The sequence below is a fragment of the Aethalodelphis obliquidens genome, unplaced genomic scaffold, assembly GCF_003676395.1.
Source record: "Aethalodelphis obliquidens isolate GAN/ISIS:26980383/991018 unplaced genomic scaffold, ASM367639v1 scaffold90, whole genome shotgun sequence".
Classification (NCBI taxonomy): domain Eukaryota; kingdom Metazoa; phylum Chordata; class Mammalia; order Artiodactyla; family Delphinidae; genus Aethalodelphis; species Aethalodelphis obliquidens.
In genome coordinates this window covers 1480607-1546235 of record NW_020838034.1, presented here as the reverse complement: position 1 = coordinate 1546235, position 65629 = coordinate 1480607, and the positions used below count along the sequence as shown (strand labels likewise).

The window sequence follows — 65629 nt, the reverse complement described above, 5'->3', positions numbered from 1 at the left end:
GCAGCGCACGGGTTAGGGCCTACACAAAGAGAGCCCAGGGGGCTATGGCCAGCTTGATGAGCAGTTATTGAAGGCTCTACTTCCCAAGGTGGGGGCCAGTGTCTCTCCCTGCCACCAGGCGCCAGCCTCCCGGCATTCCCCCTGCCCAAGCATTTGCTTGGGCACCAAAGTCCCTGATATTCCTGAGTGCCCTAGTGCCTGCAGCCTGTGAGGGAGTGGGGCGGGGCTGCTCTCTGCCCTTTGATCCCCATAAAGGGAGGGAACCAGCCTAGGGGGCAGGGGGCAGGGAGGGAGTTCATGGGGCCTCTCCGTTTCACCCGTGCCAGGGGCAGCAGGGCAGGGTGTGGGCATCTCTTGGGTGGGGCCCTCAGGTGAGAATGGGTAGCATGTCTCAGCAGGGGGGATGGACGTCAATCATGGGTACATGGTGTCATGTGGGAACAAGATGGTGAGGACAAGGTGGGGGGATGCAGAGGGTCCCCACATTCCAAATCATCCCAGTCCGCTTTTAGCCCCATCCAGAAAAATTTCCAGACTTAACCAAACTGAGAGATCAAGGAGGACTACAACTCCCAGTATGCACCACAATTGCTTTGCATGTACCTTGGGAGCTGTAGTTCCCTTGAGAAGCCCAGTGCTCTCCTCTTCCCCAGAGCCTTGCTGATGGGGTGGGGAGGGCAGAGCAGAGGACTTGGTTATGAATCTCCAAGGGGACTGTGTTTAGAAGAGGTACAAGGCAGGAGGTCCATGGTAGGGGGAGAGGACCCCCTCCCAGGCAAAGGGGGAGGAAAGGAGGAAGGAAGGAGGAGAGGATGTCTGTTGAAAGGGGCATATGGGTGGGGAGGAGTTGGGGGGAGTGGTGGAAACAGGAAGGAAACTGAAGCCAGAGACATGAGGTCGAAAGCAAGGGCCTGGTGGAGCCCCACTCCGAGGCTCAGCAAGGACTGGGAAGGCATTTCCCCCTGCTGGGCCTCGGCACCATTCTGGTGGTGTGGGGAGGCATAAGAGGAATTAGTGATGTCAAGTCACAGTAGACTGGTGTGTTTGCGGGGGTCACTGGCTCCATTTGCCTGCCACCAGCCCTCTTTTGTCCAGGGCACCCCAACTCCCGGATCTGGCACGGGTATCTGCTGGCTGGAGAGCTCTGAAAGCTGACTAGGTTCTAGGATGCTAGCAGGAAGAGGAAGGGGTTGGGGGAGGTTAGGGCCAGGCCTGATGGGTATGGTGGAAGGAGACATGTATGGGGTTAGGCCCAGGTGTGAGGTCAAGGAATTGTGCTGGCAAATGAGGATGCCATCCTCTAGGGCTGAGGCCATAGCAACTGGGAGGCCTCAGTGAAGAGAGGGCTAAGATGCCAAGGAAGGCCACCAGCCTCCCACCTATCCCAGGCTGTGGGACAGAATGAAGAAGGCAGCCCTTTCCAGTGTCCCTGTGGAATTTGCTAAAGGTAGCTTTTCCCCTTGTGCCAGGCAGCCTGTGAACATTAACGGTGGCAACTCAGGGGACCAGATGGCAGCTGGGTGCCTTTTCTTAGTGGGGGTGGAGGTCAGAAGTGGACAGAGGCTCTGCTTCCAGGCCACTTTCCCTGGGCTCCCCAAGGTTCTGGGACAGATGCTTATAGGCCCCAGCCAAGACTCTTGCCAAGACCTGGGTCTGGCTGGGTGGTGGGTCATTCTTGCCTCTCCAAGGCCTTTGATGGTGGGCAACAGTAGCTCTTACCCCTTCCCCCCAGTCCCCCAGGCCCGCCTTGGCGCCTGGCCGCCTGTGTGTTGGCAGGACTGGTGGAGGGGGGGGCGGCGAGGCAACTTCAAACTGTCCGGGCAAAACGTCAAGTTTACTCACGAGTTTACTCAGCAGAAGGAGGGGGAAGAGGCCAGGGCAGGCACACCCCATGCCAGGGTCCTATCCGTCTGCTTTTCCCCACCTTCCTCCCCCACCCTCCTCTTCAGTCCTAGGCCAAAACAGGCATAGGCCCCAAGGCCTGGTGGCAGGGCAGTCTTAACTCTCGGAAGGTCAGGGAACCAAGCAGGCTGGAGGCAGGAAGCCCTGAAGCAGGCCCAGAGGCTTCTATCAGAGGGCAGTGCCCTGCCTGGAGCCCATTCACTACCCGTCTTGGGACCTCGGCCTTAGGCCAGAACTGGGTCTCTTAGCCACCAAGAAGGGGGCAGTACCAGGCCAGGCCTCCTCCATCTGACCAGTCCCCTGGGCAGTGGCTTCTGACCCCAAATGCCCAGTACTAGGCTGTGCCTCAGGCAGCATGATGCCATCTGGGCAGCCATAGGATCAGGGGCTGGTTCTCTAGGCCTTGACTTGGAATGAGGGGCCAGCACCTTATCTGACCTACTTCCCTTTCCTCCCCACCTGCTTTCATTCTCTGCTTTTCTCCCCCAGCCTTCACTGTCCCCACCCCAGAGGCGCTCCGCCCCCCATGCCCGCTGGGCCCCCTCCCCCACCCTTCCCCAGGGTGCCAAGTGCAAGCACACAAAGGGCCCGATGGTGCATTGTTAGCCCAGCCCCCGCTGCCCGCCTCGCCCTCCCGGGGCAGGCACTAGGCCAAGGAGGAGCTGGGGGCCCTGGGTGCCAGGGGGCACCATGGGGAAGGGGGAAGAGGTCAGCACCTGTCTCCCAGTCCCTGGGGTCCATGTCAGCCAGAGCTGAGCAGTGATGAGAGTACCCCATTAGAGCAGGCCTCTCTCCTTGACACCTGAGCCTAGTGGGCACTGCCTTCTTTCTTCCCCAGAGCCCCCTTCGGGTGGTATTAACCCCTTCTTGACCCCTGTGCTAAGGTTGGGGGGTGTGGTACCCAAGGGAGGGGACAGTGTCTGGGGGTGCCAGCAGGCTGTGTGGTGCTCATAGCAACCATGTAACAGAGGCACGCTGGGGGAGCCGGGGTCCCGAGGGCCAGGGACAGGAGGCAATGACAGAGATTTCTTCTTGTTTCATCAGCTGCTCCAGGGGAGCCCCCTGCCCTTGTCCCCAGTCACCACTGAGGAGGAACACTAAATGTTACCCAAACTCAGTCACAAATATGTCCCTCTCCAGCCCAGCACAACACTCCATATGCCCACTGTCCCCTCCCAACCTGATGCCCACTCCATGCCAGCTCTCCCAGCAGTGCCAGGAGGGTACAGGGGTGACCAAACCAGTTGGTGTGTGTGGGGGGAGCAGGAGGCAACCCCATAATCATCCAGGCTCACCCCCCTATACACATGCACCCTCAGGAAACAGAGTTCCCATCCTGGTTTAACCCCTCACCGCCCAATCTGGCTCCCCCTGCCCCTTGATAAACTGTCTCCCTCCTCCAGGAATAAGTTGGGGGAAGGCGGAATAGCTGCGCTGACTCATTCCCATTCTCAGCTGCAGCTAGGGGTCTCCAAGGCACTCGGGTGGGGGTCAATTCAAGAACGCCCTCCACCTGGCCCGGAAGCCAGGACAGCCTGCTGGTCTCCCCCTCTCCCCAGCACCCACTTCCGGTGTCCCAAACTAGGTCAGCAGCGCTCGTTTCCTGTGGGTCAGCTAGCACCCGCGCCTCTGCCCCTCCCCTGCTCCGGACCCAGACTCCCCGCCCCCCGCCCCCCAGGGCGCCCCGAGGTCTCACCACGTCTCAGCCGCCCTTTGATACGTGGGGGTTGTGCGGGGCGGGGGGCAGGGGACCCGCCCTCTCTCCAAACACTAGCAGGGCCGGGGCGCCTGGGCAGGCACGTGTCCGGGCACAACCCGCTGCCCACGCCGCCCCCACACTCCCGGCCCCCCCTCGCTCTGGCCGGGACACGTCGCTCTCTTACTTGGGGTGGGGTGGGAGGAGAGAGAGAAAGCTGGAAATTGAAAGCAGCGCCCCCCACCCCTTTGAATGGCAGCCCTCTACCAGCGGCGCTCAGAGTAGGTTCTACAACAACACAGTAGCGACCCCCACTCCGGGTAGGGGCAGGTGCGCCGGCGCCTGTTGGGGGACGGGTAATAGGTAGAATTCTTCCCAGTCGCCCACCCTCGCTCTTGGGCTCTGGGGGCCGGAGCTGGCTTTGAAAAGGTGGCGGCGGTACTGGAGCCTGAACGAAGAGAGTGGGATTGAGGGGAGGCGGAGAGAGGGGTCGTTCTATATTCGCTCGGAGGTTGTCGCTGAGTCCCACTACCAGCGAGAGAGCGCGACTCTGGAAGCGCAAGAAACCGAATAGTCCAGCCGGTAACTTTCCCCCAAGCCGCGGCTCCTCCTGTGCTCCCCCCACCCCCCATGCAACTGGCCCGGGTCCAACCCACCGCGCCAGGGGGCGCGGAGTTGGGGGGGGAGCGTTGTCCTAGTTAGAATCCGTCACCGTTTCCATTCCCTCTACTCGGACGGGTCGGGGGTCTCCCCCTAAAGTCACGAAGGAGACTGGGGGAGCGCTCAGCGCCGCCTCACCCTCTCTCCATCCCGGAGCCGCCAGTCTGTCTGATCCCAGAAGTGAAGAGAAAGTTTCTGGGGACCCTCCGCCCTGGGTTGGGGGCGGCTGTAGTTCCTTCTCTACCTTTCCTCCCAGTTAAAATCAATTCCAAAGACCCGGAGTGTTGGGAAGGCACAGGGAAGGGGAGTGGTGGGAATCTGGTCTGCGTGCGTGTGTGTATGTGGGGGGGTCCCACTTACAGGACGGACGAAGGACACTGCAGCAGTCTCGAGTATGGGGGACCTCTAGCCAGGAGACAAAAGTGGGGTACACTCACCTCTCTGCCTTTGGGTCCGCTGGCTGGAGCTGCTGAGGCTCCGGGTGTGGGGAGAAGCGCGTCCCCCGCCAGGCCCGGGGGCTTGGGGCCCTGCTCCGGTCCTGGTCAGAAGGCCGCGGTCAGTGGCTCGCCGCTCTCTGCTGGGGGGCTCCTCCTCCGCAGCCCTCTGCCTCCTCCTGCCGCCCGCCCCCCCCCCGGCCGCCGAGAACCGTACATTCACCTGGCCCCCCCCCCCCCCCCCCTCAGGGCCCGCCTCACCTGTCCTGCTGTCTCACCTGTCCTCCTGCTTGCTTTCCCCCCATCCCTCCCCCCGCCCCCTGCCACCCCCCAAACTCCCCCTCCCAACCCTTAGCAACACCCTCTGTCACTTCCTGGTTTTTCACCCGCCCCCCCCAGGCCCCCCTCCCTCCGCCCAATAAGGACATAAACTTCAACCCCTTGGTCCAGCCAGTCTCTGCAGGGCGCAGATGGATCCCTCCCTCCTTTTTCGCTCTCTTATTCCAAGCTCTTACTTTGCTCTCCGAGCTTTTCCCACCCTCCTCTTTTCCCTCCTTCTTTCCTTCTCTCTCTCTTTCTCCCTTCACCTGCCGCGGTCCCTTTCCTCCTCCTCCTCTCCCTCTCCCTCTCCGTCTCTCTCTCCCTCTCTCTCTCTCTCTCTTTTTCTCTAGCCCCTATCTCTCCCAGTCCACCTTAACTCGAGCTCCGCCCCCGACCCCCATCCAGCCCTCCGCCGCTACTCCGTCCCGCCCCCTGCACTCCACCTCCCGGCCCGCCCATTGGCCTGAACACCCGCCCATCCCAAGTGGGTCCCTCCCTGCGTGCGGCCAGGGAGGGGGCGGAGCCGAGGGGCTGGCCTGAAACCTGGAGGAGGGGAAGAGGAGGGGGCAGTGTCCGCAGCGGCCGGGGAACCGAGCACCCCCATCAAGGGCTCGCACTCCTACAAGAGGGGCTTCCGTAGGGTCAGCACCTCGGGAGGGAAGGGTATGAGGAGGTTAAAGATACACTAGATGGGGGCGAGGCGGGGACTTAGGGGATTGAGGGAGGGGGTCCCGTGAGGGGCTATAATCAGGTCAGGGCCCCTGGAGGTAGGGGGAGGGGAGCCACCCGGCCATCAACTCCAGCTCCTACGCCCCACCCCACCCCTTGGAGGCGGGGGAATTGAGGGTGCGGGCACACTGCGTCCCTCCCCACGCGTGACGGCGCCTCGCGGGGAGGGAACGGCGCCCTGGGCAAGCAGCCTCTGCGCTCCAGCCGGTGCCCGATGCGGCCTTGGCATTGTCGGAGGGGAGGGGCCAGGTCCGTGAAGGGGGAGGGGGAGGAACGCTCACGCTCCTGCTCCCCGCCTCCATCCCGCTGTTCCCGAAGTGGAGAAACTGAGTCTCCGCGAAGGAGGGACCTCTGGACTTGGGTTCGCTCAGAGACCTGGGAGGCGAGAGGGGTCTGAGTGTTTTACGATGTGTATGTGGATTTGGGGGGGAGATCAGGATAGGTACTTCAGTGCCCCCCAACTGAGGAAGGTAGCCTGTTTGGGACGCTTCCAACTGGGCCTGCGGCGCTACGTACCCCAAAGAGCCCCTCCCACTAGTGTAAAACTGATTCAAATCCGGCTCCGGCGGGCCAGGTTCCGCTCCCCGAGGCCGGCCGGGCCGAACCGGGTCGAACTTGCTTTCTCCAACCCCAGCCCCCTCCGCAGAGGGCCTCCCTCCCTTTCCAGCAGGTGGCTCCGCGGGACACCAGCTCAACCTGTTGGACCACAATAGGCGGCGCCAGGGGGGCCCTGGCCCTCACCCGGGCTGACCCGGGATCCCCGAGCAGGGGGAGGGGCGGAGTCCCGGTCCCTCCCTCTCTCTCCCTCCGGCCGTGACTCAGCCTCGGGGCCGCTGCCCTGCTCCCCAGCCAGGGGCGGAAAGTGTGAGGCGCCCCTGAAGGCCCAGGCCAAACCAAACAGCCCCCCACCCCAGACATTATCTCACTGTAGATTTAGGGGGGCTCTAGGAAGGAGGGGGTAGCAGTAGCAGGCATGGGTCTCTCCCGCTCGGGTAATCCGCTCCAGGTTTTCCTATCGTCCCTGTCCCTCTTGGGTCCCGAGGCTGGTCACTGCTCCGGGTTTTCTTCTCGGCCCAGCCGGACAGATTCTGGTTCGCGAGCGCCCGAAGCCGGCGGGGTCCAGGCCAGGGATTTTCCCTCCCTTCCCCAGCTCGGGGTCGCGCTAGCCTGGAGAAGGGCCGTGCCAGGGGCAAGACGGCAGTGCCAGAAGCACAAGTGAAATTGAGAGGGGGCTGCTTCGGGGTGGAGAGGGCATGGCCGAGGAAAAGGGGGGCGGGAAAGTGGCTCGGGGAGGGTAGAGCCAGGGCCTCTAGAGGCAATAGAAGGGAGGGCGCCTTGGCATCAGCCCATAGGTATAGAGAAGCGAACAGCGGGCTCGCCATGTCCCCCATCCCTGGGGGTCGCCTCAGGCGTCTTGTTGGATCCCACCTGGATTTTTCAGTGGCTGGAATGCCATTCCTCACTTGAGTCTCGAGAGTCCGGGAACCTCCTGTTAGTTTCTCAGTGACGCCCCCTCCCACGTTCTCTTCTGGTCCACAAAGCTCCCTCGCTCAGAAGTCGGAGTGGGGAACCCCGACTTTGAAATTCCCGCCTAACCCCCAACTCCCGGGCCCTTACCTCGCCAAACCACTGAGACCGCGTCGGCCAAGAAACGCTGACTGGGGGCCCCGCCCTCTCCCACGAAACCCCAGCCTGGCCCCTGGGGCCTGCCGCCACCCCTGCCCCGCCACTAGGCCTGGACTGGAACTGGGAACTGGAGGGCAGGTGTGGGCTCTCCAAGGGCCCTCCAGGGGATCGGGGAGCGTCCAAGATCCGCACGTTCAGTTGGTCTTCAGGCGACCAACTAGACCTTAATTTTGTGTGGCAGGAGGTGGGTAAATACCCAGAGAGTGAGGTGGTTGACCAAAGAGAAGGATGAACGCCCAGGCCGGGAGTTAACCCCTTTTAGGGAGAACTGCACACCTGGGGTTGGGACAGCGATTCGGGGTGAGGGCCAGGTGCCTAGGCCGGGCCACGTGCGCCAAGGTTGAGCTGCAGAGGAGCTGGATGTTTGCAGAGCCTGGAGGAGAGAGGGCTTCTGGCGGGAAGAAAGGCAAGGCTGTGACTGGGCGGGGTCCTGAGTGAGTGGGTCTAGGGGCCTGCTTTGGAATGTGGGGGGCTGAGCTGGAAGCGGCGCATCAGCTTCGGCGCCCACCTCTTCCCCGCTCTCCGCCTTCCCCCGGCTGCCTCCGCTTCCCTCGAAAAACCCGCCGCCCAGGAAACCGCTGGGGGCGCTCAGACCGCAGCCCTGCCGCCCCCCGGCGCCCCCACCGCGACCGCCCAACCCACCTGAAGGAGCCGTGGCTGCCAGGGTTGCCCCCCTCCCGCCGACTCCCCCCACACCTGCGGGCTGCACTATTTATAACTCGGCGCCTATTCCGGGCCTCTGGGCGGGAGCCCGGTGTCGCGCAGCGCTAATCGTCGCCGGGATCTCTGCGCCCCCCAGGGCCGGGGGAGATAAATTTAGCCTCAGGAAGCTCGGGGGAACATTTTCCAAAACTCCACGTCCCAGAGAAGGCGAAACTGAACCCCTCTGCCCTCAGCCTCCTCCGGACAGCCACCAGGCGGCGCAGGTCCCCCGGCTCGAGAAGCCGGGTCGCTGCTTTGAAGCTGGGGTAGGTAAAGGGTTGAGAAAGAACGACCTGAGGATACTGAGGGGCGGAGGTCAGAGGGGTCAGAGAATGGCCAGAAGAATGGGTATGCCCCCAAGGCTGGCAAAGACTGGAGTAGACAGTCTCAGCTGGGCATAACTGAGAAAGGACTAATGCCTTTTGAAGGGGAAATAACTCATATGCAAACGAGATGCAAATAGGGACGCAAATAAGAGCGTATGCCCTTGGAGGTCTGCGCTCTGGAGCTAGTGAAACAACTGCCACACTCCCCTTTCTGCCCGTCTTTCAGTTTAGCTGGGAAAACGTGGGACCCTCCCAAGATTATTACTATAATATCCAGTTTATTGCGCATGGCTCCTCAGACCACTTCTCTTGACCCCTCTCCTCCAGCTTCTGCACACCACTGACGGTCTTATATTCGACGTAATCAGCTGGGAATCCTGGATATCAGGCCGCTCCTCCGCATGCTGTCGTACTTGGGGGTCACTTCCAGTTCTGCCTGGTCTCCTTCCCTGTTTTACCCCGCCCAGTCCCCTACCCCTTGTGGCCACTAGAGGGCTCCGGGGCGCCGAAGGGTAAATGAGATCTTACCCATCCCTCCCTGTCTAGGTGCCTGCACATCTTCCTTTATTGCTCCCCTCATCCCCCTCCAGTGAGTTCTTGAGACAGTAGTTTGGACACTTAAAACCTGAACTTACTCTAGTTGGGAAGAGAACATTGCAGGGAAGCTGCCACATCTCACTTTCCCTTCTAGACCAGTGGGGAGGTGTAGTCCAGGGAACCATCTCCTGGCTTTGTGGCTTACATGAAAAGGGCGTAGCTGGGCCTCCCAAATGAGCGCGGGGGAAATCAAGAACAAGGGGAGATTAGGGTTGAGGTGAAGTGGGAAATCATGGAGTGGGTGCAGAATAGGGGTGGATAGTCCCTTCCACATTTCTGCTAGCCTGGCCCTGCCTCCCAGGCCACTTAGGCTACCATCCCAAGCACCAGTTCAGAAGAGGAAGGCAGGAGAGAAGCCCTGAATTTGAGATGAGAGAATCTGGGTTCACTAAATGACTACCCTACTGCAGTGTGCTGTTCATATGACTTTGGAGAGGTCACCACACCTCTCTGGGCTTGTTCCTTCATGTTAAGATGGGACAATTGCCCTCGTCCTAACTACTTTTTTTTTTTTTTTTGCGATACGCGGGCCTCTCACTGTTGTGGCCTCTCCCGTTACGGAGCACAGGCTCCGAATGTGCAGGCTCAGCGGCCATGGCTCACGGGCCCAGCCGCTCCTTGGCATGTGGGATCCTCCCGGACTGGGGCATGAACCCATGTCCCCTGCATCAGCAGGCATACTCTCAACCACTGCGCCACCAGGGAAGCCCCGTCCTGCCTACTTTTGAAGTGGACTTTTGTAACGCTCGCACACTCTGTAGCTGAAAAGGGCTCTGGAATGGTATATGAGGTTTTTGTTATCCTCCCCATCCCTCTCCTCAGTCTTTCCACTTTCAGGGTTCTGACACTCTCTTTCCAGCTCTGACACTCTCCTTGGGCTACTGGCAGTCACGACTTCTCTCCCCTCTTCAGCTCCGACCACCTGCCACAATCACAGGCCCTGCCTTCCACCCCTACTACTTCCCCAGTAGCCCTTGCCAGACATCCCCTCCCCTGGCAAAGTCAGAACGCTCAGACTTCAGGATCCACCTCCAGGCACTGCCCCAGCTTGGTAGGAGTGAGGTCTAAGAAAGGAAAAGGAGGCAAATGTCTAGAGCTTGAGTCAGGGAAGGGCTGGGGTTGGCCAAGCAGGGTGCAGGCTATGAGGGGGAGAGGGAACTCCAAATTCAGATGGGAAGTTGAATTCTGTGCCCATCTCTACCACTAACCTCTCTCTCCTTGGATTCAGGACCTTCTCACTGCTGTGCCCTGGGGCTCTGAAGGCACCAGGCAAGAACACTGACCTGCATTTTGTGGATGTCTAAAGAGGGGCTGCCAGGGATAAGAAATAACCTTAAGTTGGAGTACTATAGAGTACCATACTGCTGTACAAAAGAATGGGCAGGCTCTAAATATACTGATGTGGACTCCTGTGCGAGGTATGTGAAGGGAAGATAGCAAGGTACAGAACAGGGTATAGAGTATGTTATTAACTAGAAGTATAAGTATATGTAAGTGCAGCCACTTCTCCCTACTGCTATTGCTGTAAGCCTGCTCTGAGCCACCAACATGTCTGGCCCCGATTGTGCCCATGACCTCCTAAAAGGTCTCTACTATCCTGCCCTTGGTCCTCTAAAGTCTATTCTCAACCCAGCAGCCAGTGTGAGCCTTTTAAATAAAAAATCAGTTTATGCTCAACTGCCTGCAACAGTTCCTCATTTTACTCAGCATAAAATCTCAAGTTCTTACCATGGCCTACTAGGCCTGCCTCCACTCCCATCCTTAGCTTGACTTTTTCTTTTTCTATAGAACCTATCACCTAGTAACATCAATGTACTTATTTTTTAATGTTTATATTTTATTTTCTGTCTCTACCCACCAGAATGTAAACTCCATGAATACAGGGATCTATTTTGTTCACGGCTGTATTCAAATCAGCCAGATTGGCATATAGCAGATGCTCAATAATATTTGTTAAATGAAAGAATAAATGTTTTGCTATTTGCAAAAACATGGATGAACCTGGAAGGTATTATGCTTAATGAATAAGTCAGACAGAGAAATACAAATACTGTATGTTATCACTTACATGTGGAATCTAAAAAATAAAACAAATGAATGAATATAACAAAACAGAATGGACTCACAGATATAGAGAACAAGCTAGTGGTTACTAGTGGAGAGTGAAGGGGGAGGGGCAAGACAGAGGTAGGGGATTAAGAGGTACAAACTACTGTGTATAAAATAAATAAGTTACAAGAATATATTGTATAGCACAGGGAATATAGCCAATATTTTATAATAACTTTAAATGGAGTATAATCTGTAAAAATTTTGAATCACTGTGTTGTACACCAGAAACTAATATAATACTGTAAATCAACTATACTTAAATTAAAATAAAAAACTAAAAAAAAAAAAGAATGAATGACGATGCAGTATATGCATAGACTATCTCTGGAATGCTGTCCAAGATACTGGTCACCATGGTTACCTCCAGGCAGGAGAGCTGGGGGATAGGTGTGGGAGGGAGATAATTTTTACTATCAGAGTTTATTAGGCATATATTACTTTGACCAAAAAAAAAAAAAAAAAAAGAAAGAAAAAGAAAGAGAGAGAGAGAGAAAGCAAGAAAAAGAAAATAAGCCCAGAGAAAAAGGAGTTAACTAAGAAGTCTGAGGAAGAGCTGGTCCCTGGCAGTGAGGGAGGGCCACATACACCATCTCCAGGCCAGTGTCCCAGGACAGAATGGAGGGGGGAGGGCATAACTGGGCCCCAGGGAATGCTGGGTAGAGATCCCAGGGACACTGGCTGGCTCTGAGGTCGTTGGGGGCTGTGAGTGGGCATGTCATTATGCAGGAACAAGACGATGTAAATGGCTGGTGTGTGCCTACCACTGGGAGTGATTCAGGGAGAGCATGTGTTGGTGGCTGCCGAGGGGAAGTGAAGAGTCAATTCTGCTCATTCTGGCTGTTTGTGTCCTATGCACTGTCATAAACCTGAGGGACCTGTGTGGCCATACAGGTGGCTTTCTCTTGCAGCTTTGTGTGTGAGCTAGAGGAGCAGGGCCGGACTTCCTCCGTAAGCTGGGAACTAGCACCAGCTCAGTGCTTTCCCCAAGATCTTCAGGGGCAGGGAGCTGGCCAGACCAGGTCTTCTATTTGGGTTCCCATCCTTACACACAGGGCCTCACAGAAGAAGACCCCACCCAAGCTGGACTCCTCCCTGTCTACAAGTTGGGAGGAACCTGGCCTTTCTACCCAACGCCCTCCCCACCCAGGCACCAGTGAGTCAGGAAACCTGGCTTTCATTCTGTTCTATCCAGGAAAACTTCCTTCCCTCCTTGGTTCCCAGACTCTTCCAGTGCTGACTTTTTCTGACTTCCCTGTAGACATTTAGAACTTTTGGTCTCAAGGCTTATTTATTATACATACAGTTCAGTGATTCTCATACAGAGATACTGGGGGCAGCCCATTCCTGGTACTAAGAGGGTATGGTGAGATCAGCCATCTGGGCCGGTGGGCTCACTGTACCAGGCTTGGAGGAGTGCCAGGTTCTGCTGCAGTCTGACTGGGGTCCTAGCCAGCAGGCCAAGCTCCTGTGCACCAGAGGTGCACTGGAGGTGGGGCCTGGGAATAGAGGCCGAGAGATGAGGCAGGTCTGACAGATGGCACAAACTCAAAGCAGGATCACACTTCACTCATTGTTTGTGGCCTGTCCTTGGTCAAGCACAGCTGGCCCCAGGAGTCTTGATGGGGGTTGGGCTGGGTGCTAAAAAAGAGAATGGGAAGCTGAGAGGCAGGCTCCGCCACAGAAGCTGCAGCCATGCCTCCTGTCTGTTTGCCCTACCCTGCCCACCTGAGCGATGCTGGCCATGGTGCCAGCGGGGAGGAGGCAGCTCCCTGCTGCCATTAATCCAGCAGCTCCTTGATACACCAGCAGCAGAGGAGGATGTAGGCGACTTCCTTCAGGGTCCGCTGCAGGCCCTCCCACCCTGTGCCCGTCTTCATGACAGGCACCCGGAGTCCAGTGTCTCGCAGAACTCCTCCAAGGGAGAAGGGCAGGGCCTGGGCTAGGGGCTGTATCCGGGACTGCATGTGGGCAGCAGCTCTGAGGAAGGGTGTGGGAGCTGCCTCTAGTGCCTTTTATCAACATTGTCCCCACCCCCTTCAGACCTCATGACTGTGGGGACAAAGGCCCCAGGGTCTAGCACAGGGAAAGTTCTGGGCCTGAGAATGGGCTGAGTCAGCCCCTGTGCCCAGGGATGGTGGGGTGGGGTTAGTAGGAGGAGGGCCTGGCCACTCCATCTTTCATCCTCCACAGCCAGGCCAGCTCAGCTTCCCTTCCTCCAGCCTGGGTCTCGAAGCCCTGGCTGCCCTGCCCAGTTATCCCTTCCCCCAGGGGTTGGCACTGCTCCCTGCTCCTGCCCTCTGGTGGGCTCCAGCTGAGGCTGGCACTGAAAATCATCAATGAGAGCTCCTTTCCAGCCTCCTCTCTCCCCCGCCGCCCCAAAGTGAGCACTGGGGCTCCGAGCTGCCAGGGCCTGGCCCACTTCTGCTTCTCTCGTCCCCTGAAGCAGGAAGACACAGCCAGAGCAACAGGCACAGGAGAGGTGGTTTATTGACAGGTTAGACCCCAGGGTGGCCCCCTTCCCTTCCTCCTGGACAGGGCAGGAGTGGGAGGTCATGTGCGGGAGTTCCGCTCCTCGTCTTCGTTCTCAAGCAGGTAGGCTGGACGGTAGGTGGGCTGTCCTCCTGGGTTCGGGCACTTCAGGGCTGGGTTCCGCACCGTGTTCTCCCGGCTCCCCAGTGACGTATAGCTTGGTGGGGCGGGGGAATGGGAATGGAGGGCATGGGTGAGTGTGGTGGGCTCGGCTCTCCAGTCCCAGCACCCTCACATCTTCCACACACCCATCCTCTTCCTCCAAATCCCTTACCCTTGGTCATACAGGATACAGTATGGGACAAACAGTTGACGCAGAAAGTCCCAGATGTCTCTGTAGGTCCAGTCCTGGGAGGTCAGAGTCAGAGAAGAGTCACACATACTTTCCTTTCCCACACCTACCCACTGCCACCTGGGAAGGGGACTATCCGGGGCTCTTCGGCTCCCTTGGCCTCTGAGGGAGGGCCTGCTACCCAATTCTCTGGTACATCTTGCTCTGTGTAGGCCAACCAATAAGAAAGAGAAAGCTTTTATCCTGTCCCTCTCCATTTCTCAACCCACCCTCCACTGGCATCTAAGTTCCAGGACAGGGAGAGGATATCTATGTCTGTGTAAGCCTGTGCTGTCCAGTAGAACTTTCTGCAATGATGGAAATGTTCTTTATTTGTGCTAACATAGTGGTTGCTTGACATGTTGTTAGTAGAACTAAAGAACTGAATTTTGAATTGTAATTTAATTTAAAAATTGAGATATTCACATGCCATGAAACTCACCCTTCTAAAGTATACAATTCAGTTTTTTTTTTTTTAGCAATTTGTATTTCATTTCAATTAATTACAATTTGAGTGTAAATAAATGGCTCATGGCTACCGTATCAGACAGCACAGGTCTAAGTCATTGTTCTGTCCACAGGAGAAAGCAGGATGCCTGCCGTTGAATTAGTGCTTGATAAAAATTGCTCAAAAGGCTGAACGAACAAATAGCACAGCCTCCCCTGGATGATGGGGCTGTTTCATCCAAGCCCCAGGGTCTAACCTCCCCCACCTCAGGTAGCCAAGGAGCAATGACTGATAGGGGGCACGAGACTGAAGGCGATAAATCCCCTTCCCTGATACCAGTAGCGGGTTGATGCGCATGAATGAAGGCCACCCTGGGTCAGTGGGACTGAAGGGGCCGAGGCTGCAGGAGTAGGGGTCGGTGCGGCGGGTGCCCATCAGCACAGCCTCCAGCTGGGGATGCTGTGCCCGCAGCTCGCTCAGGGCCTGCTTCATGTCACCCTCAGCCTCCAGCACCTGCAGACTGTACCTGAGGAAGAGCAGTGGGAGTCAAGAGTGGGCCCTGCCAAGCCCCTCTTGGAGCCCAAACCTTCAGGTCCCTAGTACCTCTTGATGGTGTCCTGTAGAAACTGCTCCAGCTCAGGGAAAGGGGAGATGCTGCGGATATACAGGATCTGGAGGGGCTCTTGAGCATCAGGGTATTTCCTGGGGAGGGGGCAGAATCCATTGGCTTGCCAGGACGGGCAGGGAAATGCTCTCCAGAGAGCTTGCCTTTTGGCCCCTGGGATGGACACCCTCCCCTTCGCTCCTTTCCTCATCCTTCCCATCCATCAGAACCCACTTCATCCGGGAAGCCCACTCTGACCTCTTACCTCTCAAATCTGGAGCATACACTCCTGTTTCCAGTATGTAAGCCTTACCTCCCCTACAGGACTGTGACCACCCTGTTGTCGGGGACGGTGGCTTGCACGTCCATACCCCGCGCCAGGCAGGTGTCAGACGCTCAATAAATATGGTGGGGGAATGGAACTGAGAGGTCACTATGGCTACCATCCTCCCAAACCCCACCCAGACACCCCCTTTCCTCCCTGCTTCTTAGGATGGGGAACTAGAGGATGGGGCCGATCTATCTCTGGGGTCTTGCCTCCAGGGGGTTGGCTCACTTCTGCACAGCGGCATGGAAGAGGTGCAGGAGGGCGGTGCAGTCCTTGCCCCCGTTGAATCCCACGCAGAGCTGGGTGAGGCTGTACTGAGCCAGGGCAGTCTCAATGGTCTGTAGGGCGCCTGCCACCTTTTCTCTCAGAGAAGACCCTGCCAGCCAGCCAGGGAAGAGGGCATCAGATAGAGACATATGACTGTCAAAGGGCAGTGGTCAAAGGGCAGTGGGGGCCAAGTTGCCCTTGCTTAAAACCCTTCCATATCTTCCCAGTGTTCCCCATGCCTTCATCTGCCCACTCGGCCCTGCAGTCTGCCCCCAGCCTGTCATTCAGCCACACCTCATGGCACTCTTCACCTCAGTGTCTTCCCTCTGGAGGTCCTGGTTTCTTTCCATTCTCCTAAATCTCATGCTGCTTCCTTTCAGACCCTCTCTCACACTGTTTACTCTTGCCTACCTCCTGGTCTGACCAAATCCTCCTTAGCACTCAGCTTATATGTCACTCGCCCAGAGAAGCCTTCTTGGACCCCGCATCAAGGCTGATCTCCCTGCTATGGAGACCCCCCATCACTGACACCTCATGCACGATTACCTGTTTAACATCTCCCTCTCCTGTTAAACTCCTTGTCCAGAATAGGGCATACCTCTGTCTTGTTGAGTTATACCCCCAACAGCCAGCACAGTGTTGCTGAAAGGAGGTACTCAATTGATATTTATTGGAAGAATGAATGAATCAGCTGTAGCTATCTTCTACCTTCTCCTGGATCTGGGGGAAGCCTCCAACAGCCCCTGCATTCCTGAGACTGAGGGTGGCACCAAAGGTCTGGTGTATGCTGCCCCTCCCCCAGGAGGCCCCTACCTGACTCAGTGAGTTTGTACACGGCCTCACTGGCCTGCTCCACGGCGTTGGGTACGTAGGGGACCAGCGATCCCTGGGGCAGACGGGCAGTCAGGTAGGCCAGGCATTCCTCCAGGGGCCCTTCTTCCTCCGAGTCCAGTGTCAGCTTCACCTGATAGTAGTTGCTGCCCCAGTCAGGGTAGGAACCCAGGCCAAGCCTGCGCCCAAAGTGGGCCTGGGCCTCAGCCAGGATGGGGGCGATAGAGGCCTCATTAGCTGCCACATACAGCTCTCGCAAGTGGAACTGAACAGCTGTGTTTTGAAACAGTCCCTTTAGCCCCTCCAGCACCCGCCGCAGCAGCTCCGGAATTCCCGGGAAGAGGTAGACGTTTCGGACGGAGACTAGTGGGAATCTGAACGGACGGCCAGTGAGAGGATCTGTGCCATAATGTAGGCGGGCAGAGGAGGGCACCCGTGACAGCTTCTCCCAGCCCTCCCCCCCTAGGGCTTTGATGGCCCCTTCCAGCTCAGGGTGTGGCCTGAGTTCGTCCCCAAAGGCCTGTGCTACTGCCTCGAAGGTCACATCATCATGGGTGGGGCCAATGCCCCCTGCCGTAAGGACGTGGGTGAAGCGGCTGGAGAAAGACGTGACCTCAGCCGCAATGGTGGCTACCTCATCGGGTACGACAGAGACTCGGCACACCTGGACCCCCAGGGAGCGCAGTGTCCGGCACAGAAAGTAGGTATTGGTGTCCTGAGTGTGTCCCTGCGAGATTGGAGATGGGGAAGATGACAGTGTCAGCGCCGTAGGGATGAAGGGCAAAGGGGGAAGGATCAGGCTGCATCTGCCTGATGATGGGGCACTCTGCTCTTTGGGGGACACCACCTCGGGCTACCCAGAAGCCCAGACTAGGCGCAAGAGTGGGAAAATCCATGTGAATGGAGTCAGGGGTAATGTGATCCCCCTTGGGCCTTCATCTCTGCTTATGGATTCAATCATCAATTGTATGGGGACAACTCATCTACTTCCTCACCAACCCTGACAGTTTTAGTCCTCTGGCTCCAGGTGCTTACTGGGCATCTTCACCCTATCCCTGGCTGTTGTCCCTTTGGTCAATGGCATCTCCAGACACTGTCCACAGCGTCAGGTTCTTCAAGCTGTCAATTCTACTTCTGAAATGTCTCTCCATTTGCTCTCTTCCCTCTGTTCCTACTGCCACCAAACGGGTCCTTGGCACCTTTCACCTGGACAGTGGCGGCAGACCCCTGGCCAGAATCCCAGCCTCCAGCCACAGCACTCTGCCCTGTGCCTCCTGAACAACTTTCCTAACGTGTCACTGTGATTGCATCACTCTTGGCTCAAAAGCCATTTGTTGTTTCCAACCATATACAGAATAAAGTTCAAATTCATTTGCAGAATATTTGAGGCTGTGAGTCTATGGTGTGTGTCCACTCTTCTTTTCCAGCCCCATCTTCTTCTACTTCTCTATAGAGAGTTTAGTGGTTAAGGGGGGCTCTGGAGTAAGTGAGAATCAGGTTGGAACCCCACCTACCACTTACTAGCTGTTCAACTGTGGGCAAGTTTCTCAACCTCTCTGAGCCTCAGTCTCATAATCTATTCATTGAGATTTATAATAAAAGTACCCACATCGGACTTCCCTGGTGGTCCAGTGGTTAAGACTCCGCGCTTCCAATGCAGGGTGCGTGGGTTTGATCCCTGGTCAGGGAACTAAGATCCCACATGTCGGGCGGCTCAGCAGGGAAAAAAAAAAAAGTACCCACATCATGGAGTTGTTGTGAGGATTAGTAAAATCACATATGTGATGTAATAAGCACACTGCCAGGCGCTAGTAAGCACTCAATATTACTATTACAAACCTGATGCCCACCATGACCTCTAGTGAGACTTCCCTGATTATTCAGAAGTAATTTCCCCCTTCTAGTACTTTCCTTCTATCTCACTTATCTACTCTGTGGAATGCCTTGGATCATTTTCCAAACAGGTTGGATATAACTCTGAAATAATACATGCATTGTCATTTCTGTAAAGCCACCCCTCCCCCTACCATAGTGCTTGGCAAATTGTAGGGACTTTGCTACAAGTTTTTCAACACAGTAATTGAAAGAATGAAGGTCACTTTTCCTCCAATATATTGGACTCACTCCAGGACCCTACTGCAGCAAGGGGGCTCCCACCCTGGTTCACCCTCCCTCAACAGAACGTGGAGCAAGCTCCGGAGGACAGGAGAACGCTGCCCCTCCCCCCTCCTCTGTCCCAGACACACCTTGAGGATCTCATCTCCAACAATGATGATGCCCGCCGTCACGCTGCGCCCTGGGGGAGGTTCAGAGGCCCTAGATGCCATGGTCCTGCCTTCTCTGCCCCTCTGCAAGGCCCTCCAGTAGCCACCCAGACCCCCAAATAGGGGGCGCAAGCACGCGGGGCCCGCCAGGTCTACAGGGCACTGGGGGTCATAGCCTGGGAACTGGGGTTCCGGGGTCGAGGGAACCTGGAGGAGCCAGAAAGGACAATGGGGGAGAGCAGGAGTGCAATCTTCCTCATCACGCCCTTGACAATCGACTCCTTTATCCATGTCCCTTTAATAAACGTGTTCTCAAACCCTAGCCCATACCTCTTTTAATGTTTTCTATGCTCGGTCCTAGTCTCCTTAAAATGTCCTTCTCTCCCGAACCTACCACTTTAAATGTCTTCTGTCCGTTGAGCTCGGCTCCTCTAGGGTCTGCTCTATCTTGGGCATCTGCACCTTTAAATGCCTCTTCTCTTTGGGGCATCTGTTCCTTTAAATGTCTACCTTATCCTGGGCCTTGGCCCCTTTAAGTGCGTTCCCTCCCTCCACCCACGACCAAAACTCAGCCGCCTTCTTCTGCTGGCTTCCGCACCCTTTCTAGCCCGGAATCCTGTCTCTTCCCGCCACGCTTCAGACTGCTGAGCTCTTCCAGGTTCTCACCTGCCTCTTGCCCCTTCACGGGGTCTTTCCCTCTCTCCTTCCCTCCCGTGGTAGCTTCCGTACTCAGAGTCCCGCCTTGGACTCCTACCTACCTCGTATTAATTGGTCATTTTGGTCGTCGCTCACACAATCTTTAAGGGTCAATTGGTGTAGTCGACTATCGCTCTCGAGCTTTAGCTAGAGGGCGGGAGTAGTGCTGGGTTGTTATTGGCGACAACCACGTGGTCACCCCTCGCCCGGAAACATGGGGGCCGGGCCTTATTTGGGGGGCGGGGCTTTTCTCTCAGAGCTGGGCTTGAGGAGTCTGGAGTGAAATGAGTGGTGGTGGTTGGCGGTTCTTTAAGGACTTTGGGGTGCTCCAGTCTCGTGCTGGAAGTAAAGAGGGGCTTGACTCTAACCTCTGTGTTAAAATTCTTGTATGCATATGCTGTTATTCATTAACCATGACTTATTCTAAGGGGTTGGGGGCTGGCACTGGTGCAGAGGGGATTTTATATTGTGGCAAATGGACGTTGGAGGGACAGCCAAGAAAAATTGTCAGCATTGCCTGGGAGGTAGCAAGATCCTGGAGGTGACCTTTTAGTGTGTGGAACTTTCATTTGTCTCTGTTATAAACAGCAAAGCCAATTACCGAAACCTCTTTTTTTTTTTTTTTGCGGTACGCGGGCCTCTCACTGTTGTGGCCTCTCCCATTGCGGAGCACAGGCTCCGGACGCGCAGGCTCAGCGGCTACGGCTCACGGGCCCAGCCGCTCTGCGGCATGTGGGATCTTCCCGGACCGGGCCACGAACCCATGTCGCGTGCATCGGCAGGCGGACTCTCAACAACTGCGCCACCAGGGAAGCCCCAAGAAGTACTTTTAGACCAGAAGCAAGTGAAATAAGAGGAAGCTAGGATAATGTGAGAATCCAAAGTGGACACGTGGCACTCCCTAGTCGCCGCCCTCACTCGTACCTCCAAGACCAATTAACTGGGAGAGGTTGTTTAAAAGTACTTCTTAAACTTTAACGCTCCTACGAATCATCTGGGGGCCTTTTCATTTTTTATTTTTATTTTTAAATTATTTATTTATTTGGCTGCGTTGGGTCTTTGTTGGTGCGCGCAGGCTTTACTCTAGTTGTGCGGTGTGAGGGCTTATTGCAGCGGCTTCTCTTGTTGCAGAGCATGGGCTCTAGGCGCGGGCTCAGTAGTTGTGGCACAAGGGGTTAGTTGCCCCGCAGCGTGTGAGATCTTCCCAGACCAGGGCTCAAACCCACGTCCCCGGCATTGGCAGGCAGATTCTTAACCAGGAAAGTCCCCATGGGGGCCTTCTTAATATGCTGTTTAAATCTACAGGATTCATGCGGTTTGGGTGGGGCCTGAGATCTGCATTTAACAAGCTCTCATTGTTGTGGTCCTAAGGCGGGTTGAAAAAGAATTTCCAGACACGAGGCAGGATGAAATAAGATAGAATTTATTAGATGGAAGGGTTGCTGCCAGAACAGCAGGCCGACTTCCTAGCAGTCTGGGAGAGTCGGCCCGAACATGTGCTATTGATCAGTTTTTTAGCCAGAAAACAAAAGAATGGTCCGGGGTGAAAATTTCGTTTACTGATTGGCTGAGGCACTTACACCTTCCTTCTATCTGGTGAGAGTGGGACAGCCCAGATGCCTTTCCTTATTTGAGACAGGTCCCGTTGCCCAGGTGGGTGTTGGCCAGGTGGGCTCAGGAATTTCATAACCATCTCAACATAGTGGGGAGGGCGATTTAAGAGTCTGGTGGGGGGTGCAACGCTGCAACTTTTTCATGCAGGGTCAGTCTTTGTCCTTGAAGCATCATTGTCCTTGGAGCACCACATTCCCCCTTCTATTTATAGGGCCAATTCCTTGGCCCTATTGGGTACCCTGCTCATATCTACCTAACTGCCTAATTGCCTCTCAGGCATTCTGGAACCCCTTTGTGAGAAGGGGTGACAAACTCTCTGGCTGCTTCCTGCTGAGCAGGGGCATCATGGGGCCCTGGGTTCCCGTTGCCTGCTCTCTGTCAGGGTGTATCTAGGGAGGAGTGTGGGCCCCATGTAAAGTGATGGCGGCTTGTTCAAGGGGTTGTACGAGTGTTGTCTGGCCGGTGTTTTTGTTGCATCACCATTTGTATTCTGGAAGAGACAAACTTAACAAGGAGGTTAAAAATGCATGGCCCGAAAATCGGTCTGGACCTTGCCTGATTGAATAACCAAAAAACAGCAATCTTCCTTTAACACTGCACAAGTCCCTCCCTGATAAGCCATTAGGAGGTCCTGAGCTCTTCTATTTTGTAAAACCACTCCTGTTAGAGAATTTATTTGTTCTTGTAGCATGTTAATTTGAGCTGCTAGGTTGGCAATCTGTTGTGTGAGTTCAAGAGAGAGCTGTTGGGCAGTGAAAATAGAGTTTAAGAGTCCTGCTGAGCCTGTTCCCATCCCTGTTAGGAGGATCGAGGAACGACCAGTGGGACAATGGCGAGTGGGACCAGAGAAGGAAGTCAGGGCTGAATAAGTAGCCCCTGTGTCAATTAGAAAGGTTATATTAGCCCCTGCCACATCCAGGGTTACCCGGGGCTCCTCCAGTCTTATGGGGAACATAGGGTCCTGTAGGTTGAGCCTCAGACACCTTCAGTCATCCACATCCAGGAGCCCCAGATCTACAGTGCAATCCGGTTCTTGCTCCTGGTAGTCAATTACCACTGACAGGGGTAATTGGTTTTGACCTCGGCCCACGGGGGCTGGGACCGAAAAACCCCGAGTGTTGGGTGGTTGTGGAATTGGCCTACCAGCTTGAGGGCGGCAGGGACAACTCCTCTTCCAGTTGGCCCTTTTGATGATAAGGGCGTCTGATATCGGGTGGTGGGGTGTGGCAGTTCCTGACAGTGTGCCCCTGCTGACTGCATTGGTAGCAGGTCCACGGTGGTTTCTGAGATGGGAGAGGGGCTCCCGTGGGTCCCTGTTGTGGGAGGGACTGAGTAATGGCAAGAGCCATATACTGAGCGTGTCGTTTTAATTTTTCCTCCTCTCTCAGTTCTCGTCTGTTCCTAGAAGCCTCCTCCCTATTGTTAAAAACCTTCAAGGCCGTGTCAAGTAGGACAGAAAATGGGGTTTGTGGCCCTTGCTCTAGTTTCTGTAATTTCTGTTTTATGCTTGGGGATGCCTGGCTTACAAAGTGAACTGCAAGTACAGCCTGACCTTCAGGGGTCTCAGGGTCTAGGCTGGTGTATTTCCTCATAGCCTCGACTAATTGGGCCTGAAAAAGGGCCAGATTCTCAGAGGGTTCCCGTGTGACTTCTCTGAGTTTATTATAATTGACAGGTTTGATGATTGCCTTTTTCATACCTTCTAGTAGACAGGTAATCGTGTAATGTCTCCTAGTGAGCCCTCCTGCTGGCCCATTTTTATTTTCCTGGTGTCTCCATCTTGCGTCTGCCCGTGGGACTGCCTCTGCCCCTGCTCGGTTCTCATTAGGATTTCGAGCGTGTGCCTCATCTGCCCAGGCCTGAGCCACAGCCCAGATCCTGGCATTTTCCTCGTGATGCAGCAGGTAGCTAGGACCACGTGGATATCTGGCCAAGTTAAGTCAAAGGTTATAGTTAGGGCCTGGAATTCCCTTATGAACATGGAGGGGTCCTGGCTAAAGGAGCCCAGTTTCCCTTGAATATGAGAGAGATCAGACATGGGGAAGGGGACATGAACTCTGATAGCACCTAGGTCTCCGTTAGCAACCTCTCGTAGGGGAAGCATATCGGGACTCGATTCAGAGCATTGGGCTACTGGTGACTGAGTGTGGGGCAGGGGTGGAAGGTCTGCTTCTGGGTACAGGGGTGGGGGTTGGGGAGCAGAAGGTTGAGGAGGAGGCTGGGGAGATCGGGGACAAGAAGGGTCATCCAAGATATCTGGTGGAGGGGGAGATGGGGAGGGACGAGGTAGTGAAGCTGAAGGAGGAGGGTGGGGAGGACGAGGCATTAAAGCGGCAATGGAGAAACACATGTGACAGGAGTCCCTCAGGCTCAGATTCTGACCGAGGGCCATGAAGGGCTGGACATATGGAACCTCGGAATCCTTTGCTAGTTTCCAACAATAGAGATCAAGTTGGAGGATCATGTTGTAATTTAGCGTCCCATTAAGAGGCCATTGTTCTTGGTCCCTCAGTTTGTATCGGGGCCAAGCCGTGTTACAAAAGAAAATGAGCCTCTTCTTTTTGAGACTGTCTGGATCAAATTCCTTACAATTCCTGAGAATATAAACAAGAGGTGAGTCTAAGGGGACAGATGTACCTGAACCCATTCTTAGCCCCAATGCCATAGAATGGGGCTACTGAGAATCACTGACAAGCAAAAAGGCAAAAATCACTGACAGGCAAAAAAAAAAAATCACTGACAGGCATATGTGCCCTCTTTGTCTCAGTGATGTCTCTGTGCGACTTAGGCACAAAAATGCTTACTGTCTCAGCTGTCACGTCCGACTGAGGTGGCCAGAGCAGTGAGAAACCGTGCGGCCAGGGCATCAGTGACCAGAGAGGGGAATCCCCGGACGCCAGCCGGGAATTGACTCACCGTTATTAGACTCTCAGGGATGGGAAGGAGTTCCCGGGACGACCTAGAGGCGGTGAGGTCCTTTGGAGTCAGTCCGAGCTGAGGAGAAAGAAGCAGAAGCGACAGAAAAGAGGACTGAGGATTCCACCTTCTATCCCTACCGAGGAGGCAGTGGCCAAGGGACTGGGGGCTGTGTGTTTTGCTTTGTCCACAATGTGCCTCGCGTTGCACGGAAGTTGTCTTGCTGGGGGCAGACGCTCTAATAGCCTGGTCCGTTCCGTGACCCCCTTATCCTTTCACGGGAGTCTTCAAGCAGCAGGCACCCTAATGGCTTTTAAATGCCTTACCCGTGCCCACACGATACCCTTTGGCCTAGTCCTCAGTCGGAAGGAAGACAGAGGGATCCTCACTTGCTCTGGGAGGCAGTTACTGGGGCAAAGTGAACCGTGGAGCTTCGGAACACACAGGCTGTGGCCCTGGTCGGAGTTCCTCCTTTGCTTCCACAGCAACTTGCCTGTTCACAGAGGGTCCCAAGGAATGAGGAGAGGAGGTGGGGAAAGAGATGCCCCTGGAGATCCCCGTACAGGCCACCAAATGTTGTGGTCTGAACGCAGGTTGGAAAAGAATTTCCAGACACAAGGCAGAATGTAAAGAAGATAGAATTTATTAGAGGGAAGGGTCGCTGCCAGAACAGTGGGCCAACTTCCTAGCAGTCTGGCAGAGTCAAGCCCGAACATGTGCTATTGATCAGTTTTTATAGCCAGAAAACAAAAGAATGGTCGGGGTGAAAATTTCGTTTACTGATTGGCTGAGGCACATACACCTTCCTTCTATCTGGTGAGAGTGGGACAGCCCAGATGCCTTTCCTTATTTGGGACAGGTCCCGTTGCCCAGGTGGGTGTTGCCCAGGTGGGCTCAGGAATTTCGTAACCATCTCAACGTGGTGGGGAGGGCGATTAAGAGTCCGGTAGGGGGTGTAACGCTGCAACTTTTTCAGGCAGGGTCGTTCTTTGTCCTTTAAGCATAATTGTCCTTGGAGCACCACACTCCTGTCACGCTGATGCCACTGTTTTCTGTAGTAAAGCTCTAAAATTCATTCATTTAGAGGACTGCTGAACCACACCTGGCCTCATTTTACTCTCCTAAAACCCCTCTAAGATAGATATGATGCCCATTTTACAGATGGGCAACAGGCTCAAAAAGGTGAAGGGATGCCATACAACAACCACAAAACACTACAGTGAATGGTAGAGCCAGGCTTCTAGACCCTTCTTTCTCAAATAATAAGCCCCGTGTTTTTTCCAATTAAGAGAGTCTCAGCTCTAAAAAAACAAAGTCAGGCTTTCCTAATGACGTAAGCCATATATGCTACATCATCTTTCTTAGTAATGGTGATATTTGACAAGCCCCGCCCCCCTCCCCGAAACATCAGCTCTGGTCTGATCCTTTACAGTGGGTTCTCAAGCTTAAGTATGCACCAGAATCACCTAGAGAGCTTGTTAAAATGTCACTAGGTTCTACCCTCAGAGTTTGATTCAGTAGGTCTAGGGTGGAGCCCAAGAATGGACACTTCTAAGGAGTTTCCAGGTGATGTTGATGCTTCTGGTCCAGGGACCACACTTGAACTACTACTGCTCTAAGGAAAAAATGAATGGAAGACAGAAGTGGGAAGATTAATCTCCCTTACTTAGCACTTCTGTTCAAAGTAGAGGGTAAACTATTATTTGGCGAAATGTTTTCTCAAATAGCCACAGTTTACAACTGTTTTCTCAAAGGTTAGTGCTGTAACTACCTGTGTAAGAATGCTTGAAATTCCCTCATCCAGGCCACACCCCAGACCAATTAAGTCAACTTCCCTGGGAATGACTTAGCCATCAGCACTTTTAAAGCTACCCAGGTGATTCCAATGTTCAGCCATGGTGAGAACCACTGAAAACACCCCCAAACCATTGTGCAGAGTGAACAGGCCAGAGGTGTGCCTGAGCCTTAGGCTGGTCAGGAAGTGGAGTGCACTAGCAGCCTCTGGCTGACAGCCTCCTCCCTTGTGTACCCTTCAAAAATCAGGACTACGTTAATGGCAGCATCCCTGACTGAAGAAAAGAATTCATTTGTTTTGATGAGATGAAGTTGTCCCCATATAACCTTTCTTAGGCCTGTAGTTAGAGTGAAATATATTTCAGTAGATGTTTGACAGCAAAGTCTGCTTAAAGTAGATTAAAAACCAGTTACCTGAATGTTGAAATAAACCTCATTATTAACAAAGAGCTGAACTTCATTATCTCACTGAAGGGCATATAATTAGAACCATGATAGTGAATGTGATGCTTGCCCTGAGAGGGGGAAAAAACCTTTACAATGAGAGAATTAGATTATAAAAACTTCCTCTTTAATCAAGGCTTTTTAACATGGAACAGATTTCTTGAATAAAATGGAAAGTTTCCAACACATTGAAACATAAATCACCATACATACAACACCTGGCAGAAAAAAAAACAGGAAGTTTACACAATCCCTGTAACAGCCACCGTCTTATTCTTAGATGCTTCCTCCATCTGCCAAGTGTGTTCTGCTGGATACAGAGCTCACATTGGTTTTGGGGGTCACACTTAGCTGAGGCTGCAACCCAAAGAGCAGTTGTCCGGCTGGGCCATGGTCCTGTTGGTTCTGCTCAAGAAGCAAAGCAGTCTCCAACACGTTCAAACAGTGTACTGAACATCCTTTAAATATCAAAGTGAGAAACAGGAAGGCAACATAATAATGTCATCAGAAAGATGTTAGCAAATGAGGACAGCTGTATAAAGCATGAGGCTGAAAAGTGGCTCCCCAGCTTCATTTCTTTGGCTTCTTGGGCAGTGGCCGCCGGAACAGCAAGATGTGAGGTTCTGAAAGAGTGAGTGAAATCTAAGAGACAAGCTCACATCATCCTATGCACAACCTATAGTATCTCCCACTCCCACTTCCCAGGTATCACCCACTCAGATCTTTACAACTAAATTAAGATTTAAGCATATGGCCTTAGAAGCAGACCCCGAAGCCTGGCCTGTGTGCCAAGTACAGAATTGTCAGTATCAGTTCTCTTGCTATGTTTGTGCAGCCCCGGGGCGTCCTTTATTAGTTTTGTCTGGCAGTTTGGTGTCTGGTGTCTTATCAAGAAATATACTCTCCTTGGTTTATTTGGAACACATCCCCAAATTCACTTTCTGATGGAGAATGAAGCAGGGGCCATAACCTCTACCAGTGTATATGTAGCCTTAAAAAAAAAAAAAAAATCCTCTGACCAAATTAGAGATTAAAGGAGGTTTTTTCAGTGACAGGTTGTTTCTGAACTTCCCAGATACTTTCTTATTTTTTTTCTTATTTTTCTTATTTTTTTTTTCTTATTTACTTTCCTGTTTTTCTAGATGGCTGGTGAGTTAAGAAACTAGTAAATCATCCCCACTTTCCCCCTATTTCTTTGGGTTATGCAACCTTATCATTCCTTCATTTCCTCAGTCCTACATGGTTGCTTTCTGCCATTGCACTGACCTGGTTCATGGATCATATAATGGACCCATCCCTGACTCTGCTGAACGCCAAGATTCCTCCATTCAGATTCAGACATCAAATGGGTTTTAGGGACCAGCTTGGCTATGTCCTTGGGCAACATCACATGCCTGTAACAGAAACATGGGAAGGTGGGGAATCTGTATCAGTACTGGGTACAGTATGTCAGACGAGTGCCTGCATATAAAGCCAAGAGAGGCAAGAAAAGACAAACCAGTTCGTAATGGCAGGGAGTTTATATAATCTTATTGTGGGGCAGAGGCAGCTAGAAATAAAGGCCAAGATACCTACATTCTCACAAAAGTATATTAAAAAAGTACACATCAATAAATAACACCAGTGAATGAGCACCTAAATTCCAGACACTGTTGATATATTGACTCTGCCTTCTCGGAGCTTATAGTCTTCTAGTTGATGACCCTAATATAATGGGAACCCCACAACACACACACACACACACACACACACACACACACACACACACACACAAAATAAGTAAAGGCAATTTTGAACAGAATTGTAAGGAGGAAGGGAGAGAAGTAATTTCACGGAGAGGAAAGGCCTATCAGGGAAGAGTCAGAACAAAGGGTGAAATATATCTTATCCTTTAAGATCTATCCTAACTTCATTTTCCTAACTCTGAAGGGATGTGCCATGAGACTTCTTTGGGGGGAACTCCATGCTTTTCTAACCAAGGATAAGTCTCCTTTCATGGCAAAGAAATTACTACTCTGACATGAATTGGAGTGATTCAGACTTCATCATTTTCAATGAAAATGTACTGAATGCTCTCTCTGTGCTAAGTAAAAGGGATTTTTTTCCCCCAAAGAGTCAATTCTAGTCTAAATGTCTGAAAATAGCTTACATCTTAACAAGTCCCTGGCATAAAGATTGGCTTCCATACCTATTTAGACCAAAAAAACAAACAAACCCTTTTCTTAAACCAAATATCACTGCCAAGACTTACATCTTCCAGGGGATGAAATTAGTGATGTTTCTCTAGCCCTGCAAAGACATTATAAGCACTTAATTTTAGTTAGCCTAGTTCAGATGTAGAGAAAAACAGCTGAGGAAAAGAAAGTTAATTGGGTCCAAACAGGGCCGGGGGGCCTTTCCCAAGGATTTGGCATAAAAATAATACAAATAGTGTGTTTGTCAGCAGACACTGAGTTCTCCAGAAGGCCCAGAGCCCTGCACTAGGCTGAAGAAACACAAGGAAAGCAAGCTTCCAGTTGTTTTAAGTATTACGCTTCATATAGATTGGTTGAATGCCAATATTTGTAGAATTCTTTGTCTTCCCTAATTTTCTAATCTAGAATTATGGATTTAGGGTTTATCAAATGCAAACTATAGGGAGTCCTTTCTTCACCATGCCTGGCAAGTTGTACGTGCTCCCACCACAATCTGTACATAGTTCTATCATACCAATTATCACCTTCTTTCTGCTGTCATTACTTCCACAGATTTTTAGGTTTGTTGAAAGCAGAGACCATGGCTTATCCTTGCACTTTAGTAGAACACCTGAAACCTATAAGCACTCCATAACTGTTTCCTAAGTAGATGCCCTTCAAATATTTGACGGGAATCTATTAGGTCTATATTAAGTCTTTTCTCAATGCTCCTGGCCGGTTTTATTCCACTCCAATTCTTCGAAGCCCACTTCCTAAAACAAGCCAGGCAACCACGCCCCCTTTCCATGAATTAATAAGCAACACTCAGGCTCTCTCAGAACTCCCCTCACTTTGAAGCCTCGAGGAAAATTCGGGATCCGCCTTTGCCACCTTCTCCCAGGAGGCTCTACGGTGTTGCCATGATACAAGTAGTCTCAAGAAGGCAAATTCAATTTGCTCAATGAAGGTGAGAGAATGATCCAGAAACCCGCAAAGCTGAGGGTGGTCGGCACTCTAATACTCTAACCACGTCCACCCACGCCTCCTCCCAACAGGAGAGCTTACTCCAAATTCTCTACCACTTTAGGGTTTCTTTTACGATCGCACCCTACCCTTCGCGCATGCGCCTTACGCTCTCATTGCTCGCACCCATTCCCTTCATCTCCCGCGCATGCGCCATTCTGTAGCTTCAGTCCGCGTTACTAACTCCTCGTGCCCTCACTTTTCAAAGCTCACGACCTTGTTATTGCCCCCGCGCCGGCACTAACCGGTACTCGAACTCCTCGTCGTCGTATTTGTCCGAATAGTAAATCTGCTTGTGCGACATAATCACCCTGCCTGAGGACCGTCAGCCCCGCACCGCCAACCTCCAAACAACTCCCAGCAGCACGCGCTCCCACCCTCTTTGGCCTCGCTTTCAAACACACCGCCCGCGCTTTCTATTGGTCATTCTGGCGGAAGGCGGGACAACCCCACCTTCAAGCCTCCGATTGGCTTAGATTTGCTTCTCCTTGAGTCCTTATTGGAGTGCACTGCCTACGTTGCTCAAGAACAAACGTAGGTCAAAAATAGGCCTCTTATTGGCTATCACGGCTCCTGTGCGCGTTCTCGTGCTGCCATTGGCTGACACGGGAAAGTGGGACGGGTGAAGGAGGGACGATGGTAGAGGGTCAGGGGTTAGTGAGGCCGGAAGTGAGTGCAATAAAGTTTCTCCAGGGAGGCCGGGCCCGGGGAGAAAGTTGGAGCGGCGACCTAAGAAGGCAGTGGCGTGATCCGGAACCAAATCGGCCCGCGGTGCGGTGCGGAGACTCCATGAAGCCCTGGTGAGTTGGGACTTTTTTTCTCCTTAGGTGACCCACTCACTCCTCCTCCCCGGAACCCCTCTCCCGGGACCCTACTTCCGGTCTTCACTTCTAAGCCCCGCCCCTGCGACCCCCTCCCCGGAAGTCCCACCTCCCAACTTCAGGGGGCTCCCCGAACCCCGACTTGTTTTCTATTTATTGTCCCCGACCCCACTCTGTCGCCCGACTTTCCTGGAAGTCCCACCCCCAGACATGCTTCCAGGTCCTACTACTAGAAACCCTACGTTAGTCCTTCCAATTCCCCGAAACTCCGCCTCCTAGCGACGATTCTCCGCCAACTCCTGTCTATCAAAAAGCCTATCTCCCGAAAGGGCGGAGCCCTGCCCCTCAAAGAACTATTCGAATTCAAGAAGCCACGCCTCTCTAGGGGTTCCTCCCCTCTAGAAGCCCCGCCCCTTCTTTAATCCACGTCTGATTGTCCAGAAGCCTTGCCTCCTGGGAGTCTCTCTGATGCTCGCGTCCTGAGAGGGCCACGCCCCCTCAGGAGCGTTATCCCTGTAGGACCCGGGTCATCGCCTCAGAAGCTTTGTCTTCAATCCCAGAAACTTTACCTGTTTAACATTTCCTTGTTCTTTTTCTCTTTGGGGACTTTGGCTCAGTTTTCCTGAGCTCTCATGCTCCATTGGGTAGGAAGTCAGAAGTTCACATCTCTGGCTCTGAGGAGTCAGAGATTAGAGGCAGCCCTTTTCCTCTCCCTTACCCTCTTCCAAGGGTGGACCTACTTGAAGGGGGCTGGACTTGGGGTTTGGTACGAGAGTGGGAGGGAGACTCGCTCATAGATTCCCAGCCCCACTCCCAGGACCGACTCCACCCCAGAAACAGCTGTTTGTCTCATACCTGTACGTCGGGAGCTGGGTAGGGCCACGGATTTGTTGGTGTGTAACATGTGGGTGTGACAGGAGAGAAAGTTTTCCACCACCAGAAAACGGTGGCTTGGAGTGGGTGTAGGTAATAGTGTCCTTTTTGCTGTTTGATTTTTTTTTTTAAGGGACTCCTCAGGCCCCACCACTTCTCTGGCTCTTCCCCTCCCCCTAACCGGAGTTCTAGTCTGGGCATTCCTCCTGGTCCCGCTTGCCCAGCCTTCCCTTCTGGAAACATTCCTGAGCTTTCGCCATTTCCTGCTACTTTCCGCTGCTCTTGCCTCCTCCTCCCTGCTGGGCTGAGAAGCCACACGCAGCTTCTTCCAGTCACCCGGATTCCCAGTAGCAATCTCCTTTCTTCCTACATAAATTTAAAAAGCCCTACTTCCTCTTTCTTTTCTAACAATGCTCACACCTGTTGGTCATTCCCTGCTTCTGGATCCTGCAGGCACCCATAGAATGCCCACCTCTAAAGATGAGGACATCCTGGTGTGTGTGTGTGTGTGATGGGGGTGTGAGGCTTTGGCAGAATACTTTCCTCATTCTCTCTATGCCTGGGCGCTGAGTCTTTAGGAAACAGAGTGATAGAATTTCTTCTTGGGAGTGGTGCATGGAGTGGCAAAGCTCTCCTTGGAGGACTAAGTGGGAGGTGATAAGCACAGTATCTAACATGTTTTAAGTGCTAGTGTTGTTCATTGCTATAATCATATGATAATTTGCATCTTTTTATATTCTGAAGTAAATTTAAGGATAGGTAATTCTGCGGTGAGCCTGGGGGGTTATATGTATCTTTTACAACTACTTTTTTGGGTCACTTTCCAACTTCCTTTATGGCCCCCTTGAGCAGAGCTGTGGAGCAGAGCTGTGGGCAGAAGGAATGGGTTTGGGACTGTTCCCTGTGTCCATCCTCAGTCCTTCTCCTGGCACCCCTTTCTCCTTAGCAGATTTGTCTTGTGCCCCCTCTGTCCCTTCATGGCCTGTAGCCCCCACTTCTCTTGGAGAACTGTTGCACTCTCCCATTTCCTCCAGCCAGACTCTGCCTCTGGCGTGAGGGGCATCATGCTCTGTGGTGGACACTTGCACCCTTCCCAGTCACTACTGCAAGAGGAGGGGTATGAGCTTACCCGCAGGTCCAGGGAGCTGACCTTAGTGTCAATGCCCTGGCCGCCCCCACCCCTTCTACCCTTGACAGCTTGCTTCGCTGTGGAAAGGGGGACAGAAGAGTGCTTGGCATGGGCCGCTGCTCCTTGGCATGGTAGGCGCCATGCATGGAGAACAAGCCTCCACCAGCCTGTCCTCTGCTCCAGCTCCTGCCTGGTGGCTCCCTGATGCACCACCCAGGTTGGACTTTATTCCCCTTACTTCACCAGCTTTGCCCTTCCTCTTGGCCCCTCCCTGCATCCACTGGGACCACGTCCTTCCTTTTCCCATTTCTTTAGCTCCTTCCACAGCTGTGGTAGCAGAGGATGCTAATGGCCCAGGCTCCCTGGGGCTGCCACCCCATGTGTGATAGTGGTGGGGGGTCGCCGGGGGTGGCCGGGGCTGGAGGAGGAGGGAGTTTGAGTGTTCAACTAGGACAGGAAGGGAATTGCTGAGCTCAGGAATCCCCTCCCTTTCTCACCCCCAGCTGCCTCTGTTTCCTCCCTTATTCCCCCCGCTGCCCTCCCTTAGTTTCCTGCTCCCTTTGGCCTGCCTATGTCTGGTTTGGATTGATGCAGACCTCCTCTTGCCACCCTCCTTTCCTTCTCACTCCTCCATCCTTCCCTCCCACACTCACTTTATTCCTCTCCAGATTACTTGTTGTTTGTACGGGGGCGGGGTGGGGGTGGGGGGGGCGGGCATGGATCGCTCTGCCCTGTAAGAGTTCTGGGTTGGGGCAGTGCTGGAGGCTTAGCCCCTCAGAGCCTGTGAGTCAGCACTGTCCTCGGGATTGGTCTCTCCCCTTAGCTCCCCGCCCCTGGGGAGGAGCAAGTCAGCTCTAGGTCCAGCCTGTTCTCCTCACAGCTAGAGAAGAGGCTCCACGCTGGGCGGGGATGGGGCCTGAAACTCTCTGGGTCTGAGCCTGGGGAGCCAGAGCCACTTGTCCCTCTCCCTCCCCAGGACCCTTGAGATCCCTGGGCCAGAGAGGTCCGATCAGGCTAAGGGCCTGGGATGCCCCCTGCCTGGCCCCCTTGCCCTGACTGGCAGGGGGGCCAGGCTGGGCAGCAGCCTTCCTCTCACTCCAGCCATGGATCTCCTGCCCCCCAAGCCCAAGTACAACCCACTTCGGAATGAGTCTCTGTCATCGCTGGAGGAGGGAGCTTCAGGGTCCACCCCACCGGAGGAGCTGCCTTCCCCATCAGCCTCGTCTCTGGGGCCCATGCTGCCACCTCTGCCTGGGGACGATAGTCCCACTACCCTGTGCTCCTTCTTCCCCCGGATGAGCAACCTGAAGCTGGCCAACCCGGCTGGGGGGCGCCTGGGGCCGAAGGGGGAGCCAGGAAGGGCAGCCGAGGATGGGGAGGGGATCGTAGGGGCAGCCATGCCGGACTCAGGCCCCCTGCCCCTCCTCCAGGACATGAACAAGCTGAGTGGAGGCGGCGGGCGCAGGACTCGGGTGGAAGGGGGCCAGCTGGGGGGCGAGGAGTGGACCCGCCACGGGAGCTTTGTCAATAAGCCCACGCGGGGCTGGCTGCATCCCAACGACAAAGTCATGGGACCCGGGGTTTCCTACTTGGTTCGGGTGAGTGAACATCCTCCCTCCCACTTCCTCCAGTTCCTCTGCTCACTAGTCTTTTTTTTCCTGCTCTTCCCCAGCAACTCCTTTGGTTTCTGTGTCCTGTTTCTTAAACCTTTCTTGCCCCTTCTCTGATTCTTTCGCCCCTTCCCTTCCAGCTCTGTCTGGGGCCCCTTCCTTCTTGTGACTCCCCCACCCCCACCCTGCCATGCTTAGCACAAAGCCCAGCACAAGCCCTTAGTAAGTGTTGGAATGAGTGACTCTTGACTGTCCCCTCCAGTCTCCTCCCCCTTTCTGGAGATGTCACTCCATCCCACCCAGTGCCTGTCACTCCCCTCCGAATTCTCTTCCCACATGCATGAGGTCCCCCAAGCTTGCCTTCTCTCCTCACCCTGTTGTTCTGCATGTCGTGGGATGTATCCACGGGCAGTGGGCAGAACTTCTGCAACCTTACGGAACAAGCAGGGAAGAGTCCTGGGGCTCTTTGTGAAGAGGTGGGTGGAGGCGGCTGACTGTTCTCCTCCTGTCCCTCCCCTCAGTACATGGGATGTGTGGAGGTCCTGCAGTCAATGCGCGCCCTGGACTTCAACACCCGGACTCAGGTCACCAGGTTGGTGGGGCGGGGGGCGGAGTGTGGGGGTCCTGGGATTTGTGAGGGGAGGGGGGAGTGGGTCACTTGGCAGTGGCACTAGTGATGGCTCATCTTTGGGTGGTGAAGGGGATTGAGAGAAAGTTAGGGAAGGGAGTCGAAGTCTCAATGAAGAGAGGCAACTCTGACCTGGCTCCTTCTTGCTTATGCAGCCTGGGGGGTTGTGGGGGAGGTGGCAGAGGCAGCTGGCAGCTGGAGCTTGAGTGGAAAATGGGGGTAGATGGAAGGTTGCTGCTGCCTTTGGGAAGGGGATGGGACATTTGGTAGCTGGAAGGGGGTGGGCCGAGACCCACTGAGGCTCTAACCCAATCAGCCAGGAAGCGGCCTCTCAGTGTCATCAAATATTAAAGGCCCTTAATTCAATCCGCCACGACAAAGAGCCTGGAGTGCCCCTGGAGTCTGGCCTGGCCTTCCCCTCCCCCAGCCCTGTGGCAGCTCCAGCCGGGTGGGAGGCAGGCCGTGGGTCTGAGTACCCCTCTTTCCCCAGGGAGGCCATCAGTCTGGTGTGTGACGCTGTGCCGGGTGCTAAGGGGGCAACAAGGAGGAGAAAGGTAGCTGGGGTCGATGGGGCAAGGGGCGCTGCCGGGAGAGGTGGAGGAGCAGGGGGAAGGCTGGTGTGGGGCGTGCGGGGAGGAGGCCAGGAGGCAGGGGTGTGCGGGGAGCCCCCAGCTTCTGAGATCCTTGGGCCCTTCCCTAGCCCTGTAGCCGTCCACTCAGCTCAATCCTGGGGAGGAGTAACCTGAAATTTGCTGGAATGCCAATCACTCTCACCGTCTCCACCAGCAGCCTCAACCTCATGGCCGCAGACTGCAAACAGGTTGGTGGACTAGGGCGGCAGGACCAGAAACATTGATGGGAGGGCTAAGTGAGGACCCGGTTATGAGGGCAAGAAACTCGGACAGAAGGCTTGGGAGCATCAGGACGGTAGGGAAGGAAGAGATTAGGAGGACATGGGTTGAGAAGCCAAAAGGATGAGACTGGGACCCCAGGGTCCTGGGCCAATGGTGGGGGGCGCCCAGTGGGCCCTGAGGCTGCCTGACACACGTCATTCCCTTCCTTCTCCATCCCCTGCTCTAACCCTCAGATCATCGCCAACCACCACATGCAATCCATCTCCTTTGCGTCTGGCGGGGACCCGGTGAGTTGGGGAATGGAGCACGGGTGGTGGGAGAAGAGTACGGGGCTAGGGGTTGGAAAGACACTGGCTAGAGAATAGAGCGTGCTAGGATTGAGGTGATATCTGAAGAGGACTGGGTTTGAGGGGTCAGGAGTGATGTGGGGCTATGAAATTTAGCTAACTGGCCTCTTCTGACTCTGTCCACCCCAGGACACAGCCGAGTATGTCGCCTATGTTGCCAAAGACCCGGTGAATCAGAGAGGTGAGGCGTGGTGGGGAGCACTGGGTGGGGCCAGCTGTCCGAGAGGTAGGTGAGCAGGACCCTGCGGCTCCTGGCTGTGGAGGACAGATGACAAGGGCCTCTGTCTGCGCCTCCTCCTGGCCACGCTGCCCCCGAGCTCCCTGATGGCCTCTGCTGTGTCCCCAGCCTGCCACATCCTGGAGTGTCCCGAAGGGCTTGCTCAGGACGTCATCAGCACCATTGGCCAGGCCTTCGAGTTGCGTTTCAAACAATACCTCAGGAACCCGCCCAAGCTGGTCACCCCCCATGACAGGTGAGTGGGCCAGGGTTGGGGGGCGGCCAGCTCTTGGGCCCCAGACCGGAATTGGAAAAGTAGGTCTGCTCTTCCCACACTTGAGCTCAGAGAGGTGCAGGGAAGGAAATAACCTGTGCGCCCCTGCTTCCCACTTCCTGCTATTCTTAAGTTTCCTGTGGCCATCAGGAAGGTCTTTCGAGGCCCTGCCTGCTGCAGGGCCACCTCTTCCTGTCGTGTGCCCGTGGTGGAGCTGTAGTCCAGGACGTCCACGCTGCAGCTCTTCCCTGGCTAGATGGGCTTTTCTTTTCCCAGCCATCTCATTGCTGGTCTGTCCTTTTGTGCATTTCTCCATATTTAGTTTAGTTCTTCATTTTCTTGCCTCTAGAAGCCGTCAAGAATTTGGGTGAGGGAGGATGGCTCTTTCCTGAGATCCTTACCTTTCCCACCTCAGACCAGTAGTATTGAGTATTTAGAGGAGGTTAAACGACTCTGGAGCACCCCGCTCCCCGGTACTTACTGCTCCCCCTCCCTCTTGGGAGACAGCTTAATGATCAAGGGCATGACTTTAAAGACAAACCTGAATTCATATCTCAGCTCCACCACCTTTTAGTTGTGAGACCTAAATCCTTTTACCCCTGACCCTTATTTTCCTCACCTATAAAATCGAAGAAGGAAATAATACCTACCTTATAGGGTTGCCAGGAGGATGAAATGATTATATATATGAAACACCCAGCCTCAGGCCTACCCCTCAGGGAATGCCCAGTATGTGACCGCTGTTCTGTCTGTTCTCCATCCTCTTACCCATGCTCTTCTCTTCCTCCTGTCCCTCCCAGGATGGCTGGCTTTGATGGCTCAGCTTGGGATGAGGAGGAAGAAGAGCCACCTGACCATCAGTACTATAATGACTTCCCTGGGAAGGAACCCCCTCTTGGGGGGGTGGTGGACATGAGGCTTCGGGAAGGAGTCCCCCAGGGGGCTGCTCGACCCACTCCACCCAGTGCCCAGACCCCTAGCCACCTGGGAGCCACGCTGGTAAGTTGCTTGCATGAAGGTGGGCTGGGCCCAGGAAGGCAGCGTCTGGTTAGGGCCTCTGGTCTCACCCTATTTTTGTCCCTTCAGCCAGTGGGGCAGCCTGTTGGAGGAGACCCAGAAGCCCGCAAACAGATGCTGCCCCCGCCACCCTGCCCAGGTATGAAGGGAGCTGAGAGGGGCAGAGTGGGGTGTGAGAAGCAGGGCGGGGATCACTGTAAAGCCTCCCTTTCCTCAGCAGGCAGAGAGCTCTTTGATGATCCCTCCTATGTCAATGTCCAGAACCTAGACAAGGCACGGCAAGCAGGCGGTGGGGCCGGGCCCCCCAATCCTGCCGTCAATGGCAGCGCGCCCCGAGACCTCTTTGACATGAGTGAGTGTGCCCCTCTCCTTCCTGCATCTGCGTCTTCTCACTTGGTTCCTCCTCTTTTCTTCCTGGCCTCCCCTCCCTGAGGGTCTGGCTCTTGAGCATGTGTTGTGCCAGCTGCCTCTTCTAGCCCTCTCTCTGTACCCCCAGAGCCCTTTGAAGATGCCCTGCGGGTGCCTCCACCTCCCCAGTTGGTGGCCATGGCTGAGCAGCTCCGAGGGGAGCCCTGGTTTCACGGGAAGCTGAGCCGGCGGGAGGCCGAGGCACTGCTACAGCTCAACGGGGACTTCCTGGTGCGGGAAAGCACGACCACGCCTGGCCAGTATGTGCTCACTGGCCTGCAGAGTGGGCAGCCCAAGCACCTGCTACTGGTGGACCCTGAGGGTGTGGTGAGTATCGCAGGGGTATGGGTGGGTGAGGCAGAGAGGAAGGTGCAGTACCCTCCTGTGCAGCCCTGTTCCTGCTTCACTGCTTTCTAGACTTCACCTGCTGGGCACCTCTATCTGAGCCTCCTCTGCTCTCAAGGTGCCTGGCATTCCCCCTCTAGTGGCTTAGGGTTCCTTCCCTTCTCACATCCCTGAACTTGAGCTGTTTTCCCTTCAGTCCCGGCCAATCCCCAAACTTTATGCCCATGAGTGCTGGAAGGTGTACATGTCACCTGAGTCCCTCTTTTGACAAATGACAAAACCATCCTTAAGAGGTTGTGATGTTCAATGTCAGATGGTTAGAGGCTAGGCACCCCAAATCTCCTCTCTCAAGAGGAGCCAGGGGCCTCCCCAGCTTCTCCAGACTCAGGGCTCAGACCAGTGCTCTGTCTCCTGTCTGCACTGTCCCTCTGCCCCTCATAACTTTGGTCTCTTTTCTACAGCAACCTCAGCCTCCTTTGCATGTCTTTTTTGTACTGTGTATCCTCTTCTGAGACATACCACCTTCTTCCAGGTCAGGGGAGGAGTAGCTATCCCTCAGCTTCATGATTTCTGGGCTGATGTCCCCTCTGCCTTTTCCCAGTTCACTGACCTGCCCATTCCCACGGCTATCTCCAGCTTCTCTTTCTAGAGAAGCCTCAATGATCAGGACTGACGGCCCTCCCGCTTCTGCCATCTTTTTCTCCTGCCTCAACCCTCTTGAACATTCCAGCTTCCTCAGCTTTGGGGACTGAGGTCTTATTTGACTCTTCACCTGAATTGACCTTCTCCCTTCCCACTTCCCAGGTTCGGACAAAGGATCACCGCTTTGAGAGTGTCAGTCACCTCATCAGCTACCACATGGACAATCACTTGCCCATCATCTCTGCGGGCAGCGAACTGTGTCTCCAGCAACCTGTGGAGCGGAAACTGTGATCTGTCCCAGTGCTCTCTCCTAGAAGATACCCTGCAACCCCTTCCACCCTATTGTCCAGTTCTCAGGACCTCACTTGGGAGTGTTCTGTGGGCTTGGCCTTGTGTAGGGATGGGGGTAGTGTGGACATTGGGTTCAGCGTCCAGCTGAGTGAGAGGGTTTGAGTCAGGAGCCAGGGGTAGAGTCCTGCTTCTCCCCAAACCTCACCAAAGTATTAATGTACAGAGTGGCCCCCTTCCCTGGGCCTTTCCTGTGCCAACTTGATACCCCCTTCCCCAAGGTGGGTGCTGGAGGCCTGGGCAGTGTGCCTCCTTGTAATGGAAAATGTCCTGTGGTGATAGGCCCAGTGGAGCAATCACCCTTCCAGGGAAGGGGAATGAATCACACCCTTAGTCTACCCCTGGGCTCAGGGTACCCCAGACCCCTCTCAACAACCCTCCCTCCCAGCGTTTAAACTTTGTGCCTTTGACCATCTGCTAGGTCTGAAGATATTTTATGCAAAGAGTTCTTGGGCCCGTGAAGTCAAGCATGGGGGTGCTGACACCTTGGCTTCTGGGACCCCGTCCTCTCCTTGCTCAGTACCCCCTCCCGTTTAGGTTGGGTGAACAGAGGCAGGAGTGGCAGCTGTCCCCTCTCCACCGGGATATGCAGCTCTTAGAGATTGCCTCAGAGCCCCCTCCCAGCCAGTGGGGAGATGGACCTGCCTCTTGCTCAGTGCCTCTTGGGTGGGGCCCCTCACCCCAGGGGGTCTATATATACATTTGGCAAGTCCATCCCCCCCCCCCCCATGTTGCATGCATGTTATACTCTAGAGCCAAAGTACAGCCCTTCCTCCTGTAGCCTCTGCCCTGCCTCCCCCTGCTGGGGTGGTGGGGGGATGACTGAAGTGTCATCCTAGGTGGATTTTGTGGAGGTGGGAACAGGGGCACTGAGACTCTAAAGCAGTAGACAATCCCCAGATACCATCGGTAGATTTGGAACTGCGTTTTTTATTTTATATGCATATATTTTAGGGCTGTAGATTTACTTTACTAATTTGTTTTCCATAGCTTATTCCTGAGCACAAAATGATAATAATCGATTTATACATCACCTTTTTGACTTTTCAAAGCCCTTTTACAACTATTGGCATTTTCCTCACCCTGGCCTTTGCCGGTAGCATTATCTTTTCTGAGAGACCAGAGGCCGAGTGTGAGCTAGGACTAGAGAAACTTGGACCTCCCACCGCGAGGCTGGGAGGCAGAAGTTTGGCTGAATGGATGTTAGTTTCACACGGGGCGGGCGGGGGCGGGGGCTTGGGGACACTTAAAACCTGCAGTTATTGAATCCCTTCTCCAGGCCGGGTCCTGCCGCAAAGACAGAGGAGCCGGCCCTGCTCTGTCATTAGGCCTTGTGGATAAGGGAGCGTGGACTATCTAAATCCTCACCTCCCTTTTTTTTCTTTTCTTTTTGTTTGGATGTTTTCACGGGTCTCACTTATACCAAAGGGAAAGAATCTTCATTAAAGTCCATATTTCTTCTACCTCGGCCTCCTGGTCCCTGTCGCTGCCTATTGTTGGCTGTGGGCCCCCCGTGGCGGGAGGCCGAGGCCGCCTCGGGGCGCGGTGCGGTGCGGCCCGGCCCACCTGGCCTCGCTCGGGTCGCGCCTCCTCGCGGAGGAGGGGCGCCGGGAGGGCGCGGCGGGGTGGGGAGGGCGGGGCCATCATCCAAGGAGGTGTTCGTGTCTGCAACTGGGGCCGCGGCGGCGGGGTGGGATCGCGGCCGGCCGAACCCCAGGCGGCTCGGGCTTCCCAGGCGCGCGCTCACGCCCTCGCGCACCTCTGCGGCGGCCCCTCGGCGGGGGATGGTACGGCCCAGCGCAGAGCCCACGGCCGCCGCCTGCCCTAGTGAGCGGGCACGCGGCGCTCCCGGGCTTGGGACGGCCCCCCGCCCCAGGGTCGTGCCTTGGTACCGCCCTGCCCGCCCGGCGCTCGGGGGAGGGTGTGACCCGGGCCTCGCTCCCCCTCCTTGCCGTGCGCAGTGGTGGCTGCCACGCCGAGTTCCGGTTCCTGTGGCTGCGGCCGCGGGCGGGCGGTAAGGCTGGGCGAGAGTGCAGTTGGCCCCCGGGCTCGCCGACCCCGCCTCGCCGCACCTCCGGCTTGCTGCCGCGCGGGGGCCTGCGCCGCCCCAGCCTCCCCTTCCGGGCCATGGTGCAACCCCAGGGCGCGTCTGTCCCCCGCCGCCGCTGACCCCGGTCCCCCACTCCATGGCCGCCTCGGCGCCGCCCCCACCGGACAAGCTGGAGGGAGGTGGCGGCCCCGCACCGCCCCCTGCGCCACCCAGCACCGGGAGGAAGCAGGGCAAGGCCGGTGAGAGCGCTGAGGGGGCCTGGGGCTGGCGAGGCCGAGAAGTCGGGGAGCTCGGAGGGAGGGCTGGCGGGCGGGGGAGGTGGTGGTCCTCTGGCTGAGGGCTCTGAAGGTCGGGGAGGCTCAGGTGAAAAGGATGGGTGGGTGAAGCCCTCAGGGGTTGCGGGCAGGGGTTCACAGATTGCGGATCCTAGAGTTTGGGGCACCTGGAGTTCAGGAGCCACTTGGGAGTCTGAGGGTATCAAGAGATGGGGCGTCTCATTTGAAGGAAGAGGCAGCTGAGAGTGTAGCGTCCAATTTATTTTTCAAAGTGTACCATTGTTAGTATCTGTGAAGTAAATAAACAAAGAGTATAGTGAAGTTAGAAGAGTTCCTTATATCATGGCTGCGAGAGAGGAGGTTGGGGAAAACTTCAGGGAAACTTGTGTCTGCGTTTTACTACTTTTCCAGGTCTGCAAATGAAGAGCCCAGAAAAGAAGCGAAGGAAGTCAAATACTCAGGTGAATGGTGGTTGGAGGCAGGGGTAATTCCTAGCAGCCCCTTTGGGCTCTGCCCCTCCAATGTCTCTACTTTGCATAAGCCGCGGGGAGAAGAGAAAGTTGTCTTTCTTGTTCTGTTTCTGGTCCTTTCCTTCAACTTCATAACAGATTTTAGGGGTAGGGGTGGGGATGAGATGGTTTCACCAAAGGTCTTACCAGTCAGGATTAGAAACATTCTCTCCCCCGTTTGTGCTGTCGCGTTTCCCACATGATGTTAACAGCTACCACTTACTGAACCTTTTCTAAGTGTCAGGGATTGTGCTAAAACTAGCAGTTTGGGGAGATGGACATTGTCACTATTTTACAGATGAGGAATCTGAGGCTTAAAAAAGTTAAATGCCTGCACCAGGGCCTTGAAGTTACTCAGTGTCAGAGCTAGGATTCCAGCGTAGTTCTGCCTGTTTTCAAAACACAGTTACTGCACTATGCTGGTTCTGCTCTCCACTCTCAGTTTCTTTGTTGCATTCTAAGGTCCATCTTGATTTAAGATCTGAGCTGGCCAGTACCAGCCTCCAAAAATGTGTATTGTGTTTCTGATGCTCTCTTGGTTTAGCTCTCCGTCTCCCTCCATGACCCTCTTTCCCTCCTCTTTTCCCCCAGGGCCCTGCATACTCACATCTGACGGAGTTTGCGCCACCCCCGACTCCCATGGTCGATCACCTGGTCGCATCCAACCCTTTTGAGGATGACTTCGGAGCCCCTAAGGTGGGGGGTGCAGCCCCTCCATTCCTGGGCAGTCCTGTCCCCTTTGGGGGCTTCCGTGTACAGGGGGGCATGGCAGGCCAGGTACCCCCAGGCTATGGCACTGGGGGTGGAGGAGGCCCCCAGCCTCTTCGTCGACAGCCCCCCCCTTTCCCTCCCAACCCCATGGGCCCTGCTTTCAACATGCCCCCACAGGGCCCTGGCTACCCTCCCCCAGGCAACATGAACTTTCCCAGCCAACCCTTCAACCAGCCTCTGGGTCAAAACTTTAGCCCGCCTGGTGGGCAGATGATGCCAGGCCCCGTGGGGGGATTTGGCCCCATGATCTCACCCACCATGGGACAGCCTCCCAGAGGGGAGCTGGGCCCCCCTTCTCTCCCTCAACGCTTTGCCCAGCCAGGGGCACCTTTTGGTCCTTCTCCTCTCCAGAGACCTGGTCAGGGCCTCCCCAGCTTGCCCCCCAACACAAGTCCCTTCCCTGGTCCGGACCCTGGCTTTCCTGGCCCTGGTGGTGAGGATGGGGGGAAGCCCTTAAATCCACCTGCTCCCACTGCTTTTCCCCAGGAGCCCCACTCAGGCTCCCCGGCTGCTGCTGTTAATGGAAATCAGCCCAGTTTTCCCCAAAACAGCAGTGGGCGGGGTGGGGGCACCCCAGATGCCAATAGCCTGGCACCCCCTGGCAAGACAAGTGCGGGCTCAGGGCCCCAGCCTCCCCCAGGCCTGGTGTATCCATGTGGTGCCTGTCGGAGTGAGGTGAACGACGACCAAGATGCCATTCTGTGTGAGGCTTCCTGCCAGAAGTGGTTCCACCGCGAGTGCACGGGCATGACTGAGAGCGCCTATGGGTTGCTGACCACTGAGGCCTCTGCTGTCTGGGCCTGCGATCTCTGCCTCAAGACCAAGGAGATCCAGTCTGTCTACATCCGCGAGGGCATGGGGCAGCTGGTGGCTGCTAACGATGGGTGATGCTGGCGAGGTGCGCAGGAAGTGCATACGTTCCTCCCTGCTCTTCCAGGGTGGTTGTTTTCCTGTCTGGCTCTTGGTCCTTGTTTCCACTGGCTTCCCATCCCCATGGGGCAGAAACACAATGTCTCCTGGGGGCAGAAAAGGAACTGAGATGGGCAGGCAGAAGAGCCTGGATTGCTCACTTTTCTGGAAACTTACGTGTTGACATCTACAGAGGTCCAGGAAACCAAAGCCCTGCCAAGCAGAGCCATTTTTGGTGGCTGTCTTTGGAGGCCTAGGGGTGTGGCTGCAAGAGAAAAGAGGCTGGAGGAAGACCTGAAGGGCAGGGGTGTCTCCTCTACAGATGATGGATACCCCCGACACCTGTGCCTAACACTCCTATCTAGCCCCCCAGCCTTAGGTTTTGGAGTCCAGTATTAAAGGTTTCTGGCCAGAGGAGTTGGGGGTCTCTTCCCATCTCTGCAGTAGCCCTTTCATGGGTGCTGGGAAACAGCTTTAGAGAATAAATGGAGATTTTCCCCTTTTCTTACCTTCCCCTTGCCTCCTCCAAGACCTACCCAACTCCTCCCCCCTCAGAGAACCAAATAGCTTGAAGAAGCAGGAGAGTACGTGGCTATGGCCACGTGGCTTGGTGATTTGGGGCTTCAAGACAGTAGGTAAGAGATGCTGTCAGGACATACCTTCCTCATACCAAAGTCACTGGTCCTTTCTCAGACTCTCTTGTGCTTTTTCCCTAATGACAATATTCTTGCTAAAAATTGGGATATGTGGTCTGACAGAGCAGAATATTTCATGTTTGGACTGTCCTGGAAGCCTGGACTCTGGCTGTACACCCCCCCATCTGTTGCACATTATTCGCAGCGCTGGTCTTCAATTTTTGGCGCCCTTACTTCCCTGCTTCCCTGGTTTGATTGAAGGAAAGCTTGAAGAGGCGCAGAGCCCTTATACCTCATTTTTTCTCCTGATGAAAGGATCCCTGGCCCTGCCTGTGGGTGGGGAGGTGGCAGGACCCTTATTGCCATGGTACTAAAATGCAATCCAGAGCCTGGATGTTTTTTGTTTCTCTCTTTCCCTGCTATTCTTTATATCTTCTCCGGCCTGGTGATCTAGCTGTTCTCATTCCTCTCAGCCAGGGTCCTGCACTGGGCTTTGTTTTTATTTTATTTTGTAAGCACTGCCTGCCAGAGATGGGCCAGCGGCCTGAGCAGGAGCCCCTCACAGCTGCTGTCTCTTCCTTACAGCTCGTGCACACATTCCTCAGTGGGGTGGGGGAGGCAGGCTTGGGGTGTGGCCCTGAGAGGAGCTGGTGTTCCCCTGCCCCCACTTCTCCCGGGACCCTAGGGTGTGAAGAGAAGACAAAGGTATACTGCAGAACTCTTGCCTGCCCAGGTGCAGCATGCAGCCTCTGAGGCTGTGAGAAAGAAGGGAGAGGCCTCTGGGCCTCTCTCCAGTGTTCCCTGCCGCGGAACAGCAGAGATGGCAGCCCCCCCCACCACCACTGCTGAGCTTTGTGTTGTGTTTGTGGTTCTGTTTGTCCCTCTTTTATCGGTTGCTATTTTTGTGGTCTCCCCCATCTCTGCATTTGGTAAGATGGCTCTTGCAGGGGGGTGGGCGTGTCAGCTCAGTCCCTCTCTCCCTCTCAGTCCACTGCTTTTTGGAAGGAAGCGGGGGTGGCAGAGACGTGGTGGGGAAAGTTTTGTACGGTTGGGTTAATAAAATGACTTGGAAAATCCAGACCAGGACTCCTTGCTGCTGGGGTGCACAGGGTTGGAATGAAGCAGGCACTGCTGGTCAGGATGGTTGCGGGGTGAGGATAGGTATCCCTCAGGGTCCCTGGAGGTGGGAATGGCAGAAAGACTCGGGCCCCTCTGCTGACCCTGGTACAAGCCGCAGGGCCCAGGGAGGCCTCTGGGCTCCACCTCTCGCCCTGTGTCCCTGCTGCGAGAAACAACTTTCCTTTCTGAGCATGTTCCTGGGCCAGGCTTGGAGCCAAGCAGGAGCTTTGGCTCCAAGGCTTCAGGGAGACAACTGCCTTTAGAGCTTCTGGGGTTAGCGCCCGCACTCCCACTCCCGAGTTGTTTGGTTTAGGGGTCGAGCGTAGCTCCAGGGGTGGGGGATGGGGCTGCCTTGGTCTAGCAGATTTCGTTTTTGGATGCTTTTCAGCCCCCCCATCCTCCTTTAAAAAAACAGCGGCATCCTTAATCCGCACCGGAGCAGGGTAAGGAGAGTGGCAGGAGGGCTATTTCCAACCTATAATTTGCCACTCTCCCCTCCCCCATCCTGCAGCTGTCTCTGTCTGTCCTGGAACCAACCTGGCTCCTTGTCCTGGAGATGTCACGCCTTGCCTTTCAGTTTTGGGTCTTCCCTCCAGAAATTGTTTAGACACTGGGAAAGGAGGGAAGGTGACCCAGGATTCAGTTTGCTGGAAGTCCAGTGTCCCACCGGGAGGTAAGCCCAGGTTTAGGGGCTCTGCAGGTACCCGCTCTCCACCCCTGGCTCTCAAGTTTAGCTGTTATTGGCCAAAAGTTTCCGCCCCCTCAGGGAACTTGACTTTCCATTGGCCAGTCCTTAGTCACATGACCTTCCTTTCTCGGGGCTGTGAAGCTGGAGAGCCAGCAACAAGTTCAGCTGAAGACTGAAGCAAGAGCTGGGTCAGGTAATGCCCTAGCGGGGAAGGGGCCATAGATCTCCGTAAGAGAGGAAGGATGGAGGAGAGGAAGGGCAGAACTCTGAAGGGTTGGGCCCCACCGAGGATCTGCAGAGCTGTTTGTTACTTCTGGGCCGGCGGAAGGGGGATCATGGGCGGCCGTTTCCAAAACAGAAACTTGCTCTGGGTCCCCCAGACAATTCCTAGGTCCTTTGCGTTAGAGGTTTGGGGGAACAACTCTTAGAGGGGTTGAAATTAGCTGGATGAGACTTCCCAGCTTTGTACAGAGAGGGAGAGCTCCCCCTTTAGCTGTCTTTTAGAAACAGCACAAGTCCCTGACAGTCCTTACAGGACGTTTTTGTTGAATCCTGCCTGAATGAAAAGAGAGGGAGTAGTGAGGAGGGGGTGGAGGTGGGTTTTCTTCCAAGAGGTTGATGAGAAGAAAGAGATCTGAAAATAGCAGGGAAGGGTGGGGATTAAACAGCAGAAGGAACTTCCTAATAAGGCAGTGAGATGCTGGCTTGGGAGAACTGGGAGATCTTTTGGAATGTTGGGTGAACCCAACCAAGATAGAGATATCAACCAGGGTTTGGAACAGACTGTCTTCTGTTCGGGTCTCAGAAGTATTTGTCTTGTTGACCCAAATACCGTTGCTGGTTTCCATGGAAACAGTGTGTCTGACATCACCCTGGTTGCCATGGTGCCTGGTTCTGGAGGACCTGAGCAGGCTGTACACAGCCAGGGATAAACAGGGACTTCAGACCAAGCTGCTGCTACTTCCTTCCTGCCACCACCTGTTAAGAGTCACACGCAGCAACTGGGGGTGGGGAGATGATGACAGAATGGCGGGGTTGGGGCCTGAGACCAGAAGGCAGCACAGTGATGGTTCTGTGGATGCCTGTAGAAACCGGCCAGGGATGTGCTGTTGGACGTGGTGTGGGGAAGTCACTGCAGCCATTCTCCTGTCTCCTTGTGGGATGGGTGCATGTGTCTGGGAGGCATGGGTATTGGGGGATGCTGTGAGGGGTCCTTCATCTGTCCTGGGCTTGGATCTTGATTGGCAAGGGCCACAGGAGGTTTTTAGGGGACCATGTAGGACTCACACTAGCTCAAACAGCAGGGGGAATTGTGGTGGTTTCCCAAGGTAGAACTGCCACACTTCTACCCCAGCCTCACTTCCTTTTCCCAGGGTTTCCTTTCAGAGTCCTTTTCCACTTGCCACCTTTCTAGTCCATCAACAAGCAGTCATGTAGTCTCCTCTAAAGGATCACAATCCCAGATTCGAGGGGGTCAGCTCCTCTATCCCTCCACCTTTATGCCGGGTCCCAATTGCCAGCCTGGGGGAGTAGTCTAGGCCATGGATGGAGGGGTAGGTCCTTCTCTTCTCATCCTGCCTTGTGTCAGGCTTTGGAAACTGGAGTAACTTCCCACGCCCACCCGGCCAAGTCAGAGCAGATTAGCAGGGGTTAGGACCACAACCCTAATTTTTGTCCATGCTTTGCAAACTGTAAAGTGCTTTATACATGATAGCTGCCATAAATCCCTTTTGCCAGTCACCTTCAAGTTCCCTAAGATGAAATTCTGGAGTTTACTAAGAAGGGAAACAACTTAGAATGGAGAGTGAGAGTGACAAAGAGATTTACTAAAGGTACATTGAGGTGGATCTAAGCTATGCCAGTTGTTCTCAACCTTGGCTGCAAATGAGAATCATTTGGGAGATTAAAAAAATATCCTTCCCTGAGCCTGACCCTTGAACACAGTTGTATCAGAATCTTAGGTGATTCCATTGTGCAGCCAGTGTACAAGACCCCTGAACTAGACCACAGAAAGGACTTATGGTGGGTGATGGGTGGGTGACTTGGGGGTGAAGGAGGCCATTGAGTCTTCTTTTCTAGGCTCTGGGGAAGAAGGTGGTGATTATGGGGAAGGCTGGGGAGGTGAAAGGAGGGCTGGGTTGTTCCTCTTTTTAGCTGTTCATCGTTGGCAAGTCATGTCAGCCAATTTTCTGGCCTTCATTTCCCTTCATTTTCTGGCCTTCATTTCCCTTCATTTTCCCTGACTATAACATGAGAGAGTTGGCCTGGATTTTTCCCAAAGCCCTTCCAGCCCTATGCTTCTCTGACCTTTCAAGGTCAGTTCTGTTTCCCAGTTTACCAAGGGCTCTTTCGGTCCCTGGCAGAGGCAGGCTTCACTGTGGCTGTTGGTACGTTCTGATTTGAAAGGCAAATACTGCCCAGAAGAGCTGAGGTGTTGGGGTCAGAAGACTGGAACCAGGCTGGCTGTGGTAGTGGCTGCCCAGCCCTTAAACCTTGGAACCCGGTCGAGGCTGCTGTCTCCATCCTGCCTCCCCTGAGGGGAGCTGGGGTCCTTAAGAAAGACTTTCTCTGCAGGTGGCAGCCTCAGTAGCCTTGGGGACCTCAGCAACTATGGCCTCCTGCCCAGACTCGGACAATAGCTGGGTGCTTGCCGGCTCAGAGGTAGGAAAAGCAGGCCTGGGAGCCACATGGAATGGGGGTTCCTACAGGGCTGGGCTGCTTGCTGGGTCTGTCCCCTTCCTTGGTCTTGGTGATCATGTGCATCACCTCCTGCTGGCTGTGAGAGGAACTCTAGTGGCAGGGAGAAGGCCATCAGGCCCCAGGAGTCAGGTGTTGGGACTTGGACCATGCCTTGAAAGAAGGAAATTGCTGGGGTAAGCTGTGAGAAGCAGGGAAGATATTCTGGTGGGGAGACCAGCATGAGCAAAGGTCCTGAGGCAGCAATGGGAGAGCCGTGTTGGGGGAGACCAAGGAGGTCCGTTGGAGGAGGTGGAGACATGGGTCAGACGGTGTTGAAGTGAGGTTGGGCCAGAGCCTGGGAACCTCCAGAAGAAGCCTGGAGGGCCTGGCTCAGGCATTCGGGCCTCCTCTTTGATGGGAAATCGTGGAAGGGCTCTGAGCTGGAGGGAGTCAGGACCATCACTGCTTTGGGCAGAGGGTGCAGCCGCTGTGTGGGCTGGGCGGGAACTGGGGGAGAGCGTTTTGAAGGTCCTGCAGTCCAGGTTGTAGTTGGTGGGGCGGGATCCCAGTAGACCGCTGTGCCCTGAAGCCACTGAGAAGGGGACCAGCGGGATTGGGGGGCTGAGTGTCTGGACAAGGTTTATCAAGGGCTTGGTATGTTTGTACCGCAGGGAGGGAAGAAGGTGAGGAGCTTGAGTTAAAGGCGTCGGGTTTGAGTGGCCTTGAGGAGACCAGTTGGGGGTGAGGGAGCTGCTCTCAGGATGATGCTGGAGCAGGGCCCATGGACTAGGGCTGGCCGGCAGAGGGGAGAGCCAGAGCCCTGGCGCCCTGTTGAGGTGCCTTTGCTGACAGCTGGGGTACCTTGGGCCAGTCGTTTCACCTCTCTGTCCTCCCCTGTAAAAGGGGAGTTGTGATTCTTGCCTGGTAGGAGGGGCCATGAGAAAAAAGTGACTTGAAAATTGTAAAGAAACATACTAAGGTCAAGAATTATTCTTGGAAGGATAGCGGGAGCCATGGATGGGATGAGCGGGCGGTGGCCTGTCAAGGGGGCATAGGCGGAGAAAGGAGAGGCCGTGGCTGGACGGCCGGGCTGAGAGCACCTTGGGAGACAGTCTGGCTGTGGCTGGGGTGAGTCACGTTTCTGTCAGCTCCTGGGAGAGGAGTGTGTGGGGAGGGGGGAAAGGCCAGAAAAGCTTGGAAGATGTAACTAGAGTGGGTGGCCCGTTCTGAGGGCAACTGTGGGGAAGCCTGCGGCGGTCGGGACCGTGATCCTTAGGCATCCAGGGGACTTTGTTCTCTTGCCATCCTCCCACCTTCCAACCAATAACTGAGTTGGTCACTTGTGGGGAGGGAGACCCAGGCTCTAGCCGGCTTCTCTGGGGAGGTGGGGGGCACCAGGTTTGTACAGTGGTCCACCGCCTTGGTCCAGTGGTACTTCTTCATTTAACAGAAACTTGGCCTCTGAAAGTTCTCAGAGCAGCAAGTGAGGTTAGGGAATGGCCAAACACTGTGTAGAGCTGAGATGCTGCAGTGCCAGCTGACCCCCGCCCCATCCCCACTTTGGAGCAGCCCACTACAGAGTGTATTATATTTTTGTGAGATGTGGGTTGAGGTCCCTGAGCAGTGCGGCTAGTCCCAGGCACCCCAGTAGAGCACCCCTTGGTTTCGTCCTGCTGTCCTTCCTCTGGAGCAGCCTTTCTGCTTGTGCCGCTCCCCCCCAGAACCTGCCTGTGGAGACCCTGGGCCCTGAATCCAGGATGGACCTAGAATCCGAGAGAGCTCCCCAGGCCCCTTGGAGCCCCTCCAAGGCAGCTGCTGAGGAATTAGCTGGGACCTTGGATGGAGAAGGTAACAGGGCCCTACTGAGGGTGGGGTGCAGCCACCTCTCCTCCATGTTCTGGTGTTTCCCAGTTTCCTCAGGGAGAGGGAGGCTGGTTGGTCTTATTTCTGGCATTAATCTCAATTTAAAACCTTCCCTCATTCTACCCTGGCTTTCTCCTTCCCCTTCCAACTTGGTTGGGGCCTGTGGGAGCCAGAGGGCCGTGTAGCACATTCCATTGGGGGGGTAGTGGTGTTTCTCCTTAGCCTTTTCTCCTGCCACAGAGACCCTGTTCCAGAGTGAGAGCTCCCAGTCCAGACCCAGTCTGCCAGAGGAGACTGAGGCCAAGGTGAGGACCTTCACTGGGGGAAGGGTAGGAAATGGGGAGGGCCGGGAGCTGCTCACAGCTGTGTCTGCATCAGGGTGTCCTGGAAGGTGATGATCGTGGAATGGAGTCCCCTGGCTCAGGAGACACAGAGGTCCAGGGAGACTTGGAGGAGACCCCGGAGGCAGTAGGCCTGGGACTGGACACACAGGACCTGGAGGATCAGAGTCCCCCCAACAGCCTGCTCTCATCCCCCCAAACAGGTGAGAGTTCTCCTTGTCTCCCCCTGTCACTATCCTTCTAGAAGGTGTGGGAGTGGGAGTAGATATCGCTACGAACACAGCTCTGGGCCAGGCCCTAGGACTTAGCAGCTTGGTGCCCTCCTTAAATTGTATCAGTGAAACCTCACCACCACCCCTGGGGACACTGAGGCTCAGGTTAAGTCACACAGCAGGTAAGTGGCAGGGCCTGGGTCTGGTCGACTATTTTGTCTCTGCCGTGGGGCCTCCTCTTTTCTTGCCTCTAGATGCAACTCTCATTCCCTGAGTCCCTTCCGCGTGTCAGCTCTGGGGAAAGAGGTTGGCTTCATGGCCTATGTAAGAGGTGGACTAGACCGAGCCAAGATGCAAGTCAGACCTATGAGGGGCGCAAAAAAGGAAGGGGAGGGTGGTCAGTCTCGGGACAGGTCGAGGGGAAGGAAGAGGCAGGGACAGCTGGGGAAAGGGCCACACTGGAGGTGTCATTTGAGTGGAGCCTTGAGCAAAGAGTAGGATTTTAGTCGGTAGGGTAGGAGGAAGAGAACATTCCAGGCCAAGGCTGCAGCATCAACAAAGGGATGGGACCCCCTGTCCTGTGCTGAGGAGGCTGTTTCCAGCGCTGGTGGCAGAGGAGTGTATGAGTCCACCTCTGTTGAGGGGTGACAGGGTGGAGGGGGAGGCCGGGGGCTGGGGCCGTTTAGGGGGCAACTGACAAAGCCGAGGAAGACCTGAACTAAGGCAGATACAAGGCGAGTGACGTTGAGATGTTTAGGTGTCAAATTGTCGAACTGTCTGCATGTGGGGTGAAGAGGGAGGGCTGAGGTTGGCTAGGTGGGAGCAGTGGCGTCTTGCCCTGCAGTGGGGGAACACCAGAAAGAACCAGTTTGGAGGGCAATGTGTTGAGTGTTTGGTCCCCAGGGACACCCAGGTGGGAGTAGCCAGGAGGCAGTCAGACAGACGTCCACGCCTGGAGCTCCAGGGAGGCCAGGTTGGGAGTTACTGATGAGGGACTCATCTGCTCTGCGGGGAAGCCAGCGGGGTGGGTGAGATAGCAGGTGACTGTGTGTACGGTGAGAAGAGCAGAAATGGTGCCAGGGGGACCTCTGCCTCTAGGACCGGGAAGAGCCAGGGACTGAGCAGAGGCACTGGGAAGGAGTGGCCAGGGTTCGGGCAGAACCCAGAGCCGGGAAGGTGCTCCACGTGAGGCACGTGTGGGAGGAAGGAGTGCACTTTTAGGGTGAAAGCTGCTCTTGTAGTTTGCAGATTGAAAGGACTGGTCTCCCCCCAGACGTAGAGAACAGATGTATGGACACCAAGGGGGCAAAGTGGGGGAGTGGTGTGGTGGTGTGATGAATAGGGAGATTGGGATTGACATATATACACTAATATGTGTAAAATAGATAATTCATAAGAACCTACTGTATAAAAAATAAATAAAATTCAAAAAAAAAGAAAGGACTGGTCTCCCGCCTCCAGACTGGGCGTGGTCACTAATGCCCTGGCAGACGTGGGCAGGGTCTCCACGTGCCCCCTCTGTGGTCAGGGCTGGGGGCCTCTCGTGTTCGCTTCTGTTTCCCGTCTCTCTGTATGTCCCATCGCTTCCGTTGCTTTACTGCCCTGTCCCCATCCCTTCCTCCAGCTTGGATCAGGGAGGAGGCCCACTGCTCCAGCAGTGAGGACGACACCGACATGGATGTGGAGGGTCTGCGGAGACGGCGGGGCCGGGAGCCCAGCACTCCTCAGCCTGCGGCCCCCCTGGGTGTGGAGGACCAGGCCGGGGGTGAGGGTGCGGGCAGGGAGCTGGGCATCTCCCTCAACATGTGTCTCCTCGGGGCCCTGGTTCTGCTGGGCCTGGGGATCCTCCTCTTCTCCGGTGAGTGCTCCCTCTCCTGATGAGGCCTTAAGCCTCCACTCTGGCCTCTTCTGCCCTCCTGCCGCACTTTCATTCCATTCCACCCCCTCCTCTGAGGGCCTGACCAGACTCCTCTGTCTCCATTTCAGGTGGTCTCTCAGAGGCTGAAAGTGGTGAGTGAGGACGGGCCCTGACTGGTTCGTGTCTGTCCCCTTCCAGCTCTGAGGGAGGCTGATGGGGGCAGTTCTCTGGGTCAGGAGTAGGGATGCTGGCGGCTGTACATTTTTTGCTCAGTTATAGGTCTTGTCAGCTATTCAGGGTGACCCTTGACCCTTTACCTCGCTGGACTCTCAGCCATAGGGCGGGTCCAGGGCAGGAGGGTGACTGTGTGTGTTGGGGGGTGGGGGGGTGGAGGAGAGGGCCCTGTGTGCCTTGGGGCCAGTTTCAGGATTTCACTTTCCCACAGGGCCCATGGAGGAAGCAGACCTGCAGGTCTTCCCAGATACCGGCTTGGATACTGAGATGCTGGAGGCTGAGGGGGATGGGCAGGCATGTGTGACACTCTCCATTGGTGTGAGGGGCCTGATGGGGGAGATTCAGGGCTGCGGGGGTGACTGGCTCCTTTGCCCTTAGGATGGGCTAAAGCAGCAGCTGCCGACCTCAGCGCCCCCTGACAGTGTTCCCAGCCTGCAGAACATGGCGCTTCTGCTGGACAAGCTGGCCAAGGAGAACCAGGATATCCGGCTGCTGCAGGCCCAGCTGCAGGTGGGCACAAGCAGGAGTGGGTGGGCTACACACCCTCCCTAGGCCAGGTGTCTGTCTGTCCTAGTGTCCTCCCCCAAAAGAAGTTTCCTGTATTCACCCGCACACCTTGATCCCCTCCCTTTCCCACTATAGTGAAGTCATCTTCTCAGTTCTCTGTTCATGTCCTGCATGCTAAGGGTTAGGCCAGGACTGGCATACCTGCTTCACGTGGCATGCCACCTCTGCTTGATTGGCATGGTCCACCTGGAGCATTGTGTGGAGAAGGATGTGAAGAACATGCCAAGGCCCAATGGGAAAGAAGTGCTGGGATCAATTAGTAATGTCTGCTCTGGGTATGGGAGGTGGAAATTGGGCAATGACAGCCACATCTTGGCTATCTTTCGGTGAATCGGAGAAGTGTGTGCTTAAAAAGGACATAGACGCTGAGGCCTGTGATGGAATTTGGGGATCCCAGGGTCTGGTGAAGGGTGAAGATGGGGCAGGGGATGAGAACCAAGTCCTCTGAGTTTCCCAGGCCATAAATGGAATCAGGGTAGAAGGCACTGGGGTTGTCTTTGACTCCTCCTTGTCCTCTCCATCCCTACTCCCATTCCAGGCCCAGAAGGAAGAGCTTCAGAGCCTGATGCATCAGCCCAAAGGGCTGGAAGAGGAGAATGCCCGGCTCCGAGGGGCCCTACAGCAGGGCGAGGCCTCCCAGCGGGCCCTGGAGTTAGAGCTGCAGCAGCTGCGGGCCCAGCTCCAGGGCCTGGAGGCTGACTGTGTCCGGGGCACAGATGGGGTGTGTCGCTATGGGGGCAGAGGCCTGTGGGCTGGCAAGGTCACCAAGGAGCAAGGCCCAAGGGGGCAGGTGCCAAGCCCTGGCTTCCTGGAGCAGAAGAAACAGCTAGAGGCTGAGGCCCAGTCATTAAGGCAAGAGTTGGAGAGGCAGCGGCGGCTGCTGGGGTCTGTGCAGCGGGACCTGGAGCAGAGCTTGAGGGATGTGGGCCGAGGGGACCCAGCCCATGCTGGCCTGGCTGAGGTTGGTCACAGGCTGGCCCAGAAGCTGCAGGGCATGGAGAACTGGGGCCAGCGCCCTGGGTTCCCTGCCAATGCCTCAGAGGCCTGGCATCAGGAGCCGCACTTCCAGAGTTCCAGGGAGTGGAGCGGAAAGGAAAAGTGGTGGGATGGGCAGAGGGACCGGAAGACTGACCACTGGAAACATAAGAAGGAGGAATCTGGCCGGGAAAAGAAGAAGAGCTGGGGGGGTGAGGAGGACAGGGAGCTGGCGGGGAGGTGGAAGGAGGGCAAACCATGGGTGGAGGAGTGGGCTAGCAAGAAGGACAGCAAGCAACAGGGTTCTAAGGAGCCCCCCAGGAAAAGTGGGAGCCACCACTCCTCCAGAGAAAGGCAGAAACACCCTCAGTGGAAGGAGGGGGCTAAAGACAGGCATGACCCCCTGCCACTCTGGGCAGAGCTGTTGAGGCACAAGTACCAGGCACCCCAGGGCTGCTCGGGTGTGCACGAGTGTGCCCGTCAGGAGGGCCTGGCCTTCTTTGGCATGGAGCTGGCCCCTGTGCGGCAACAGGAGCTGGCCTCTCTGCTGAGGACGTACCTGGCGCGGCTGCCCTGGGCCAGGCAACTGACCGAGGAGCTACCCCTTTCTCCTGCTTACTTTGGTGAGGACGGTATCTTCCGCCACGACCGCCTCCGCTTCCGGGACTTTGTAGATGCCTTGGAGGACAGCCTGGAGGAGGTGGCAGTGAGACAGACAGGGGATGATGATGAGGTGGATGACTTTGAGGACTTCATCTTCAGCCACTTCTTTGGAGACAAAGCACTGAAGAAGAGGTGGGCAAGCTGTGGGGGAGTTGGGTCGGTGGGAGCAGGAGGCAGGAGGTGATGGTAAGGGGTGTGAAGGAGCCAGGGCCCTGAGCTGGGGTGGGGTGGTGGCGGGGTGTTCTTCAGTTTGAGGTTTTATCTCTGCTTTTAGGTCTCCCCTCCCCCCTAGCCAGTACTTTTCCTGTCTTCCCTTGGGGTCAGGAAGCTGCCTGTGCTCACCCCAGAGTGGTCCTGGGGAGTCCTCTTTTGCGCTGGGGGGATTTTTCCTCCCAAGTTACCCTGTACTGCCCATACCTGCAAGAGAGATTGCTTCCCATCTTCCCGCCTGCCCAGCTGGGGCCTTCATCCTGGGAGACCAGGTCTGGCCACACTCCCCCCCCGCCCCCCGCCCCCCCCCCCCCCCCCCCCCCCCCCCCCCCCCCCCCCCCCCCCCGGCCGTATGATTGATGGTGACTGCCTGTGTCGCCTGTCTTTAAGAGGAGCAGGGTCCCCGCTCCTCAGGGAGCGCCTTCTCATCATGTGGATGTGGCGTTGTTGTCTAAAGGCCTCTTACTGCTCCCCCCCCCCGCCCCGCCCCATGCCTCTCCACAGGTCTGGGAAGAAGGACAAACACTGGCGGAAACCCAGAGTTGTGGGGCCCAGGGAGGAACACAGCCACCAGCGCCAGGGCTGAGGCCCCGTGCTGTCTGTCCCCTGGGAACCGTTAAACTGCCACCTCCCTTGGCTCGTTTGGTGTCCTTGGATATCCTTCACCGAGGAGAGCGGAAATCACCCAGCCCCGAACTGAAACCACTTTTGCTAGAAAAAGGTCTTAGCTGGACCTGCCTTGCTATCTATGCAAATGTATGCAAACGCTCAGGACCCTGGGCCGTGACCCTTGCAGCCTGATTGTGTCACGCCAGTGTGAAGGGGGGAGGGGAGAGAAGCCTGTTTTTTGGGGGGTGGGGTGGAGGTAGAGGGGATGGGGGCAATTCTAATTCTGAAGCCAGAGAGCTTTCCTCCTCGTGTGTGTGTGTGTGTGTGTGTGTGTGTGTGTGTGTGTGTGTGTGTCGGGGAGGGGGAGAGTGGGTTCCTTGGCTGCACGCACTGACCCGGGCCCCCTGGGATTTGACTAGCCTGGCTGGCTGGGGGCCCAGCATGAGGGTTTCCCCTGGCGTTTTGTTAGATTTGGAAGGAGCTGTCCCCAGGGGGGTACAACCCCCTTTTAAGCCTTGCTGCTCACCTCCACACGTGAACTGTAGACTCAGATCCCAATAAAATGCTGTTGGAGCTGTGACACCGGGTGGAGACTCTGTCACTTGGGGCTGTTTCTAAGCACAAGGGACATCCACACCCACCGCCTTGTAGGCACTGGTGCTCACCTTCTCCCGTATACTCCTCCCAGTCACCTCACCCTCGCAGCAAACCTCAGGCCCTCTGGGCCGGAGCTCCCCATTTTGCTCACAGCTGCCTTGGCTGCACCCCTGGGAGATGTAGAAATATGCGAATGGGTTTTGGAGTCTGAGCCTTGGGCTCAAATCCAGTTTGAGTGATTTTGGGCAAGTTAATCCCTGGGAGCCTTGGGTTTCTAATCCTCAAAAAAGGAGACTGAGGGGCTGGAGAAGAGATTAAATAAAGCAGTGTAAACCAAATACCCGTCTTGTATTTGGCACTCAAAAGTGATTTCACTCCCTTCAGGGTGTGGAGGAGGGAGGAGAAGGGGACCCCCGACCCACCCCCGCACCTCCCCCAGGATTGGGGAGGTGAGGGAACCACTAGGTGGTGCCTCGGCTCCACATTTGCTCCAGACATCACCTCCCTCACTACTTTAGTACCCCAAATCTTGGACGCCCCCCACCCCACTGATTTGGGCCGTCTCTCTGGCTAGCTCTTCCAGGAAGACCCAGATTCCTCTGGGCTTCTCTTTAGGAAGTCCTTCCTGACTGGGATTCTTGATTGGCCTGGAAAGCACCTTGGGAGTGTAGGGGACAGAATGATGGTGTGATGTCAGGCCAGGTCAGAGGAGTGTGTTAGTAAAGCTGAGGGGGCCTGCCCAGAAGGGGGCTGTAATTGAAAGCAACTGCTTCTGTAACACTACGATGGATGGGCCACTCACTGTTAAAGGGCTTTAAGTGTATTAGCTCATTTAATTCAGCTGTGGGGTGGGGCGGGGCCGGCTGGGCATGGAACGAGGTCCACTCATTCAGCAAACATTTGCAGTCTATTGTGTACCAGAGGCAGTGAGGCACTGAGAATACAGAGGCGTGTTAAGGAGTTTATAGTCCAGTGGAGCCTGCTTTCTGCAGCATGAGGGACTGCAGTTAGACCTAAGGAAGAACTTCCTCCAAGGCAGAGGGTCAGTGAAAGGGGGCTTTAGGAAAGGAGGCTTCTATTTCTGGAGTGAGGGTCAGGAGGAGCAAGTACAGGTTGGCCCGGGACCAGGGTCTGGATTTGGCCTAACATTGTCCACATGAGGAGGCCTATTTTACTCGGTTCACATTGCTCACCTTCTGCAGGTGCTCAAAATTTATGCTGCCTGGATTCAGGCTAGGCCTTAGTATCCCGTGTCCTGGGAGGGGGCTGTGCTCAGGGGAGGGGACACAAACTGGCCCCCTGGGTTCCCAGAGGGTGTGGGCTGCTTGGGGCTTCTCAGTTTCATTTCTAGGGCCCATTTCCTTCATTTGCATAACGAACTCTCAGGGACGCTAGGAAGTTCCCCCAAGCCCCCTCCTCTTTCTTAGCCACTCAGGAAGTAGATATGCTGAGCTGGAGGTTTCTGACACTGCTGAATCAGGAAGAAAAAGCCATGAACCCAAGGGGTATGTTGGGGAGGGGCCAGGACACCAGGGACACTGGCCATTCTGGTTACCCTGTCTCGGTGACCCTCATGCCCATCACAGGCCATGAGGCCACCCTCTCCGTCACACCCATGCACCCACAGCAGCACTGGTAAAGTGGGGGGACCCCAAGTCCCAGATCATAGGATGCTCTCTGGTGATAGGCCCAGCATGTGGAGATGAGCCAAGGGAGGCTGGAGCTGGGGGACAGCTCCTGGCTGTGCAGGGGTGGGGAGAGCCTGTGTGTAGACCCCCTGGACTCTGCCACACGGCCCGGCTTGGCCTCCAGGGTCTGGTCTGGGCCCTTCCAATTTAAGCACTTGGTATTTTAAGCACTTGGCTCTTCTGCCCTTTCCTCTGGGAACTTCCCCAGCTAAGAGCTCAGCTCTGGGGTGCCTCCGGGGAATCACTGGAGTTGTGGCCCAGCGGGTCCTCTTGGGCCTTCCCCTCTCAAATGGAAAAATTCTGTTTCCTTTGGCCAGTTCCCCAAACTTATTTCCCTGCTGTCCCCCAACCTGCTCTTCCTCCCTCCCATCCCTGCCCTTCATTCTTCAGCCTCACCCCCTTTCCCGTTGCCCTCAGCTCAGCCTTCTCTCACCACTGCTCCCTCCAGCCCTTACCCCCTCCAGGATCTTCTCTGTCTCTTCCTGCCTCCCCAGGTCCTCCAGGCCCCGGCTCTTCCCTCCTGCCTTTCACTCCCACCCATCCTGGTGAATGGGGGCATGGGGGTGGCGGCTAGAGTGAGGTGGTGGTCACCTTCAGGCCTGCACCACGCCATAAGCTCCTTGAGGGTCAGAGGCATGTGTTCCTTTTGAGAACCACTCCCAGCCCCCTCTGCTGGGCCCAAGGACATGCTGGATTGGTGGGCTCTTGCCATGGGAACCTCCCAGGGCCACCCTGGTGTCGGGACGTCTCCTCCTCCCATCTTGTTCTGGATCACAGACGTTCCCGGTCCCTGCACACTTCACATGCTCACAGAGGGTCTAGAAGGGACACCGCAGGGTGTGGGTATGGGGCTGTTGCCCTGAACCCAGACAACATCTGGTCCCTCCTCTCTGCTTTCACCACTCAGCCGTCTGAGCCACAGAAGCTCCTTATAACTAATTCTTGGTGAGTTGTCTGAGTTCCCTATACCTCCTCTGTGAGCCTTCCTTTAAGGTTGCTGCCCGTCTCTCTGGTAGCCCTTGGCTTCCAGAATAGGCCCTGCCCATATAGAACCACAGCAGGCCCCTTCCCCGCTCACCCGTTCTTTACCCTGAGCCAGGTCTCTTCTAACTAGCTAGACCTGTGGCCCGGGCAAGCTTTCAATCAGGAAACCGTCTCCGGTCTCCACCACTGTGCACCTATGGGCCTCCTCGCTTTAGGGCTAGGCTTTCTCATCACTGAAGTGAGACTGTGGATCACCCCTCGCGGGTTGTTGTGGTGATGGAGGGAGTCACCCAAAGACGAAGACTTTTAAACTGTAGAGTACTGTCAAAAAAGTTTTATTTTTATTTTACTTAACCTCTAAGGGGAAGCCGAGGCCTCTGTGAACTACTGATATGGGAGCAGAGGGTGTTGGTTCCCAAACCACGTAGTAGGAGCTGGCGGGGAAAAGATGCCAACTAGCATTGAAGACCCAACACTGTGCTAGGTGCCCAGGGGGGACCACAATCCTCGCTCTTGAGGCTAATTGGATTAGTTTAACACCGAGCAGAGTTTTAAAAGTACTCTCTTAATGGTGCCAGGGAGGTGGAGAGGAAGGAGGGAGTGGCCTTGGAGCTGGACCTTGAAGATAATAGGATAGGTGATGGGGAGGGGATTCCAGATGGTGGAACAGCCCGGTGGGCAGACGGTGTTAAGTTCATGTTCCTGTAAGGAAGCAAGTTCTCCCACAGGCCTGCCTGCAAGTCTAAGGGGGGAGCTTTACCATAGCAAATGGGGAGGGGTGCCACTGAAGGCACTGAGGGGCAGGGGGCGTGAAAAGGGAGATACACACTGGTGCAGGGCAGCTGGCAGCCGGAAGGGTGGAATGGAGAGATGTGAAATTGGAGGTAGTTAGGAGGTGTCAGCCAGCAGCTCAGAAGGGAGATCACACAGGCCTGATTTAGAGCTGTGAATTAGAATGGACTGGCCTTGGATGGGGCAAGGACAAGGGAGAGGGAGGAATCAAGGACACCCTGAGCTTCCCAGCCTCATGACAGGTGGATGACTGCATCCTCATGCAATATCAGGAAAGGAGGAGGAAAGGCCGAAGCTGGTTTTGTAGGGGAGGGGATGGGGGTGAGGTGGAGGTGGGGTGTGTGGGCAGGGTGGGGACGGGGAAGCTGCTGGGCTCGATTGTACAGGATTTGGAATAGGGATAGAGCCAGCCTCCCGGCAGGTCTCCCCTCTGCTCCATCAAGTTGCACGTCCCCACCTCCCAGTCCTTGTGTCCCTCCTACCCCCCACCCCACGCCCACGTTCCTTTCCAGGGCAGGGGCCCTTTGGAGAAATTCTTACCAGTCTGTACACTTACCTTTACTGGGCCTGATGGGAGACACCCAGAAGAGGGGAGTGACTCGTCCACTGAGGTCATCACTGAGACCCTTTTCAAAGTCAAAGCGACAGGTCATTGGGTGGGGCACGATGGGCAGAAACCTGAAGCCATGCACCGCTCAGAGGGAAGTGTTAGACGGCCCCCTTTGGAAGCTCAGTCACTCATGGGCCAAACAGATCCGCCAGAAATGCTTGCTCATCTGGAATGTGGCCTGGGCCCTCGTTGGGGCAGTTTTGTAGGGAGGGCCCAGTGCAGGAACCGTGGCATGAGGCCTGCAGAAAAACAGGAGACCCCTCTCATCTCCCAGGGCTGGGAACTTTCAGAGCCTTTTCTCTACCTTTTATCTCACGGAGTAGACCTTAAAGAAGGGAATGCCATGAATCTCTCTCTTTTATACAGATGAAGAACTGAGAGTGAGAGAGGAGGTGACTTGCCTTAGGTCCTATCATAGCTGGACAGTGACAGTGGAGGAAGACTGGCCCCCGGGCAGCCCTTAGGACACCAGTGGGCATTTGAAGTGTCTGGAACTGCTGCTTGCCACACCCCCTTCCCCAGAGCTGACCTAGGGGTTGGATACAATATCTGAGCTCCCATCTGTGGGGTCCTTCAGCTACTTGGGGCACCTGGCCCTGGAGGCATTTCCTCTCTGACCACCAGCTGCCACCTGATTGGCCCCAGCTTGTGGGTAGAAGGCCAGCCCTGGAAGGGCCTGTCATGGGCATCAGTCCTACCTCTTTTGTTGTTCAGAGGTGGAAACTGAGGCCCCGAGAGGGAAGTGACTTGTCCAAGGTCACAAAGCTTGCTGGGGACAGAGTGGAGACCAGAGCCCAGGGCTGCCGACGCCTGACTAAGAGTCCCCTGTTCTTCCTGCCTCCGCGCCTCTCTCTGGCTCTTCGTGCTTGGCACTTAGGCTCTGAGGTGAGGTCTGGAGGGGCGGCTTGCTCCAAGGCAGGTCTTCCTCTGCTGCCCCATGAGCACTGACTTCACTCATGGCTCCTTCTGAAGAGATGCCTGGTGGTGGCCACAGGGGGGCAGCAGTGGGAGGGACAGGAAGGTGGCCTTGCGGTGGACTGGGCTGAGAGGGAGAGAGGGACCTCTGAGAGCAGCCCTGGAACCAGAGCAACTGAGTGTGGGGTTATGAGGTCTCAGGCTTGAGGATACCCATAAAGGGCCCTTCTAGCCTCAGGAGTGAATCCAGGCTCCACAACTCTCTGCCTAAGAGCCCCCATTCATTCACTCATTTAGTTATTTGTCAATCACTTACGGAGCACTTATACTCTGTGCCTGGCCCTGGGCTGGTACCACTTGATATTCTTTCCAGCAACCTGGTGGGTGTTGAGTTCAGTGTTGGGGGGGAGAAACATGGGAAGGAGTGGCCACTGCCTGCTGAGGCCAGACCTGCAGGTCCAGGGGGCTGCGCTGGCTGGGAAAATGCTGGCTTTGGGGCCACACAGACCTGGTTCCACCACTTCTAGCTCCTGACTCTGAGGCACGTGTCTCAATATCCTTTGGAAAATAAACATCAACGTTTATCACTAAGATTGTTAAATAACAGTCCCAGAGGGGAAAGGTGGGGGCGGAGGAATAAATTTGGAGTTTGGGATTAACTACTATATATAAAATGGATAACCAACAAGGACCTACTGTATAGCACAGGGAACTCTACTCAGTATTCTGTAATAACCTTATGGGAAAAGAATCTGAAAGAGAATGGATATATGTCTATGTATAACTGAATCACTTTGCTGTACACCTGAAACGAACAGAACACTGTAAATCAACTATACTCCAATATAAAATAAAAATCAAAAAAAGAGAAAATAAACATCAACCTTTATCACTGACTATTAAATAAATCGAATGAAATCAATAAATCGCTTTTGTTTTTTGGCTGCCCCACGCAGCTTGCAGGATCTCAGTTCCCTGACCAGGGGTTGAACCCAGGTCACGGCAGTGAAAGCCCAGAATCTAACCTCTAGGCAATCAGGGAACTCCCCTAAATCACTCTTTCATAGTAGTTGAAGTGGTGTTTGTTCCCCACCTACAAGGTTACATTCACCACAAAATAATCTAATGGGAAAACAAAACTATGTCTCAAAATCATGAATCTTTGTTTAAAGAAGAATCTCTGTTCTCTCACTGTATTCAAGATTCAGATGTAGCCACCGTCCTTGGGTATGTTAGTTACATTTTTGGAGCTTATTTCTTTCGAAAATTGGAGGATCCTTGCTTAGCCTACATCATCATCATCGTCATCATTATTATTATTATAGCATGTATGAGAATTTTATTCTTTTGTAAGGCTGAATAATATTCCATTGTAAATATGTATCACATTTAGTTTACTCATTTATCTGTTGATGGACATTTGAATTGTTTTCATCTTTTGACTATTGTGACGAGTGCTGCTATGAACAAGAGTTTTACATATTTGAGACTTACGTGCAAATCTGTTGGATATATACCCAGAAGTGGAATTGCTCATCAAATGGTTATTCTATGTTTCATTTACTTTTTGCATAGCGCTTTGTCTACATTATGGACGTGATAAAACAGGAGTATGAAGTTAAAAGTATTTACCGGCTGTAGTAGATGCTCTTTGAATGCTAGAGGCATGTTTTTCTATATATATATATTTAATAATTTATTTTTTTAAAAATCAACTTATTATTATTTTTTAAATTTATTTACTTATTTTTGGTTGTGTTGGGTCTTCGTTGTTGCGCGCAGGCTTTCTCTAGTTGTGGCGAGCGGGGGCTACTCTCCGTTGTTGTGCGCGGGCTTCTCATTGTGTGGCTTCTCTTGTTGCAGAGCATGGGCTCTAGGTGCGCGGGCTCCAGTAGTTGTGGCACATGGGCTCAGTAGTTGTGGTTCACAGGCTCTAGAGCGCAGGCTCAGTAGTTGTGGCGCACTGGCTTAGTTGCTCCGCGGCATGTGGTATCTTCCCAGACCAGGGCTCAAACCCATGTCTCCTGAGCTGGCAGGCGGATTCTTAGCCACTGCGCCACCAGGGAAGCCCCTGTTTTTCTACATATTAATTTACAGATTGCTCAAATTTTATCTTGGCTGTACAATATTCATTGAATTGTGCCTCAGTTTCCTTAGCCATAAAAATGAAGGTAAAATCTCTACCTTACAGTGATGGAAATAATTTGTAGACCAAGGACTGAACAGGAGAATCCAACTTTCCAATGGTCTGCTGGAGGGGGCACACTGTCTGGTGGAAGGTTGGTTGCTCCCCTGGCATCCCCTTGAGCGAGCAGCCTCTCACCTCCAGGGACATCTTCTGCCTGATGCATTTCTTAAAGCTAGAGAACCGGACAAAGTGAGAGCTGGGCATACCTTATATTTTCTCTGGCTTCATCCTCACTGGGTACTTAAAGAATTTGGGGGAGGGGGTTCATGAGAGGAGTGGGACCCTAAGTGTCAGATTCTTCAGTTGTTTGTTTGGAAGTTGTTTTGCCCCTTCTCTTTGGTGTGGGATCGCAGGGTTGCGGGCAATGTACAGCAATCTATTTGGTGAATGCCTGGGCAAATCTCTTAGTTATAATGAGCTTTGGTTGTCTCATTTTTAAGTAGGGGTAGTATTGTTTATGTCATATGATTGAGAAAAGGTCTGGCACATAGTAAAGGCTCAATAAATATTAACTATTAGCTATCTGGGGGGAGAGAAGTGAGTAAATTGACAGTTACAATGTAGTGTAAGATGCTGTGTAGGGGTGAGCATAGGGTATATCAATCAGGAGCATAGAAAACAGGTGTCTACGTCAGATGGGGTGGGAGGTCAGGGAAGGCTCACTGAAGGAGGCAAAACAAGCTAACTGTTAAAGTACAAGTCGGAGTTTGTTTCACGGCAAAAAGATGGGAAGGGTGTTTCAGGCAGAGGGAACAACATCTATGAGGATGCATAGAGCCATTTCCAGTTTATACCAGAGCATCCTGCAAGTGGTAATTTATATCAATTTTCCCTCTCCAATTCTGGGATGAAGGCTCTCATGTCCCATGTTTTTTTTTTTTTTTTTTTTTTGGCCGTGCCGAGCAGTATGTGGGATCTTAGTTCCTAGACCAGGGCTCGAACCTGCACCCCCTGCATTGGAAGGGCGGAGTCTTAACCACTGGATTGCCAGGGAAGTCCCTCTCATGCTCCCCTTTTTTTTAAAAAAATAAATTTATTTATTTATTTTTGGCTGCGTTGGGTCTTCGTTGCTGCGTGTGGGCTTTCTCTAGTTGTGGCGAGCGGGGGTTACTCTTTGTTGCAGTGCGCAGGCTTCTCATCTTGGTGGCTTCTCTTGTGGTGGAGCATGCACTGTAGGCGTGTGGGCTTCAGTAGTTGCAGCACGTGGGCTCAGTAGTTGTGGCTCGTGGGCTCTAGAGTGCAGGCTCAATAGTTGTGGCGCATGGGCTTAGTTGCTCCATGGCATGTGGGATCTTCCCAGACCAGGGATCGAACCCGTGTCCCCTGCATTGGCAGGCAGATTCTTAACCATTGCGCCACCAGGGAAGTCCTTCATGCTCCCTTTTTAAGCTCTCTTGAAATTGCCTGTCTCCCATGAGAATAAATGCTGAGAGTAGTCTCTGTTTGGTTTACTGTTGCATCTCTAGCAGTACCCGGCATGTTTTAGACATTTAAATACATGTTGAATGAATGAATGAATGGACTTCTCTCCATCATCTTCTCATAGACCCAGACTCCCCCTCTTTTCTTTCCCTGTTGTACTACTTCCTTACAACCCTACCGCATTCTGTCCTTCATCTGCCAGGCTCCGTTGCCCCTGAAGCAGTGATGGTCAAACACATGAGGACTGATTCACAAGTCACATTTACACTGACCACGCCAGCAGAGGGAAATGCTTGGGTCAGTTGGACAATGACCATGGGAAGAT

The 65629-nt window shown here is 54.6% G+C and overlaps 7 protein-coding genes across 21 annotated transcripts in view; 3 read left to right on the top strand and 4 right to left on the bottom strand.

Annotated features, from left to right (window-relative positions):
• The window catches only part of ZBTB7B (zinc finger and BTB domain containing 7B), a 16486-nt gene extending 11486 nt beyond the window's left edge, over nt 1-5000 (bottom strand). The window contains exon 1 of the mRNA XM_027095309.1: nt 4696-5000. The gene's annotated coding sequence lies outside the window, so the exon portion shown is untranslated. The remainder of the gene's footprint in view (nt 1-4695) is intronic.
• Nucleotides 5001-11974: 6974 nt separating this feature from the next.
• On the bottom strand, nt 11975-13509 carry LENEP (lens epithelial protein). The gene is made up of 2 exons (XM_027094934.1): nt 12891-13509; nt 11975-12803 (listed from the first exon to the last, which is right to left on the bottom strand). Exon 1 carries the CDS (start codon nt 13127-13129, stop codon nt 12944-12946), a length of 186 nt encoding a protein of 61 aa, XP_026950735.1. The 5' UTR covers nt 13130-13509; the 3' UTR covers nt 11975-12803; nt 12891-12943.
• A 119-nt stretch (nt 13510-13628) lies between these two features.
• Nucleotides 13629-19544, bottom strand: FLAD1 (flavin adenine dinucleotide synthetase 1). Of its 8 annotated transcripts, none has more exons than XM_027094932.1 (8): nt 19526-19544; nt 18750-18974; nt 16486-17230; nt 15634-15781; nt 15077-15175; nt 14810-14999; nt 13969-14042; nt 13635-13851 (listed from the first exon to the last, which is right to left on the bottom strand). In XM_027094932.1, the coding sequence occupies exons 2-8, from the start codon at nt 18828-18830 to the stop codon at nt 13716-13718; spliced, it is 1473 nt and encodes a 490-aa protein (XP_026950733.1). In that variant the 5' UTR covers nt 18831-18974; nt 19526-19544; the 3' UTR covers nt 13635-13715. The 8 variants fall into 8 exon arrangements, with proteins under 8 accessions (XP_026950734.1, XP_026950729.1, XP_026950733.1 ...); XM_027094931.1 differs by lacking the exon at nt 19526-19544 and adding an exon at nt 19434-19523; XM_027094927.1 differs by lacking the exon at nt 19526-19544 and adding an exon at nt 19098-19359 and having other exon boundaries at nt 18750-18799.
• A 6792-nt stretch (nt 19545-26336) lies between these two features.
• On the bottom strand, nt 26337-29831 carry CKS1B (CDC28 protein kinase regulatory subunit 1B). The gene is made up of 3 exons (XM_027095293.1): nt 29674-29831; nt 27498-27625; nt 26337-26854 (listed from the first exon to the last, which is right to left on the bottom strand). The coding sequence occupies exons 1-3, from the start codon at nt 29730-29732 to the stop codon at nt 26802-26804; spliced, it is 240 nt and encodes a 79-aa protein (XP_026951094.1). The 5' UTR covers nt 29733-29831; the 3' UTR covers nt 26337-26801.
• A 176-nt stretch (nt 29832-30007) lies between these two features.
• SHC1 (SHC adaptor protein 1) lies at nt 30008-40404 on the top strand. Of its 5 annotated transcripts, XM_027095288.1 has the most exons (14): nt 30095-30228; nt 32320-32468; nt 33682-33849; nt 34383-34453; nt 34980-35043; nt 35190-35309; nt 35577-35630; nt 35820-35871; nt 36037-36163; nt 36982-37180; nt 37268-37337; nt 37416-37550; nt 37695-37933; nt 38756-40404. In XM_027095288.1, exons 3-14 carry the CDS (start codon nt 33685-33687, stop codon nt 38882-38884), a joined length of 1425 nt encoding a protein of 474 aa, XP_026951089.1. In that variant the 5' UTR covers nt 30095-30228; nt 32320-32468; nt 33682-33684; the 3' UTR covers nt 38885-40404. The 5 variants fall into 5 exon arrangements, with proteins under 5 accessions (XP_026951090.1, XP_026951089.1, XP_026951088.1 ...); XM_027095289.1 differs by lacking the exon at nt 32320-32468 and having other exon boundaries at nt 30008-30228; XM_027095287.1 differs by having other exon boundaries at nt 32320-33849; nt 37419-37550.
• Nucleotides 40405-40959: 555 nt separating this feature from the next.
• Nucleotides 40960-45170, top strand: PYGO2 (pygopus family PHD finger 2). Its single transcript, XM_027095292.1, has 3 exons — nt 40960-41230; nt 41678-41727; nt 42367-45170. Exons 1-3 carry the CDS (start codon nt 41128-41130, stop codon nt 43432-43434), a joined length of 1221 nt encoding a protein of 406 aa, XP_026951093.1. The 5' UTR covers nt 40960-41127; the 3' UTR covers nt 43435-45170.
• Nucleotides 45171-45999: 829 nt separating this feature from the next.
• PBXIP1 (PBX homeobox interacting protein 1) lies at nt 46000-56688 on the top strand. 4 transcript variants are annotated; one of them, XM_027095282.1, is made up of 11 exons: nt 46000-46090; nt 48472-48558; nt 50298-50424; nt 50680-50744; nt 50818-50983; nt 52617-52850; nt 52979-53002; nt 53296-53378; nt 53463-53594; nt 54190-55421; nt 56004-56688. In XM_027095282.1, the coding sequence occupies exons 2-11, from the start codon at nt 48508-48510 to the stop codon at nt 56083-56085; spliced, it is 2196 nt and encodes a 731-aa protein (XP_026951083.1). In that variant the 5' UTR covers nt 46000-46090; nt 48472-48507; the 3' UTR covers nt 56086-56688. The 4 variants fall into 4 exon arrangements, with proteins under 4 accessions (XP_026951083.1, XP_026951086.1, XP_026951084.1 ...); XM_027095284.1 differs by lacking the exon at nt 46000-46090 and adding an exon at nt 49582-49704; XM_027095285.1 differs by lacking the exon at nt 52617-52850.
• The last annotated feature ends 8941 nt before the right edge of the window (nt 56689-65629 follow it).

Excerpts from the sequence above, each read along its gene's own strand:
- PBXIP1 (XM_027095282.1), top strand. The coding sequence starts at position 48,508 with ATGGCCTCCTGCCCAGACTCGGACAATAGCTGGGTGCTTGCCGGCTCA. Across the intron at positions 48,559-50,297 it reads GGGTGCTTGCCGGCTCAGAG|AACCTGCCTGTGGAGACCCT; the intron begins GTAGGAAAAGCA and ends GCTCCCCCCCAG. Across the intron at positions 50,984-52,616 it reads GCTCTCATCCCCCCAAACAG|CTTGGATCAGGGAGGAGGCC; the intron begins GTGAGAGTTCTC and ends CCCTTCCTCCAG.
- CKS1B (XM_027095293.1), bottom strand. The coding sequence starts at position 29,732 with ATGTCGCACAAGCAGATTTACTATTCGGACAAATACGACGACGAGGAG. Across the intron at positions 27,626-29,673 it reads GACGAGGAGTTCGAGTACCG|GCATGTGATGTTGCCCAAGG; the intron begins GTTAGTGCCGGC and ends TTTCTGTTACAG. Across the intron at positions 26,855-27,497 it reads TTATATGATCCATGAACCAG|AACCTCACATCTTGCTGTTC; the intron begins GTCAGTGCAATG and ends TCACTCTTTCAG.
- FLAD1 (XM_027094926.1), bottom strand. The coding sequence starts at position 19,257 with ATGCCCCAAAGAGAAGAGGCATTTAAAGGTGCAGATGCCCAAGATAGA. Across the intron at positions 17,231-18,749 it reads TTGGAGATGAGATCCTCAAG|GGACACACTCAGGACACCAA; the intron begins GTGTGTCTGGGA and ends CCAATCTCGCAG. Across the intron at positions 15,176-15,633 it reads TTCCATGCCGCTGTGCAGAA|GAAATACCCTGATGCTCAAG; the intron begins GTGAGCCAACCC and ends CCCCCTCCCCAG.
- SHC1 (XM_027095286.1), top strand. The coding sequence starts at position 33,355 with ATGGATCTCCTGCCCCCCAAGCCCAAGTACAACCCACTTCGGAATGAG. Across the intron at positions 35,044-35,189 it reads GGGCAACAAGGAGGAGAAAG|CCCTGTAGCCGTCCACTCAG; the intron begins GTAGCTGGGGTC and ends GCCCTTCCCTAG. Across the intron at positions 37,934-38,755 it reads TGGTGGACCCTGAGGGTGTG|GTTCGGACAAAGGATCACCG; the intron begins GTGAGTATCGCA and ends CCCACTTCCCAG.
- PYGO2 (XM_027095292.1), top strand. The coding sequence starts at position 41,128 with ATGGCCGCCTCGGCGCCGCCCCCACCGGACAAGCTGGAGGGAGGTGGC. Across the intron at positions 41,231-41,677 it reads GAGGAAGCAGGGCAAGGCCG|GTCTGCAAATGAAGAGCCCA; the intron begins GTGAGAGCGCTG and ends CTACTTTTCCAG. Across the intron at positions 41,728-42,366 it reads GAAGGAAGTCAAATACTCAG|GGCCCTGCATACTCACATCT; the intron begins GTGAATGGTGGT and ends CTTTTCCCCCAG.
- LENEP (XM_027094934.1), bottom strand. The coding sequence starts at position 13,129 with ATGCAGTCCCGGATACAGCCCCTAGCCCAGGCCCTGCCCTTCTCCCTT.